Here is a 72,089-nt window from a genome sequence, read left to right as displayed (position 1 = left end):
GTGTGTTTGCTAGTTCGCCAGTTGATACTTTAATAAATGGAATAGCCTATCATTTTCGGCTCTACTGTTTCTTTACCATCTGCCCAAATCCAATGTGAACTTGCATGGCCACAATGGTGGTGGCCACAGGCCTTACAATTAATAACATTATATAAATTTGAAGTGTAGAATTCTATAATATGTCACTTGTATATTGCATTCTATGGTCACCTGCTCAAGGCTTGTCTCCCTTCTTCACCATATATTTGACCCCATTTACTTTTTTCAGTCACCCCCAATTACTCTCCCCTCTATGTAACCAGCCTTTTGTTGTCTGTGTCTAGAGCTCATTTGTTTTGTTTGCTGCTTTTTGTTTTATACCCTACATGAAGAAACTCACATTGTTCTTGACATTTCCATCTGACTTATTTCCCTTAGCATGATGCTTTTAACATCCATCCATGTTGTTCCACATAGCAGTCTTTCATCTTTTTTATGGCTTAGTAGTATACCATTGTATATATGTACCACTTCTTCTTACTCTAATCACTTAGGTTGTTTCTATCTTCTTGCTACTATGTATAATGCTGCAATGAATGTAGGGGTACATATATCTTTACAAATAAGTTTTTTCTTTTTTCAGATTTTTAGGTAGATATCCAGAAGAGGGATTGCTGGGTCATATGATAGCTCTGTTTCTAAATTTTAAGAAACCTTCATACTGTTTTTCATAGTGGCATGCCAGTTTATATTCCCACCAGTTGTGAATGGGGGTTCCTTTTTCTTCACATTCTCTCCCACATGTTATCACTTGTCTTATTGATAATGGTCATTTTAACAGCTGTGAGGTGGCGTCTCATTGTGGTATTTTGATTTGCATTTTCCTTATAGATAATAAACTTGAACATATTTTTATATATCTGTTGGCTATTTGTATGTCTTTTTGGAAAATAGCATCTCTTTAGATTCTCTGTCCATTTTTATATTGGATTGCTTGCTGTTATTGCTGTTTAGTTGTATGAGTTGTTCATATATTTTGAATAGTAGTGTCTTATCAGAGGTATTTTTTTAAAATATCTTCTTCCATTCAGTTAGTTGGTTTTTCTGTTTAGTTGGTGGTTTCTTTTCTGTGAACACATTTTTTAGTTTGACGTAGTTCAATTCACTTATTTTTGTCCTTTTTTCTCTTGCTTTTGGATTCAAGTTCATAAAATTCTCTTTGAGACTGTTACTGGACATGGGACCTGGCCCTTCAGGTCTGCCTAGAGCCAGATGATAATGTGTGTGTTCTTCACTTCTTGCAAGAAAGATTTCACAAGATGAGTCCAGGTGATTTTGAAAGTCAGTTTAATAAAGCTGGGGGCAGTGAAGCAAAGAAGGACTTTTGAATAGAAGAAGCAAAAGGAGAGCCTAGGCAAAGCTTCTTTGGCTTCCTGGGAAGTCATAGAAAAGGAGGCCTTGGAGACAGGCTCAGGGGTTAGCCCAGGACAAGTTGCTGCTGCTCACTGCTCCTCTGGTTGCACATCTGTGAGTTCAGGAGGTAGAGTTTCATGATCCACAACAGTTTTTCCAAATAGAAGAAGGAGTAGAAAAAAACACAGATGTTCTCCCAACAGGGTCCTCAGTCCTAAGGTGTTTTAAGGGTGGAGAGGCTAGGGTAGGTCCCAGAGGAGGATTTTAATAGAATATTCATCAGTGTCCCAGGTGTGTCCTTTCAGGGTCATGTTTCCACTGATTGGCTGGTGTCAGGCAGGAGGTCATTAGACAATTCAGTGGTCCTGATGTCACTTGTTTTGTTTTGCTACTCTATGGGCCTGGACATGAAACACAACTGAGGCCTAGATATTATCTCTAGGGCTTAATGCTTAAGCGAGTGGTTGTATAAGGCTTGTATGGGGGTCATATGAAGCTACTCTCTTGCCCCTTGTTTCTTCTCTAAGGAAGTCTAAAACCACATGACTAGCAATATGCCAAGGGTGGAAAGATCAGGGTAGAGCTGAACTGCACAGCCAGCAATATGAATTATCAAGGGATTTAACCCACATGACCAGATAAGGAAGGAAATGTCACCCTGAAATTAAATTCTTTTTTTTTTCAGTTTTGCTCTTTGCTAGGCACCTGGAACTTTCCACCAAGATGACCTTCTGTGCTGGCTTATAGCTACCTCTGCTCATGTGTGTATAACTTCCCACCACAAGACTTAGGTCCATAAACTTAATACCCATGTTTTGTTCTATGTATTTTATTGTTTTAAGTTTTATGTTAAACTCTTTAGTTCATTTTGAGTTGATTTTTGTATATAATGTCAAATAGTAGTCAAGTTTCATTCTTTTGCTTGAGGCTTTCCAATTTTCCAAACACCATTTATTGAAGAGACTTTTTAAATCTGTTGTATGATTTGGGTTCTTTTGTTGAAAATTAGTTGTCCATATACGTGTAGATTTACTTCTGGGCTCTGAATTCTGCTCCATTGGTCTGTGTGTCTCTTTTTCTGCCAATATCATAATGTTTTGGTTACTTTATATCTTTGCAGTATAATTTGATGTCAGAGATTATGACACCTCTAACATTGTTTTAAAATTTATTCAACCCTGGCCGGTTAGCTCAGTGGTAGAGCATCGGCCTGGTGTGCAGAAGTCCCGGGTTCGATTCCTGGCCAGGGCACACAGGAGAAACGTCCATCTGCTTCTCCACCCCTCCCCCTCTCCTTCCTCTCTGTCTCTCTCTTCCCCTCCCGCAGCCAAGGCTCCATTGGAGCAAAGATGGCCCAGGCGCTGGGGATGGCTCCTTGGCCTCTGCCCCAGGTGCTAGAGTGGCTCTGGTCGCAGCAGAGTGACGCCCCGGAGGAGCAGAGCATCGTCCCCTGGTGGGCAGAGCGTCGCCCCCTGGTGGGCGTGCCGGGTGGATCCCGGTCGGGCGCATGCGGGAGTCTGTCTGACTGTCTCTCCCCATTTCTAGCTTCAGAAAAATAAAAAATTAAAAAAAAAATTTATTCAAGATTGGGTATTTAGGGGATTTTGTGGCTCCATACAAATTTGATGATTTTTCATTCTATTTCATTAAAAAATCCATTGAAATTTTGGTGTCATTACATTAAATTTGTTTATTGCTTTAGATGATAAGAATAGTTTAACTATGTTGATTCTTCCAATTGATAAAGACAGAATATCTTTCCCTTTCTTTGTGCCTTCTTCAATTTCTTTCAATAATGTCTTGTAGTTTTTAGTGTACATACAGGTCCTTCATATCCCACATTCAGTTTTTTCCTAGCTATTTATTTTTTTAGTTGCAATTACAAATGAAATTGCTTTATTTTCTTCTAATATTTCTTTGTTTATATATAGGAACACAATAGAATTTTTTACATCAATTTTGTACCCCAAAATGATGATATTTACTGTTGCTAATAGACTTTTGGTATATTTTGGTGTTACTATATAGAGAATTATATGACCTTCAAATTTTATTTCTTCATTCAATTTGGATGCTTTTTATTTCTTTCTCTTTTCCCATTGCTTTGGCTAGGACTTCCAGTACTATGCTGAATAACAGTGGTGAGAATAATCATGTTTGTCTTCTTCCTGATCTTAGAGAAAAAGCTTTTTATCATGAGTAAAATATTAATTGAGGGTTTGTCTTATATGGCATTATGTTGAGTTACTTTCCTTCTATACCCATTTTTTGAGGCTTTAGCCATAAATAAACATTGTATCTTTTCATATGTATTTTCTACATCTCTACATCTATTGATATGTTAATTTTGTTAATATTGTATATCACATTGATTGATTTGCATGTGTTGAACTATCCTTGTGTCCCTAGAATAAACTCCACTTTATCTTTTGAATATATTACTGTATTTAATTTGCTAAGATTTTGTTTAGGTTTTTTGTATCTGTATTCATAAGTAATGTTGGTCTGTAATTTTATTTATTGTGTACTTATTGCCAGGTTTTGGTATCATAACCTGAGGCCAGCATAGTGCTGGCCTCATAAAATGAGTTAAGAAGTATTGCCTCTTCTAATTTTTTGAAAGAGTTTGAGACTAGATATTAAATTTTTTTTGAATGTTTGATAGAATTCACTAGGAAGCTATCCTGGACTTTTACTATTGAGAAATTATTGAATGACTGTTTCAATTTTTTTACTGTTGATTGATCTATTTATTTTCTGGTTCTTCACAATTCAGTCTAGGAAGATTAAATATTTCTAAGAACTTGTCCATTTTCTCTAAGTTTTAGAGTTTGGTGACATATAATCTTTTCCAGTATGCTTGTATAGTTCTTTATATTTCTGTGGTGTCTGTTGTAACTTCTTTTTCATTTCTGATATTGTTTCTTTAAATTTTTTATCTTTTTTCCTTAGTAATTCTAGCCAGAGGTTTGTCAATTTTATTAATCTTTACAGAGAACCACCTCTTTTTTGCATTTATTTTTTCTATTGTCTTTTTATTCTCTATTTTGTTTAATTCTGCTCCAGTTTTTTGTTTTTTTTTTTTACTACCAACTTTGTGCTTTGTTTACACTTTTTCTAGTTATTTAAGGTGAAATGTTAGATTGTTTATTTAAGATTTTCTTGTTATTTGATGTAAACTTTCCTTTTATTACTGGTTTTTCTGCATCCCAAAAATTTTGTTATGTTGTATTGTCATTATTATTTATCGCTATGTATCTTTTGATCTCTTTTTTTTCTTTTTCTCAGTTGTTGTTCAGTAGCATGTTGTTTAATCTCCACATAAGTGTGGTTTCTATTCTTTTTGCAGTTGATTTTGAATTTCAAAGCATTGTGATCAGAAAATATGTTTGATGTGATTTTAATTTTCCTAAATTTGTTGAGAACATATGATTTATCCTTGAGAATGTTTTATGTGTTCTAGAAAAGAATATATACTTTAGTGTTCTGGGATGAATAGCTCTGTAAATATCAATTACGTCCATTTGGTCTAATGCGTTATTTAAGGCTGATACATTCTTATTAATTTTTTGTTTGTATGATCAATTTATTGCTGCCACTATAGTAGTTAGATCACCTACTACAACTGTATTTTGTTACTTTTCCCCTTTAGTTTTGTCAGTGGATGTTTTATATATCTTTGTGTTTCCTGATTGGGGGCATGTATATTGGAAAGTATTAGAAGTTCTTGATATAGTGTTCCCTTTATTATTATAAAATATTGATCTTTGTCTTTTGAAATCTATTTTGTCATCTATAAATATGGATATAGCTACTTTTCTCAGGATGCCATTACCTTGGTATTATTTTCCATTCCTTTACTTTGTGTCTATGTTTGTCTTTGCAGATGAGATGTGTCCTCTGACAGCATCATATAGTTGGGTTTTGTTTTCTAGTCATTACTGATACTCTATGCCTTTTGATTTATGAGTTTAGTCTATTTGTATTTAAAATGATTATTGATAAGGATTTTCTATAGATAGTTTATCTTTTTCTGGTAAACTAATGTCTACACTGTGTTTTTTTTTCTTTGTACTTCTGTCTGTTATTTTAGTTTGTTGAAATTTTATGAGTTTTTATATTTGGTTATTAAGTTGCTATAAAATAAAAATAATCATTCATATGTACAAACATCCTTTTCCTTCTGACTGCATATTATCTCCATTCACTTGTGTAAGTTCAGTTCTTTTTTTCTCCCTTTTCATACTTTTGTTGCCACAAATTATTCTTTCTTATGCTGTGAATTTATTTCCAAATTACAGTAGCTATTGTCATTTTTTAATGGTTTTATCTCCTTTAATCTTACTGATGAGTTTACGTGTTTAATCCTCTATTCTGAACAAGAGTTGCAATCCCCTGTTTCTGTCAGTCATCTTATTCACAGTTTTGTTTTGTTTTTATTTCATATAGAAGAGCATCTTTATCCATTTCTTATAATACAGGTCTCGTGTATATCTAGAAAATCTTTTATTTCTTCTTCATATCTAAAGAATAACTATGCTAGATATCTCATTCTTGGCTGGTGATTTCTTTCTTCAATAATTTGAATATTTGATTTCATTCTTTTCTATTATAGTTTATAGAGTTTCTGTTAAAAAAAATTCAATGATAATCTAATTAAGTTTCCTTTATAGATTACCATCTTTTTTCCCTGGCAACCTTGAGAATTTTCTCTATGTCATTTATTTTTTAAAGCTTTAATATAATATGCATTGGAAAAAGCCTTTAGGAATTGAAATAATTAGGTGTTCTGTTAGCTTCCTAAATTTGATAGGAGAGACCTGGAACTGCTCTTATGGTGCCCTGTAGCTGACATCACGCAAGAATAATTTTTGAGCTTTGATTTGCAAGCAGTAATTTAAAAAAAACAATTGTCATGTTCTGGCCAGGTGGCTTAGTGGTAAAACATTGGCCCAGCATGTTGATGTCATCAGTTTGATTCCCAGTCAGGGCTTACAAGAGAAGTGACCATTTGCTTCTCCATCCCTCCCCCCCATCTCCCTTTCTCTTTCTATCTTTCTTCCCCTCCCATAGCCATAGCTTGATTGGTTCTAGCAAAGTTGGCCTTGGGTGCTGAGAATGGCTCCATAGCCTCACCTCAGGTACTGAAATATCTTGGTTGCCAAACAACAGAGCAATGGCCCCATATGGGTAGAGCATCGTCCCCTAGTGGGCTTGTCAGGTGGATTCCAATAGGGGCACATGAGGGAGTCTGTCTCTCTGCCTCCCTTTCTCTCACTAAAATAAAAATAAAAAAAAACAATTATGATGCAGAGATTGAGCCAAAAAATTATTAATAACTGTGTGTGAATGCATTAGAAAACAAAGGTATACTATGAGTTGTATTTCTAACATTGAAAGTATAATAAAAACCTGTTTTAAGAGATGATACTTTGCATTTTAATGCAGGCAAAAATTAAAGTATTACTGGAATATGTAAGTGGTAAAAGCTGCTGTTTTGACTTCTACACTGATTAGTGCTGGCAATTCATCAATATTTTCATAATATTCTTTATCTGTCTTTTTTTGTTGACAAACATTTTCAAACCAACTTGGCATGGCATTACATTGTGGTAATGACTAAATTTTTGTTGATGTCATACACAATAACATATGAACTAGTCAAGAAAGAGTAATGAATTTATTTATTTATTTAACTAATGAGATAAATTAGATGAACATTCAATAATCTGTGCCAAATAGAAATTAAACAGACTGATTATTTATTTACATATATTTGCAATATATGTCAAAAATGGAAAATCTTTATTCTTGGTTATCAATTCTTTTTTTAGAATCAAGTCCCATTAACTAATTTAAATATTGTAATATTTTAATCTGGATTTTCAATTTTCATAAAAAATGATTTTGATGCAAATTTTTCCCAAGTATTTTATATAAACTATCCAATTCCATTATTTGAACATGTTAAACTGTTAATCTCTTTTCTTAATGTATAGAATGGGCATCGTAATGCCAGTAACTACTGCATAGATTATAGAGTATATTATATGTAAATAAGTCGGTCAATATCTATCACGTAATGATCACTCATTAACTACTACTGTTTGCTATTGTTATTATTTTACCATCATTATTTTTTTTCATTATTATTTTTATATAAGATAAAATGTTACATAGTGTGTTAATAAAAACAGTTCATTACTTTTTTAGAAATATACAAAATTTTTGAAGGCTATAAATTTAAAAGAAAAGTTGATTATTTTTCCCACTTACTAAACTGAAGTTTAGGCTGTCAAATAGATTATATAATAGCTAACAAAGGACTGCTACTCTGATAGCATGCAGTAGGGCATCTAAACTAGGCCCTGGCTGGTGGGCTCAGCGGTAGATCATCGGCCTGGTGTGCAGGGGACCTGGGATCGATTCCCGGCCAGGGCACATAGGAGAAGCACCCATTTGCTTCTCCACCCCCCCTCCTTCCTCTCTGTCACTCTCTTTCCCTCCCGCAGCCAAGGCTCCATTGGAGCAAAGATGGCCCGGGCGCTGGGGATGGCTCCTTGGCCTCTGCCCCAGGCGCTAGAGTGGCTTGGTCAAGGCAGAGCGACGCCCCGGAGGGGCAGAGCATCGCCCCCTGGTGGGCAGAGCGTCGCCCCTGGTGGGCGTGCTGGGTGGATCCCGGTCCGGCGCATGCAGGAGTCTGTCTGACTGTCTCTCCCCGTTTCCAGCTTCAGAAAAAAAAAAAATAATAAATAAATAAATAAATAAATAAATAAATAAAAATAAACTACACTGGCATGTTTGGAGAAGGCTTCTCAAACAAAATGAAATATGTGTTTAGTTATGAAGAATAAGTAAAATTTACTCAACAGAAATTAGAGCTGGAAGGAACCCAAATAAAGGCAGAAGCACATGCATTGGTGTGAAGGTGTGAGAGGGAGGCCACACTGGGGAATTTTAAGTGCAGTAGTTCAGTATCACTGGAGATTATGCAGCATAAGTAACTTGAAAAATAGGTGAAAAAATACTGAATTAAAAACATGAATGATAGCCTGACCAGGCGGTGGTACAGTGGATAGAGCATCAGACTGGAATGCAGAGGATCCTGGTTCGAAGCCCCCATCTCCCTCTAAATAAATGCCCCCATCCACCTCAGAAACAACTACCTTCTGATTTCACTGTTATATATAACTTGTTCTTGTTTTGTGTTGTGAGTGGAGCGCAGAGCGCATTGCTAGCAGCTGTGGCTGATGCAATGCTGTGAGAATACTCCAGCCCCCAGAAGACTCCTGGGCACACCCAGGAAGGGAGCTCGCCCACTATAAGGAAGTGACTCAGCACCAACCAAGCAGCTCCCTGATCTTTTCAGCCATTGGCTATGAAGGACATGCTGTAACACCCTATAGGCTGAACCTATGTATATAAGCTAGCTTACTTCCCGAATAAAGTGGATCTACGTCACTGAACCTGGTCTCCAGAGTCAGGTCTCTGCACCTTCATTGTCCTCACGCCTGGCAGGATTTGTCCACATTGTGTATAAATAGAATCATAAAGATTGTATTCTTTTGTGCCTGGTTTCTTTCACAACATATAATAGTCTAAAAATTTACTCATGTTGTTGAATACACCATTACTTTATTCCAAATTATTGCCAAAAGATATTCCACTGTATTTATTCATACTATTTTAATGGATATTTGGGTTGTTTTCAGATTGGGACATTTATGCATAAGGTTGCTATGACAATTATCTACAAATGTTGTGTGTGTGCATGTACATATGTTAAATATCTTAAAGTAAAGTTGTTTCAGCATTGTGTGGAGGCATATATTATAATTTCAAAAGAAAATACCAAACAGTTCTCTAAAGTTCTTTTATCATTTGTACTCTCATAAATAATAAGGAAGTTTCAGTTTCTTCAACTTCTTGTCAGCATTGTGAATATGTTTGATATTAGACATATAGCAAGTGAAAAATAATATTATTTGGGGGCTTAAATTTTTATTTCTGTAATGACCAATTCTGTTACATATCTTTTCATATTTATATTGAACACTTATATCTCTTCTTTTTCAGTTATTTTAAAACTAACTTGTGTAAATTTAAATTGGCTTATTTTTTATAATATTGTACTGTATAAGTTCTTTACATATACTGGATGCACATACTTTCAGTTGGGACTTGCCAGTTCATTTTCTTCATGGTGTATTTATGAGCAGAAGTTATTATTTTGGTAAATTCAATTGGCTGTATGTTAAGTGTGTGTTTGTGTGTTCTAAGAAATACTTTACCACAATCATGAAAATAATCTTTTTTTTTTCAAGTTTGCATGTTTGTAGTTTTTATGTTCAGGTCCATGACCCATTTTAAATTTTAATTTGGAGTAAGGACGAGGTTGAGAAATTTTTCTTTATTTTTTCTTTATTTTTGTGACAAAAACAGAGAGAGAGAGAGAGAGAGAGAGAGAGAGAGAGAGAGAGAGAGAGGGTCAGACAGGGACACACAGGAAGGAAGAGACATGAGAAGCATCCATTCTTTATTGTGGCATCTTAGCTGTTCATTGATTGCTTTCTCATATGTGCCTTAACCAGGGGGCTACAGCAGAGCAAGTGACCCCTTGCTCAAGCCAGCAACCTTGGGCTCAAGCCAGAGACATTGGGCTTCAAGCCAGCAACCATAGGATCGTGTGTATGATCCCACGCTCAAGCCGGTGACTCCATGCTCAAGCTGGTGAGCCTGCGCTCAAGCCAGATGAGTCTGCACTCAAGCCAGATGAGTCTGCACTCAAGCTTGTAACCTCAGGGCTTCAAACCTGCAACCTCCGCATCCCAGTCCAATGCTCTAGTCATTGCGTCATTGCCTGGTCAGGCTATTTTTTATTTTTTAAACATAAATAATTAGTTGTTTTAATAACATTTGTTTAACACACACACACAAACATACTCCTTCTTTTACACTTTGAACTGACATAATACTTTTCTATAAATAATTAAGTGGCAATATATCTGTGGTTTAAAAATCCCTATTCTGTTTTATTAATCCATATGTTTATCCTTGGAGCAATATACTGCTGTTTGATGTAGCAGCTTCATAGTAAGGCTTGAAATCTAGAAGAATAAATCTTTCAGCTCTGTTGTATTTTTAAATGTCAAGACAGATTTCTTCAGATCTTTGTATTTCTTTATTAATATTAAAGTGAGCTTATTAATTTCCTTTTTAAAAGTCTACTGGAATTTTTATTGTAATTTCAATAAATCTATGCATCAATTTAGGGGGAATGAATATTTTAAAATATCAAGTCTTGCAATCCATACACATGGCATTACTGTCCTTTTATTCATATCTTCTTTAATTAATCTTAGAAATGATTTTTTGTTTTCATCATAGAGATAATGCATATTTTCATTAAATTAAATTAGCTACTTTATATATTGGGACTATAGTGAGTGCTTTTAATTTTATTTTTAAATTATTGATTATGCACAAAAAATCAATTTTATACTAATCTTGTAAAATTGAATGTCCTCAACTTTATGTATTATTCTTAATAGTTATTTTGCATATTCCAAGTGATATTCAAATATATAACTGCAGCTTTATTTTTTCTCCTCACTCTTAATGCTTTAAATTTATTTTTACTTGTTTAATGTATTTAAGATTTTCGGTACAATGTTGAATAGTAGAGGTGTGCATCTGGCAGATATCATTGTCCTCTTTTTTATTTAAGTTAAAATGCTTAATATTTGCTATTAATTATGAAATCTGTTGATTTTTCATAGATGTTCTTTTGTCAGATTGAGAAAGTTTCCTTCATACTGAGAATTTAAAAAATATTTATTATGATATTTCTGATATTTTTCAATTTTAATATCCATATGTATTTTAGTTATTATTTTTATACTTTAATATGATACACAATAATTTATTTTAAACTGTTAAAGCAACCTTATATTTTTAATTAAACCCACCTAGTCATGAAGTATTACATTTTTACATATGGTTTGATTCAATTTACTAATTTTTTGTTAAGAATTTTGCATCTATATTTATAACAGTTATTTAATGGTGTTTGTCTTAATAATATCTTTTTTTAAATTTTTTATTTATTCATTTTATTTATTTATTTTGTTTCCAGGCCGACGCTTTATCCACTGCACCACCACAGGTCAGGCCAATAATGTCTTTTTTTTAAAATATTTTATTTATTGATTTTTAGAGAGAGGGGATATATATATATAAAGAGAGAGAGAGAGAGAGAGAAAGGGGAGGAGCAGGAAGCATCAACTCCCATATGTGCCTTGACCAGGCAAGCCCAAGGTTTCGAACCGGCAACCTCAGTGTTCCAGGTCGACGCTTTATTCCACTGCGCCACCACAGGTCAGGCCCTAATAATGTCTTTAATCCATTAAGTAAATTAGAAATATTCTCTCCTATATTTGGAAAAAATGTATTTAAGATTGGTATTATCATTTCTAAAAATTTTGATGAAATTCACTTAGCTATCTGGTCCTGAATTTATCTTTGTGGACAAGTATTTGAGTATTAATTCATTATCTATAATTGATAAAATATATGGGTGTTTATTTTTATGCATACTAATTTTGGCATATTGTGTTTTTCAAGAACTTACTCCATTTTATTTGTTTAACTTCTCAGCATTAGATTTTTCTTAATATTCTTTTATTATTTTGTTTTTGACACTCACTTCATGTTTTTTTTTCTTTTACAAATCTTGCTAAAAATTTATGAGAATGATTTACATTATTCAAAAGATTAATTTTTGACATGACTTTATCTATATTTGATATATTTCTTATGTTATTGATCTCAACTCATTATTATTTCTAATTTCTGATTAATTTTACTTTTTAAATTTAATTTATTGTGTTTACATAGATTCTATTATCACCCCGATTGCATCCTCCCCTCCCCCATATTCCCCTCAACATATCCTTTACCCACCTCCCAACAGCTACCTCCCACCTTCCCTTCAGGTTTAATTCTGTTCCTCCGTTCACATTGTTCCTTGGATTCCTCAAATGAGTGAAGTCATATGATATTTTTCTTTCTCTGCCTGACTTATTTCACTCAACATAATAGTTTTCAGGTCCATCCATATTGTTGCAAAGGGTGATATTTCCTTCTTTTTCATGGCCCAATACACTGTATATATGTATCACAGTTTTTAAATCCACATGTCCACTGACGAACAATTGGGCTGTTTCCAGATCTTTGCTATGTGAACAATGCTGCCATAAACATGGGATTGCATTTCTTTTTTTTGAATCACTGATATGGTGTTCTTGGGATATATTCCTAAAAGTAAGATGCCTTTTTCAAAAGGCAGTTCCATTTTTAATTTTTGGAGGAATCTTCATACTGTTTTCCACAGTGGCTGCACCAGCCTGCATTCCCACCAGTAGTGCAGGAGGGTTACCCTTTCTCTACATCCTCACCAGCATCTATCATGTGTTGTTTTGTTAATGAGCACGATTCTGACTGATGTGAGGAGGTATCTCATTGTGGTTTTAATTTTCATTTTTCTAATGATTAATGATATTGAACATTTTTTTATCTGTCTACTGGCCATCTGTATGTCCTCCTTGGAGAAGTGTCTATTCATTTCTTTTACCCATTTTTTGATTGGATTATTTTGTCTTCCTGGTGTTGAGTTTTATAAGTTCTTTATAAAGTTTGGTTATTAACCTCTTATCAGATATATTGTCAAATATGTTCTCCCATTGTGTGGTTTGTCTTTTTATTCTGTTCATATTGTCTTTAGCTGTACAAAAGTTTTCAGTTTGATATAGTCCCATTTGTTTATCCTATCTTTTATTTCATTTGCCTGTGGAGATGAATCAGCAAATATATTGCTGCAAGAGATGTCAGAGAGCTTTTATCCATTTTGAGTTTATTTTTGTGACTGGAGTAGGTTGGTGGTCTAGTTTCACTTTTTTGCATGTAGCTGTCCAATTTTTTCAACACCATTTGTGAAAGAAACTCTTTACTTCATTGTATGCTCTTACGTCCTTTGTCAAATATCAATTGTCCATAAAGGTGTAGGTTTATTTCTGGGTTCTCTGTTCTATTCCATTGATCTATATGCCTGTTCTTATGCCAGTACCAAGCTGTTTTGAGTACAATGGCCTTGTAGTATAACTTAATATCAGGAAGTGTGATACCTCCCACTTTATTCTTTTTTATCAAGATTGCTGAGGCTATTCATGGTTTTTTGTTGTTGTTTTTTTTTTTGGTTCCATATAAATTTTTGGAATATGTGTTCTATATCTTTGAAGTATGTCATTGGTATTTTAATAGGAATTGCATTGAATTTATAAATTGCTTTGGGTAGAATAGACATTTTGATGATGTTAATTCTTCCTAACCATGAGCACAGTATATGCTTCCACTTGTTTGTGTCTTCCTTGATTTCTTTTATCAATGTTTTGTAATTTTCCAATTACAAATCTTTAACCTCCTTTGTTAAATTAACTCCTAGGTACTTTATTTTTTTTGTTGTGGTTGTAATAGTGAAGGGGATTGTTTCCTTAATTTCTCTTTCTGACAGTTTATTGTTGGTGTTTAAAAATGCCTCTGATTTCTGAGTATTGATTTTATATCCTGACACTTTGCTGAATTCATTTATCAGGTCCAGTAGTTTTTTAACTGAGGCTTTAGAGTTTTCTATATACAGTATCATATCATCTGCAAATAATGATAATTTTACTTCTTCTTTTCCAATTTGAATGCCTTTTATTTCTTTTGCTTGTCTAATTGATGTAGCTAGAACTTCCAGGACTATATTGAATAAGAATGGTGAAAGTGAATACCCCTTTCTTGTTCCTGATCTTAGGGAGATTGCTTTTAATTTTGCCCATTAATTATGATGTTGGCTGTGTGTTTGTTATAGATGGCTTTTATCATGTTGAGGTATGTTCCCTGTATTCCACTTTGCTGATAGTTTTGATCATAAATGCATGCTGGATTTTATCAAATGCTTTTCTTGCATTTATTGAAATTATCATGTGGTTTGCCTCTTTCTTTTTGTTTATATGATGAATCACATCAACTGATTTACAAATATTGTACCATCCTTGCCTTCCCAGAATAAATCCCACTTGATCAGGATGTATGATTTTTTTAATGTATTGCTGGATCCAGTTTGCTAATATTCTTTTGAGGATTTTATCATCTAAATTAATCAGAGATATTGACCTATAATTTTCTTTTTTTGTGTTGTCTTTGCCTGGTTTTGGAATCAGAATTATGCTCATCTCATAAAAGGTGCTTGGAAGTCTTCCTTTCTCTTGAAGTTTTTGACATAGCTTCAGAAGAATAAGAGTCAGTTCTTTTTTGAATATTTGGTAGAATTCACCAGTGAAGCCATCTGGCCCAGGGCTTTTGTTTGTTGAGAGTTTTTTGGTAACTGTTTTGATCTTATTTGTTGTAATCAGTCTGTTTATGCTTTCTAATTCTTCCAGATTGATTTTTGGAAGATTATATGTTTCAAGGAATTTGTACATTTCACCTAGGGTGTTTAATTTTTTGGCGTACAGTTCTTCATAGTATTTTCTTACAATATTTTGTATTTCTGTTGTGTCAGTTGTTATTTCCCACTCTCATTTCTAATTTTATTTATTTGAGTCCTCTCTCTCTCTCTCTCTCTCTCTCTTTTTGGTGAGTCTGGTTATAATAAAGGTTCATTGATTTTGTTTATCCTTTCAAAGAACCATCTCTTGGTTTCATTGTTCCTCTGTATTGTTTCTTTAGCCTCAATGTCATTTATTTCTGCTCTGATCTTTATTATTTTCTTCCTTCTACTACCTCTGGGCTTTACTTGCTGTTCTTTTTCTAGTTCTTTTAGATGCAGGGTAAGGTTGTTTATTAGAGCTTTTTTAGCTTTTTAAGGTATGCCCTTAGTGCTATGAACTTCCCTCTCAGTAGTGCTTTTGCTGTGTGCCATAAATTTTGAGTTGTTGTATGCTCATTATCATTCATTTCTAGAAATTTTTAAATTTCCTCTTTGATCACATTGTCATCCCACTCATTATTTAATAATATGCTATTTAGTTTCTATGTGTTTCAGTATTTTTCAGTTTTTCTGTTGTGGTTTATTTCTAGTTTCATGCCATTGTGATCAAAGAAAATGCTTGATATGATTTCAATCTGCTTAAATTTGTTGAGACCGCTATAGTGCCCTAACATGTGGTTTATCCTAGAGAATGTACCATGAGCACTTGAAAAGAATGAATATTCTGCTGCTTTAGGGTGAAAGGTTCTGAAGATATCTATTAAATCGAGTTGATCTAGTGTGTCCTTTAAGTCTGCTGTTTCTTTGTTAATTTTTTTTCTTGAGGATCTATTTAGTAGGGTATTGAAATCCCCTACTATTATAGTATTACTGTTGTTCTTACACTTTAAATCCATCAAAGTCTGCTTTATATATTTAGGGGCTCCTATATTAGGTGTGTAGATATTTATAATGGTTATATCTTCCTTTTGGATTGTTTCTTTTATCATTGTGTAGTGGCCTTCTTTATCTCTTACTATATGCCTTTGTTTTAAAGTCCATTTTGTCTGCTATAAGTATTGCTACCCCAGCTTTCTTTTTAGTTCCATTTGCATGAAATATTTTTTTCCATCCTTTTACCTTTAGTCTATGTGCATCTTTTGTTTTAAGGTGTGTCTCTTGTAGACAGCATATATATAGGTCCTGTTTTCTTATCCATGCAGCTACCCTATTTCTTTTGATTGGACCATTTAATCAATTTACATTTAAGGTTATTATTGATATGTAGATGTTTATTGCCATTTTATTCTTTAGAGCTATCTTCCTCTTTTACTGTATTCTTTTCCACCTTTGTTCTTTTTATAACAGGCCTCCTAACATTTCTTGCAGCATTGGTTTGGTTGTAATAAATACCCTGAGGGTTTTTTTTTTGTTTTTTTTTTTTGTATGGGAAGCTTTTTATTTCTCCTTCAATTTTAAACAATAGCCTTGCTGGATAAACAGTCTTCATTTTAGGCTTTTATTCTACATTACTTTAAATACTTCTTGCCATTCCCTTCTGGCCTCAAGTGTTTTTGTTGAGAAGTCAGATGTCATCCTTATATGGGCTTCTTTGTAGGTGATAGTCTTTTTTTCTCTAGCAGCTTTTAATATTTTCTCTTTATCTCTTAGCTTTGGTATTTTAATTATGATGTATCTTGGTGTCGATTTCTTTGGGTTTCTCTTTAATGGAATTCTCTGTGCTTCTTGAACTTGTGTGAATTTTTTCTGCATCAATTTATGGAAGTTTTCAGCTATGATTTGGTTGAACAAGGTTTCTATCATTTGTTCTTTTTCTTATTCTTCAGGAAACCCTATGATGTGGATGTTATTTCTCTTTATGTTGTCACAGAGCTCTCTTAGAGTTTCCTCAGACTTTTTGAGTCTTTTTTCTTTTTGCTGCTCTGCTTCTGTTCCTTCATTTATCTTGTCCTCTAACTCGCTGATTCAATCCTAAGCTTCATCCATCCTGTTTTTAATTTTTTCCATTGTGGTCTTCATTTCTGATATTGTATTTGTCATTTCTGACTGATTCTTTTTTTTATTATTTTAATATCCATTTTTATATTTGCTATTTCTTTATTTGGGTCCTCATTATGCCATCTATTGCTGTTCTAAGATCTTTGAGCATCATAACAATCATTATTGTAAACTCTGCATCAAAAATTTGTTTATATCTGACTCATTCAAGTTTTTTTCTGGGGATTTCTGTTTATTCATTTGGGTTGCATTTCTTTACCTTCACATTTTGTCTGTGTATAAGAAGGGTGTGGCCACAGGAATCCAATGGGTGTGGCCTCTGTGTTCCCTAGGTGTGGTTTGTCCACAAGCCTGTCACCTCCTCTGCCGCTGCCTTGGGCGTTCAGGTGTGGGCATTGCCACACCTGCTGGCTGTGGCAGTCACTGCGGTTTCCACCTCTCCTCCATGGGCAGGGCTGTGTTCACATGATGCAGCTAAAGCCCTGTCCAGCCTCAGTCTTCACTCCAACCCCTCGGGTGGGGCTGTGTCATCATTCGGGGGCCACAAGCCTTGGCACCGCAAGCAGGGCCGTGCACCTATGCTCAGCCTCGAGTCTTTGCTTGTCCTGGCTTTTGCCCTGCCCCACAGGTGAGGTTGTGTTCGCTCAGCCACGGCTCTCCACTAGTTCTGCGCCTTTACCTGGCTTTCACCTTGCCCCTGCATGCAGGATTGCAGACAGACCACTCTTGCTCACCCAGCCCACATCCACTTTCGTGTGCCTCTTCTGCCCCCACAGGGGGAAAGAGTTTACCAGGGGCCTCAGTTGTGGCTGTCCCGGCTTCTGCTCCTGCCAAATGGACCGTGCTTCCACATCCAGCTGCCACCCATCCTCTGGTGAGCCCTCAGCAGTGTGGGTGGGATTGCTGCAGCTCAGACCCTAGCATTCAATACTGTAGTTCTGATGTCTCCTTCCTTCTAGGAGACTCTGCTCTGAGTGCCATGGAAGAGCTTGTTTGGCTGGTGTCCTGTTTTCCTTTGCTGGTATTGCTGGTTCCAGGGGAAATATGCACTTTAGATTTGGGAAGTGACTCAGCCCAGGGATTAGGTAGCTGTCCTTCAAAGTGTTTCTCCCTCTGCCTCCTAGATTATTCTCTCTTTCTGCTACTCCAGTCCTCTCATCTCTCCCTGTCCCCCAGAGTCTTGGGTGAATGGTTGTTAAAGAGGTTTTCTGTGTGGTCCCTTTAAGAAGAATCCTGAGTCTGAGAAATCTCTCTCCTTCTCACAAACAGTATCCTGGCTTGTTTCACAGCTAAATACTGTCCATACGTCTCTTCTAGGTTCTGGGACTGCAGGCTGTGACTTTGGTTCTGGGGCTCAGGACCCTCCCCTCTCTGCTAAACTCACTTCCCACCACACAAGTCCCTCCGGGCTGCTGTTTGCACCCAGGAGCTGGGCAGGCCTCTCCACATTTCTGCTTTTCCTACCAGTCTCAGTGTGGCTTCTTCAGTGTTCCTTAGGTAAAGAGTCCTCTTAGTTTAATCCAAAATTGGTTTTTCCAGATGATGGTTCTTAAAATTTTTAATTTTATTTTAATATGCTATTTTTTATTTTCTTAAACAGAAATATTAAACCATTGATATTTTAATTTGTTAAAAATATATGCATTTAGGCCCTGGCTGGTTGGTTCAGTGGTAGAGTGTCGGCCTGGCGTGCGGGGGACCTGGGTTCGATTCCCGGCCAGGGCACATAGGAGAAGCACCCATTTGCTTCTCCACCCCCCTCTCCTTCCTCTCTGTCTCTCTCTTCCCCTCCCACAGCCAAGGCTCCATTGGAGCAAAAATGGCCCGGGTGCTGGGGATGGCTCCTTGGCCTCTGTGCCAGGCACTAGAGTGGCTCTGGTCACGGCAGAGCGACGCCCCAGAGGGGCAGAGCATCGCCCCCTGGTGGGCAGAGCGTCGCCCCTGGTGGGCGTGCCGGGTGGATCCCGGTCGGGCGCATGTGGGAGTCTGTCTGACTGTCTCTCCCTGTTTCCAGCTTCAGAAAAATACAAAAAAAAAAAAGAATATATATATATATATATATATATATATATATATATATATATATGCATTTAAAGCTTTTTTTCTCTGAATTGATTTAAATACATCTTAAAGTTTTGTATTATTTTTATTAAAATTCAATTTATGTTATTTTTAATATATATTATTATTATTTGATTTATGTATTATTTAGATGTGTGTTGTATAATTTCTAAATGTTTAGGGTTTTTTAATGTCTTCTATTGATTTTTAATTTAATTCTGCTATTGTCACAAAACACATTTTTTGTGATTCAAAATATTGTCAATTTATTTACAATTTTTTTTTATAAATATATAATCTACCCTGGAGAATAATCAAAGTATACAAGAAAATAGCTTTTAAGGAGTTGTTGGGGTCAGTATTCTACAAGTGTCCACTTGGTCTAGTTAGTGGGTAGTATTTTATCTACTCTTACTAATTTTTTATGTATTTATTCTGTTAGTACTGAGAGGAATTGTTATGTCTCCACAAATGATGTCTTTTTGCCTTTAGTTATTTTTTTACTCCTCTTGTACAAGGAGTAAAGCAATTGAGATTAAATTATAAAAAATTAGCTAACATGTATATTTATAAGAATTTCATAATGAATTTTCTTATATCATCTAGTATTAGAATACAAAATTTCTCAATTCTAAGAATCATACTAATTTCAAAATTAAATAAAACAATTATTTCTATTTAAGAAAATAAAATTACATAACTCAGTAGATGCAAGAAATAGTATGATACAGCATATTATATGTAAAAGTCTAAAAAGGAAATGATTATATTTCCTAATAATATAAATAGAAATCCTTAAATAATGTGGACAATATTAAAATTGTTCATTGTTTGCCACATGTTTGTCAAAAATCTTTCATGTTGTGTGAGTGATTTGGGACAATTTTAATCAATACAGTGTTACTATCTTAGAAAATATCATTTCTTTTAGTGTGCTTAAATGATTTTTGTCTTAAAATAAGTAGAACGAATATACAAACTCACGTTCACATGAACACACATACAAAAACTTTCCCAACTTAATACCCCACTAATCCTAAAAATATTTAGGTCTCACAATTAATTTCTAATGGATTTGTTGTATTATATAGCTCACTTAATCTTTAAATTTACTTTATATTTATACTTTAATAGGCCAAAATATTTGTAAAAAGGTAATGCTTGGTATATTTAAATAATTTCATATAAGTTGATCAATGTATAAATGTACAGTAGTCTGTATGTGCATACTTAATGGCTATCTATGCATAAAGAGATAATTGGCACATTTATGAATGCTATTTCTATTTTCTGCTTGAGAATGTTTTAGAGGGTTTGTTTCTTGTCAACAGATTGTACTCAATGTTCTGTATTATAGAAATATAAGCTTCTGTATTTGGAAACTTTGTAAAAGAGAAGTTTAGATTGTCAAATTTTCTAAATAGCAGAGTTAATATTTTAATGACAAGCATCTGTCCTTGTGCTTTAAAAAGAACACATTTTAAAAACATGAGACTTTGGGGCCCTGGCTGGGTGTTTATTTGGTTAGAGTGTTGTCCCCATATGCCAAGGTTGTGAATTTGATCCCTGGTCAGGGCACATACAAAAGTCAGCCAATGAATGCACAAATAAGTGGAACAATAAGGTCTCTTTCTCTCTTTTCAAATCAATAAATAAAATGAAATAAAATAAAATAGGGGCAGGGAGGTAAAGAAAGGTATAGGAGAGATATGTAAATGGTGATGGATGGAGATTTGATTTAGGAGGCTGAACATACAACACGTGGACAGAGATGTGTTGTTGAATTGGAAAATTGAAACATATAATTATGTTAATGAGTGTTATGCCAATAAATTTATTTTTAAAAAATGAGACTTTTCCTTTGTCTCTGAAACAGAAACCTGAACACAATGTAACCTTATTTTATTGTCAAGGTGATAACTATAATTCTAGAAGTTTGGCCATGGCTTTAAGTATTATGCAAAAACTGATATTCATGATGTTGTACACCATCCAAGAGATTGTGATTACATCAGTTGTCCTAAAAAACAACCCTGATGACAGTTTATCATTGGGCCACTTGCTGCTAACTGCATAATTGATTACTCAATGAACTTCTAGAGCAACTGCAGTGCATTTTTTGTCAGTGTATCAGAGCTTCAATGATCTTTACATCAGTCTCTGCTCTCAGTAAGCTTGCTTTCTAACTAAAGCAGATAATGATGCCATCTTTGTTGTGATAATTAACATTTCATTAAATCATAGACCTCCAGAATTGGACAGGTCCTGAGAAACCCCCTCCTTGTACAATTAAGGTATGCAAGCTTAGTGAGGCAGAGATTTCACAGGAAGACCACTCTTGGCAGATCCTAGAACTGAACATGTCCTCTAGACTCCCAGGAACAAACTCTTTCTATCTTTCCATGACATTCTTCCTTGGACATATCATCTATGCTCTTCCATCTGTTAGTTCTTCAATATTGTTTAGACTTCATTCAAATAGTGCAGGATTTGATATAGATACCACCACTCTTTTAGAGAACTACACTTTTCCTTCTGACGGAAATAATAACAAAGAAAACCTCATCTTCTATTTTTTTAAGTCACTGTTTATATGTTATTAGATGGTTAACAAAGTCTAGGCATTCTCCATGATTAGTCTAGTTTAGACATTGAACCTAGGTATGTTAGCCCTTAAAAAGCTGAAGTAAGGCCCTGGCCGGTTGGCTCAGCGGTAGAGCATTGGCCTGGCGTGCGGGGGACCCGGGTTTGATTCCCGGCCAGGGCACATAGGAGAAACGCCCATTTGCTTCTCCACCCCACCACCCCCCTCCTTCCTTTCTGTCTCTCTCTTCCCCTCCCGCAGCCAAGGCTCCATTGGAGCAAAGATGGCCTGGGCGCTGGGGATGGCTCCTCGGCCTCTGCCCCAGGCACTAGAGTGGCTCTGGTCGCAAAAGAGTGACACCCCCTGGTGGGCAGAGCATCTCCCCTTGGTGGGCAGAGCATCGCCCCTGGTGGGCATGCTGGGTGGATCCCGGTCAGGCGCATGCGGGAGTCTGTCTGACTGTCTCTCCTTGTTTCCAGCTTCAGAAAAATACAACAAAAAAAAAAAAGCTGAAGTAATATAGGTCTGTTCTTGAAGGAAAGGGTAGACTGTTTCAGTTTAACTTTAATTTTTAGCACTATTCCCAGTTCATTTATTATGCAAGCTGCCTGGAGAATATATTTAGTTTTACATAATTTGGAGTGATTTTTTTTAATGAAATTGTTTGCTTCTACAAAAGCTTTACTTTTATTTTTAAAAAGTTAACTATCTCTAAGTATTTGTATTGGCTTTTGAATTTATTAACATGTCAATAAGACCAGCAACTAGAAGAGACAATGCTTTTATATAAATTATTAAAAAAAAAAGAAGAAAGAGGAGGAGGAGAATGAGAAGAAGAAAGAATAATAATAATAATAATAATAATAATAATAATAATAATGGGAAGGGGAAGGGAAAGGGAAAGGGAAAAGGGAAGAGAAAGGAGGAGAAGAAAAGGAAGAAAAAAAGGATGGACCTGTTTTTAAATTTTTAAAAAGAAGCTCCTTCCTCTAGGCTGACAAACCTCAGGCCCAGACTAGCAGGGGGCATAATTTGACACTTGGACTCAGGCTGAATTGAAGATTCTACTTTTTCCTTTGGTCAGATTGTCTCTTTGCAATATCATACTAAAAGTATATTCTCAACCATGTGAATTAATCAGAGAATCACCTGGTAATGCCCAGGGCATGCCTCTAAATGATACTTGTTACACAAAGAAAATGTACGAAATGGTCAACCAGGGAATATGATTATTACATTTGAAGACTCTCTTGAGAGACCAGCTTTTGTATAGTATGGACCTACTTTGGTCAACAGAGAGTAAGGATGCATATGGTTTGTACATGCATATGCTTTTTCAGATTTGTTGGACATTGACTGCCTCTGATTTCACATTGAGTACATTTAATGTGTCACTGTTTTGTCACCTTTTCTAAGATGATGCTTTCACTGCCACTATTTTGGAAGAGTGTTAGGGAAACAACGTTTGATGTCAAATAAATCTGATGACAGCCACATAGAAGATAAAATTATAGATGCAATTCCATTGTATTTTTCAGAGTATTTTCAAAGGCCTTAGTACTTAATGACTAGCCAAGTATTGTTAAATACTGTACTTTAGTAGGAGCAGTGGGTTATATTTATCAATTCAGTTTGGCTACTATCTGCTTAAAATGCATAAGTAATTGAAGATTACATTGTTCATTAATATTCTTGGAGTTATGGCGCATATGAAAACAAACTTAAAAAGGGATGGTAGGTAATATACATTCTTGAAGTCTCAGCAAGAGCAAACATATGAAAATACGTGAGACTAATCTTATTTCTTGTTATGTTACTGTGAAATATTTGCATATTTGGTATTCTTAGTAGTATAACCTGTAGATTCTTTTTCATTGCCCTTTTGTATATTAGCAAGGGCTAGCAGTGTCTATTACCTTTGCATGGTCAGTGAAACGTTATGGTCTTTTGAATAGTTCCTGCATCAGAAGGCTGTAGGACTTTTTCTGTAATTGTTAAGTAGTGTGCTCCTAAAAATTGCACTGAGATTTTAAAACCTGCAAACACATTTAAGATCTCCCACTTACCAGTCGAGTAAATTTTGAATATTTACAATTGTTATGAGGCTCATATTTTCATCAATAAGTTGAGGCAAGAAAACTTGCTCTGGCTTCCTTCTTATGGTTGGATTTTAGGAGCAAATGAGAGAATATATGAAAGTATTTTGAAGTTGTGAAGTCGTATGCAGAAATAAAATGTAATTACTTGAAGTCTATTATGTACTTTGAAAAATGGTTTGACTTCTGCTTAATGACATCATGTATCATACATCAAATGTGGTCAGCCAAACTTCTGAATATCATCTTTTAGCCAATTAACTTTCATCATCAATTGTTAGCCCAGTAAATTATGCACCCACATTTTTAAGTATATTTATTACAAGTTTGTCATTCTATCATCCAAGACTTGATGTTGTATATATAAAACACAATAATTATGTATATTATTTTGCATATAAATTCTTGCTCATTTATATAAAAGTATTTTATATTTTCATATTTTTTAGTTTATTCATATGTGTTTTTAAAGGATAGTTTGATTACTTCATACATGTATATACCTTTGATTTTCTTCTTCAGTATAAATGTATCAAATAATTCTTCATGAAAATATTATATAATTTTGATTTTAGAATTTCTTTAGGTATTCTTGTCTTTTAGATAAAACTTATAATTCTTAATTAAAAATAATACTAGCTTTTGCTTACTCTGTATCTATCTATATATATATTACTATATTTATATCTACATATCTACATATACAGATACACAATGCAGGTTTTGTAAATGTATGAATGTATGTAAACCTGTGCTACCTTTACACATATGCCATTTGTTTCACTTGCCATGTGTGACCTTTTTTGTTTGTTTGTTTGTTTATTACTTTTAACTGAGAGGAGGAAAGATAGACAGACTCCCACATGCACCCCAACTGGGATCAACCTGGCAACCCCCATTTGGGGCCAATGCTCTGCTCATCTAGAGCCATGCTCACAACTGAGCTATTTTTAGCACCTGAGATGGAGGCTCCAAAGAGCCATCCTCAGTGCCTGGGCCAGTGCACTTAAACCAATTGAGCCATGGCTGCAGGAGAAGAAAAGAGGGAGAGAGAGTGGAGAGGGAGAGGTGGAGAAGCAGATGGTCACCTAATTTAGAATATATTTTTGTTTGCTTTTCTATCCTGCCAAGTTTTCCCCCTTAATATTGTTGAAGAATTTCAACTTTCATGTAAAGTTAAACTCTATAATAATGTAGATTTCTTGGTTGTTAAAATTAAGGATTGGAAAATAAGTGCTTGATCGACATGGAGGTGGTAGAGCCTAATATTACTACTTTTCCTTGGAAAGTATATCTCAATGTTATAAGTCGTTTAACATAATGTTATTCAGGATTGTGATGACATATTTTTTCTCTGCTAAGCAGGTGCACTCATTATTACCTTTACCAAGTCATTTCAGTGTACAGAATTTGAACTATTAAGATATCTGCATGTATTGCTTTGTACCGAGCATCCACTTATTACCAGTAAAGATTGAGGTCTACAAACTGGAGGCAGTAAAATCTGGACTTGCCACAACTCTTTATTGAAGTTATTGAAAACCAGCTTCAGTGTCACCCAAGAGCCTATGAAATATGAACAGTAAGAAAAGATCACTAATAATAAAGTCTTGGCTAGCAGCCAGTCTCCCTACAATGAAGCCCTGCTCGCTTTAATGTAGCTCACTGGGCTAGATAGATACGTGTGGAGGATAGATGACAGCAGGATGCTGAAACAGCTTTTAGGTGATAAGCTGAAGTGGGACAAGTGTATGTGGGTAGGAAAGGAGGAGTGTGGATATTAGGATGTTTGCTAAAGCACTGCTAACACTACACTGCAGCAGCACAGTCCTGTCTGATCACAGACCAGTACAAAATAATAGCGCCAAAGCACCATCTTGGCTCTTACCTTTCAGGAACAAAAAGTGCTTTTCCCTCCCCCTCAAGTAATTTAAGGCATAAAATAAAACAAAGTTCTTTCCTAGACTATTGAACTTTTAGTTTATTTATTTCTTTAATAATAAAAGCAATCTGTGCATATTTGATATGTGGCAACTAGTTACATTTAAACTACATTTTTTATAAACATTTGGTCTCCAAACTAAATATACTCTATTATTTTAAAGTCCATTTCTGAAAACTCATGCTTTTCCTTTATCTTTAGTAAAAAGCATAAAAATTAACTTATAATTTTCTTCAATAAGTATTCAATAGCAGTATTAAGGGCTTTGCCTGTAAGTGTTGAAATTGAGCTATATCTTACTTCTATGAATTTATACTAGAGAGAGCACCACCATATAGATATATGCACATGGACATATATTGTAACAGTGTCTAATAGCATAACATTAGAAACCAAATGATGAATAAGGAACTAGTACAATAAGTGATAGTACATCCATATTAAGAAATATTATGTAGCTGTATAGAGGAAGTTAGACCTGTATATACTCAGCTAGAAGGATAACCATAATATGTGCATTAGGTATAAAAGCAGAGCTGTAGAATTAAATACATAACATAAATTTTTTCTAAATTACTAATTTTTGAGAGAAAGGAAAAGAAGAAGTAAGAGAGAAATATTGATTTGTTGTTCTACTTACTTATGCATTCACTGTTTGATTCTTGTATGTGCCCTGGCTAGGCTCAAACCTGCAACTTTGGTGTATCAGGATGATGATCTACTTGTTTAGAGCTGTAGCATAATTTTTTAAATGAAGAAAATCCTTGTGTAGACTCTGTGTGTGCATTGTAATAAAAAAAAAACAAATTATGTTTTAAATTAAATTAAAAAATAAAAGGAGCAACCCATGACCCTCTATTTTAACACCAAGTTAAGGAAAGAGCTGCTAAGAATGGCCCACAGCCATAAGCTCTTCCAGCTGTTGTTCAGGAACAACAGTGATACCATCATCCACTAAAATGGAGAAGGTAAAGAAAAGAAGAGACTAGGAAAACAAAAAGATCTGATGAGAAACAAAAAGGGGACTAGCGGAAGGAGTTCTAGGACAGGGGAAAAAGAAAAAGATGAGAGAGAGGGAAGAAGCAAAGAAAACAAGTAGATCCTTTTTTGAAGCTGCATTTCTGCTTACCTAACTAAATAAAATATACTGTAGAAAAATACATTCAAACCTACACTGTATAGGGTTGCTTCCATTTGAGAATGTTCATATTACATTTTTCTGTCTTCTTTGACTGTCCATCTACTATAACTTCCACATAAGGACTTCATCAAAACCGTTTCTATTTATTTTCTATAAGTTTTGCTGAAATGTCAGTGATCTGAAGTTAGGATTTCATGGTCAGGTTTCCCACTGAACCAAGAGGGATCCACTCCACTGTCAGACATCCCACCAATAAGATTGCAAACCTGAAGTTCTCACCATTCAAGTCACAAGTCATTTCTTTAGGTTAAGGTGTCTCTAGAAGGCAACTGTTAAGTTCATGTTACCAGGACTCCAGTGGGTGGTGACTCTTCAATCCTTCAACTAAGATGGCCACCCTTAACAAACTTTTATTTTGACATACACTCCCTTGTAGCAGTCAACAAAAGGATATCTAAATGTTTTCATTTTTCTCTATAAAATCAGCAGGTTCTACATTTCCAGAGTTCAAAATAAGTTCTTTTAGCTTCCTTTTCAATTCATGTAAATCAGCATGAGAAAAAGAATAGCATGGGCTGAGGCAAGGTAATAAAATACGAAAGAACAATTAAGAAGTAAAAAAAAAAATCTAGTACTTTTCTAACAATTAAGTCCTCTCCTGGCGGGCTTTGTGTATTTTTGGAGATTAAATTAGTTTTAAGTTGGTTTTAAGTTGATGTTGTTATCTGAAAGAAAAAGCATTACCTTGGTAGAAAAAAAGTATACTGCAGAATGTTTATTGTTTAAAGGAAATCTGTCTCAGAACACCCATTTATGTGGACACAGTTATCATTAAATACAACAGGTCAAGAATTGCTGGGTGAATGACTCCTTGACTCCAAATTTGAAGCTATTTAATTGTCTTGTATATATTAATATACAATTTGAATATATGACTGGATTTGACTCACTTTTTGTACCTGGATGCTGTCCTTAAAAATCAAGATTTTTTTTCATATCTATATATATCTATATCTATATCTATATCTATATTTATATCTATCTACCTATCTATCTATCTATCTATCTATCTATCTATCTATCATCTATTATCGGTCTATCTATATCTCCCAAGCTCTGAAACCAATAAGTACTATCCATTAATTATATTTTTGTTGCATATTTACCATGAACATGACACAGTGCAAGGGACAAAAGTACAACAATTGAATAAGAAGTTCATAATTCCTAAGCTCTTTGAATTTTCATATTTACTGTTTAAAGCCTAGTTTACTAGGTATTGTTCAGGGGTACAATACTTGACACCTGCTTATAAAAGGCCAAAAATTTCACTAAAGAAGTAGGAACCACATGAAAAAATAATAAAAGTTAATAATTATATTATCTAATGAGGTATTCAGAGCAGGCAAACTTTCTATTAAAAGAGTCAGAGAATGGCTTTGGCCTGTTGGCTCAGTGGTAGAGCGTCGGCCTGGTGTGCGGGGGACCCGGGTTCAATTCCCGGCCAGGGCGCATAGGAGAAGCGCTCATTTGCTTCTCCACACCCCCCTCCTTCCTCTCTGTCTCTCTCTTCCCCTCCCGCAGCCAAGGCTCCATTGAAGCAAGGATGGCCCGGGCGCTGGGGATGGCTCCTCTGCCTCTGCCCCAGGCGCTAGAGTGGCTCTGGTCGCAAAAGAGCGACGCCCGGGAGGGGCAGAGCATCGCCCCTGGTGGGCAGAGCGTCGCCCCTGGTGGGTGTGCCGGGTGGATCCCGGTCGGGCGCATGCGGGAGTCTGTCTGACTGTCTCTCTCGTTTCCAGCTTCAGAAAAATACAAAAAAAAAAAAAAAAAAGAGTCAGAGAATATATATTTTATGCTTTATAAACCAAATGGTTTCTGCTGTATCTATTCAACTTTACCTTATAGCACAAAAGTAGCCAGAGACAAAAAAAGAAAGTAATGGGTATAATCTTGCTACAATAAAACTTTATTCATAAAAATAATTAGTGACCTGGATTTGGCCCATGGCTTGTACTGAGTCAACTACAGGAACAAGGAAAAACAGGGAAATCACAACAGATCAAAGAGAAGGTACACTAGATCTTAAACACAGGAAGAAGAAGTGATTCACACCCACTTTACATAATTTCAACATAATCATTATACTAAACCTCCATGTTGTTATTGACAGTACATAATTTATCTGCACACAAACTCTGCTACCCACTCCAAGTTTTACTCTGTCTTCTCTAGCCAAATTCTTTCTATGTGAGATTTTATTCCTTTTTCTTTTCTTTTCTTTTCTTTTCTTTTCTTTTCTTTTCTTTTCTTTTCTTCTTTTCCTTTCCTTTCCTTTCCTTTCCTTTCCTTTCCTTTCCTTTCCTTTCCTTTCCTTTCCTTTCCTTTCCTTTCCTTTCTTTTCCTTTCCTATTCCTTCTCTTCTCTTCTCTTCTCTTCTCTTTTCTTTTCTCCTCTTTTCTCTTCTTTTCTTTTCTTTTCTTTTCTTTTCTTTTCTTTTCTTATTTTAAGCTTGGTCTCCAGAAAAGACTTAGTTTCTGAAACTCCAAATGTTTAATGGACAATCACAAACTAACAAATTTGAGGCTCAGGTCTTGGTTTTGTATTGGTTGGCAAGCACAGATTTCTGTACTTGATAGTAGTAAAAATGAGAAGAAAAAATGAAACATGGGGTGTGTGTATGTAAGAGTGGTAGAAAATGGGCTGTAGCCTAACCAGGCAGAGGCGCAGTGGATAGGGTGTCAGACTGGAATGCGGAGGACTCAGGTTTGAAACCCCGAGGTTGCCAGCTTGAGCGCGGGCTCAGCTGGTTTGAGCAAGGCTCTCGAGCTTGAGCCCAAGGTCTCTGCCTTGAGCAAGGGGTCACTTGGTCTGCTGTAACCCCCTGGTCAAGGCACATATGAGAAAGCAATCAATGAACCACTAAGGTACCGCAACAAAGAATTGATGCTCATCTCTCTCTCCCTTCGTGCCTGTCTGTTCCTATCTGTCCCTCTCTCTGTCTCTCTTTGTCTCTGTCACAAAAAAAAGAAAAGGGCTGTAATGAGAAGAATAAAAAACTAGGACAGATTCTCAAGAAGAATAATGGTAAAGAAGCACAGAAACCTCCCTTAAAAGGTTCAGGCGATTACAAGCATGCCATTTCCATGGACAGAGAAAACTTTATTAAAAAATTGATGATGTTATAGTCAGATAATTTCATCTCTATAGAAATTGCATGGAAAAATTATATATTAGTGGTGAGTTTATGAATATTTCACTAACCTGAGTATACTTTTCTTTCCCATAATACTCTCCATTGTCTTCATAATTAAGTGTTAATAATTTAAATTGGTCTTTGAGGTTTCTGAGGATTTCCAATTACAGTATAAAAATTGCAGAACTTTACCATTACTGTTCTCCTTTTGGTAAGTTGTTAATTAAATAACAAGCTAAAAAGGATTTATTTTTTAGAACCAAATACATTTTAAATGTACTAATACATTTAGATACTTGCAATGTGTTTAGTTGTGTTTTGCTTGGGACTATTCAGGCAAAATATTTCTATAAGAAACACTTTATGGTTCACTGTATGTCCATATCTTTCAAATACTAACCCTTCTGCTTGGTCCTTTCTCTAGCTTTTCACATGCCACTTGGACCCCTAAATTAACACCCTCCAATCTGACTTTTATCTTTCCTTCAAAATAATCTTCCTTGACCTTCACAGAAAGGTTAAGTACAAACCACATCTGCTTGCTTAATTCTATTATATTTGTCACATTGATTTCTAATTATTTATGTTTTTCTCTCCTTTAGATTCTGAGCCCTGGAACAAAGAGAATTTTTTTGGTTTGTTTGTTTTTGTTTTAGTTTTAGTCAACATTACTTGTGCCTTATACATAATGGGTAGTTAATAAATATTTGTAATGAATGGTAAGGTCCTGCTATAACTGTGTAAGTATTACCCAGAAGCTATAAGACATCTTTTCCTTAGAGTCATAGCTGATATCTTATGAATCTTATCTTCACAACATCTAATAAATTCATGTTTATGTTCAAAACACAATTGGGAATAATTCACGGAAGATGCACACATTGTCTTCTATAGTGTGTTTCTGACCTTAGACAAAGACAACTTGAGTTCATTACTATTATTATTAGCCATGATAATTTGGGCAAGTCACTTAGCCTCTTTGAGCTTCAGTTTTCACATCTATCAATTGACAATAGTATTCTCTGTGATTGCTCTGAGAATGGAAAAGATAATTCCTATAATGGCTTCTGAATCACATCATGAAATATAAACCATCATGATTATTTTATTTCTTTTCATATTCAACTTTAAGAATTGCCAAGTAAAAGATTGTTAAAAGCCTCAAGGAGCAGGACTTGTCTTGGCATTTGTATAGAAAATTTTATCCATTAATTACGTATTTGCTCCCTCGTTCTTAATTATTCCTATTGAATATAATAAAAACTGCTATACATTTCCATACTTTTATTTATGTCTGCTTTTGGTTTTGAAGCTCTAATGACAAATGAAGAATTAAGGCATGAAGTAATTTAATTTTCTAACTAAATAGAACTAGAGGACTAATCACAGTTCTTTAGTTTTTAATGAGAATGATTGGCCTGTAGACAGAGATGTGTTAAATGATCAATTTACAAAGAACATATTTACTGCTGATTAGATATGCACACCAGGGTTCCTTTTCTAGGCATTCACTTGGCCAGCAGAATAATGATTGTCTTTCTCTTGCTTGACAAAAATATACTGTAGCAATGCCTATAGCAGATTCATGCTGTTTAACTCTTTACATCCACTATCCGTGAAAGAGAGTTTGGTCTTCAGAATGGTAACTCGCCCTTGCAATGTGTGCAGGAGCTTACAGTGCAAGAACGAATCTTTAAAGAGACTTACTGCCACATTTGCCATCTTATTTTATGAAATGGAACAATGGAAGTGTTTTAAAAATCACATTTGTTTTTCAGCTCAGAAAAAACCCCACAAAACAGCACATTTTGAAAAGCAGAAGGCTTAAATGGTGGAAATAATTGCTTAGGTCATTCATACAGATCTCATGGAAAACTGTGTTATACCAGACTTTAGCATGCAAAATTGTTAATTACCTTTCTTAATTTCAATTGCAACATTTGGAAAGGAGATAGCAAAGTAGATATTTTCAAATAATAATATTAAATCTCAAAAGTAGGACAGAAAATTTTATTACAAACGATACCTGTAACAAGGTTACAGTTTAACCCTGGTCAAAATTTTGTAACTCCTTTTTCTGTAGATGAGTGTTCTAAGTATTCATACCTTGTGAAATCCAAAGGAATGGAGCTGTAACTGGGGAGGAAGTGGGATAGTGTATGACACAAGTCTCAGACATAGGGATGCTTAATTCTGGACGTGCTATGGAGTGGTGGTAAGCTCCTTGAAAGGGTTATTAACACTGGGGCCCACCCTTCAACAGTGCAGTTTCCATGTGAGAGACTTTCTAAAAATGTATCATCCTGGGAATGAAGGCCAATTTCAGCCATTTCATTCCTAGACTCTAGACTTTTCTTTTAAACTGGAATTAATTTGGATGCCTGGATGGAGCTGCTATCACAACAGTTTCTTTCTTCCATTCTGAATGTTCTATAATTGGGAATGCAGTGAATAAAATAAATAAGATAGAATGATAAAATGATGTGGCCATTGAGTCAGGGGAGGGGTGCCTTTAGAGAAGGTGCTTAGGAAAGGCCTATTTGAAAATGTGACAGTGGGATCATAAAATATGAGTAGTACCTAGCCTTGCAGACAGCCTGTGCAAAGGTCCAGAGGCTGCAAATAGTCTTCTCTGGGATTGGAGTCTAGTGGGAGAAAGGACAGGTTTGATGAGGGGAAGAATGATGAGAGAGAAGCCTACTCTCCAAAGGCTTTGACGCTATTATACCTGGTTCATTCAAGCATAGTGGATAAAGATCAATTTTTTTATATAAATTTTTATTAATGTTAGTGGGGTGACATCAATAAATCAGCGTACATATATTCAAAGAAAACATGTCCAGATTATCTTGTCATTCACTTATGTTGCATACCCATCACCCAAAGTCAGATTGTCTTCTGTCACCTTTTATCTGGTTTTCTTTGTACCCCTCTACCTCCCCCTCCCCCTCTCCTCCTGCCCTCCCGCACCCCCCTCCCCCCACCCTGGTAACTACCACACTCTTGTCCATGTCTCTTAGTCTCATTTATATGTCCCACCAATGTATGGAATCATGTAGTTCTTGGTTTTTTTCTGAGGATAAAGATCAATTTTTATTTAAGTCTATCACTATATTAAACTATGTTCTCAAAATTCTATTCCTCCTGAGAAGTGTCTTTGTAGTCATATTTTTAAAACATCCGTCCAGTCTACATTAAAACTTTTAGTCTCATACTTGAACTGTATGTTTTAAGTTCAACCCCTTTCCTCCTGATGGTAAGGCGTAAGTCCTTCATGAAGTTAAGAGTAGAGATGTGGGACAAAGAAAAGTACAAATGGCTTTTACTTTCTTGTTGCATTTGGATTTTATGTTTCTCCTTGCCAACTCTTACTGCCTCTGAGACCAACACTCTGGTTATCATCCTCCATGTGGCAAGCACTGCCCTGCTGGCTCTGACCTGCTGGCCACACACAGTGTGGGCCACAGTTTTTGGAGGCCTTGCAGATACTCCCTACTTCCCAGGTCTCTGTTCTGAGAGTTCTGACCTTCTCAGTGCCTTTTGCCACCCACACTGGCAATCTAGATGGCAATCTAGATGGCAAAGGATGAGAGTGAAGGCTCTTAGACTGCCTGCCAGCCATCACTCTGATCAATTGTTTTCCCTGCTGAGAAACACAAGTTCACTGCCGACACAGACATCCACCTGGGAAGCAGAATGCTGACCTGCCTTTAGAGGGCACCATCAGTTATCACCTTGCAGCCTCCCTAGTATCTCTTTGGGGAACTGGATGCCTCTCCAATAAGCAGAGCACTGTCCAGAAGGCCAATGATATTGGTGACTATCTTGTTCTCCTTAGCCTTCTAAGCATATATGTTGGGGAGAGTATGACATTTGATGACTTGGATAAAACTCAAAGCCAACAGATAAAGTTGAATTTCATATTCAATTATATTTGGAAAGTAATAAGTTGACTCTGTCGTATAGCATTTAAAACTATTATGGGCTTTGAAATAATAGACCCACGTTCAAATCCTGGCTGCTTGGGTTTTCTAGATGTTTACTCTTACAAACTAAATTATTCCAGTGCTTTAGTTTCCAATTTATAAATATGAAGAATATAATAATACCTACCTCACAGAGTTACTGTGAAAAGTAGATAGGCTAATCTCTGTAAAGCATATAGCATATAGTAAAGACTAATAAGTCTTAACTAATGTTAAGTGCTCTTATTAATAATGATTTTGTGTGATCACTCTGACTGCTAAATAAAAAATAGACTAGATGAGGGAGAGAGAAGCATGGATGAGAGCAAAGAGATTTTCAAGACAGATTGTGGAGCCTTAACACAATCTGTCTTAAATCTTACAAAGATTTAAAATAGAGGGGTACTAACCATTCGAGGTAGTGAAGTAGTTGTTTTCGTTATGTGTTTTGAGGTAGAATTGTCAGGATGTACTGAGGAATTTTTCATAGGGCTTGAGGGATAAAAGAACCAAGGATGTCTCTGACATTTTCAGCCTGAGAATCTAGGAAAGCTCTCAGGAATTAAAGGATGTGGAGGTTATATAACATCAAAAATTAAATAAATAAATAAATGAATGTCAGAAAGGAAGAAGCTAAATTGCCTTTACATACAAACAATATAGTTTTCTACATAGGACTATTTAGAGACTCTATCATGTGCTATTAGAATTTAAGCACATGACATAGATTTAAAAATCTACATGGAAAAAATAGTAATGCTTTTGTAGGCAAAATAATGGATCCCCAAGTATGTCCAAATCTTAATAATTTGAATGATAAATATGTTCCTTATATGGCAAAAGAGAATTTGAACATGAAATTAAAGTTAAGGACGCTGAGATAGGGAGATCATTTCAATGGGGCCAATCTAATTACATGAGTCTTTATAATCTGAGAACTTTTTCTGGCTGTTGCATTAACAGGTGGCAGCTACAAGAGATGGCAGGATAAGAAGAATTTGATTCTCACTCTTGGTTTCAATATAGAGAAATACATGCAAGGACTAAAGAGAAGCTTAGAGTTTAGGGCAGCCCCTAGCAAACATTCAGCAAAGACACCTCAGACCCCCACTCTTAGAGCTGCACGGAACTGAATTCTGCCCATACTTGAATGAGAAGGAGAGTGGATACGTTTTTAGAGTCCACACAGAGGAATTGAGCATGCTCACACCTTGTTTTAGCCCATGGAGACTCATGCTAGATTTCCAATCTACAGACCTGCAAAATAACTCATTTATATTGTTTTAAGCCATTGAGCTTTTTGGTAATTTGTTGAAGTAGCAAGAGAAAATTAATACACATACCATAAAGTTCATCCACTTCAAGTGTACATTTTTGACATTTAGTAAATTTACAGTGCGTCTGACCACAGTTCAGTTTTATTACAATTTTATCACCCCCAAATTAACCCAGGCATCTATTTGCCATCAATTCCAGTTCTAACTCCCTGCTTTCTATCTATATAGTTCTGGTTTTTCAAGTAAGTTAAATCATACAATATGCAGTTTTTTTGCATCTGACTTTCTTCACTTACTAAGTTTATGAGGCTCATTTGTGTTGTTGCATGTATTAGTGTGTTGTTTCTTTTTTTAATGACTGAATAGTGTTCTACTATATGGTTAAACAAAATTGTTTAAATCTCCACTTTACGGAGATTTAGGTTGTTCAGAATTTTTACTATCATGAATAAAGCTTCTGTGAACACAAGTCTTTGTATGGACCAAGAATGTTTAATTTCAGTCAAATAAATAGGAATAGAATTGCCAGGTTATAGAGTAAGCGTGTGTTTAAAATCTTTTTAAATTAATCCTAGAGAGGGAGGAATGGGGAAAAAAAGAGAGAGAAAAACATTGATTTGTTGTCCCACTTACTATTCATTCATTGTTTGGTTCTTATATGTGCCCTGACTGGGGATTGAACCCACGACCTTGCTTTATCAGGATCATGCTCCAACTGACTGAGCTATCCATCCAGGGCCTATGTTTCACCTTTTAAGAAACAATTCAAAGTGTCTGTACCATTTTACATTCTTATTGGCAAAATATGAAGATTCTGGTTTCTCCATCCTGCACTACTGATTATCTGACTCTTTAATAATAGCTAGTATGGAAGGTATGAAGTGGTTTCTCATATGGCTTTAATTTGTATGCCCCGGATGACTGTTGATGTTGATCATTTCTTATGTGCTTATTAGCCACATATTTTCTTTGGTGAAATGTCTATTTAGTTCATTTTCCCATATTTTATTGGGCTTATTTTTCTTATTAAAATGTAAGAGTTCTTTACATGCTCTGGATAAAATGGTAGTGGGAAAATTGGATAGTTTCATGAAAACATTTTAAACATTTATCCCATAATATACACAAATAATTAACTTAAAATGGATCACATATCAAAATATAAAGGTTAAAGCTATAATACATTTAGAAGAAATATAGAAGAAAATCTTTGTGAACTTAATTTAGACTAAGAAATCAAAATGTCTAATTAAATATCTATCTATTTGTCTATCTACCAATCTTTTTTTTTTTAAAGATTTTATTTTATTAATAAGATTTTAGAGAAAGGAGAGAGAGAGAAAGGGGGAGTGGGAGGCATCAACTTGTAGTTGTTGCTTCTCGTATATGCCTTGATCAGGCAAGCCCAAGGTTTTGAACCAGCAACCTCAGTGTTCCAGGTTGAGGCTCTATCCACTGTGCCACCGCAGGTCAGGCTTCATCTATCTTCTTTAGAAATATTTTCTCTTAGTCTCCGACTTGACTTTTTATTTTATTTTATTTATTTATTTTTTGTACTTTTCTGAAGCAAGAAACGGGGAGAGAAAGTCAGACTCCCGCATGCGCCCTACAGGGATCCTCCCGGCATGCCCACCAGGGGGCGATGCTCTGCCCACCAGGGGGCAATGCTCTGCCCCTCCGGGGCGTCGCTCTGCTGCAACCAGAGCCACTCTAGCGCCTGGGGCAGAGGCCAAGGAGCCATCCCCAGCGCCCTGGCCATCTTTGCTCCAATGGAGCCTTGGCTGTGGGAGGGGAAGAGAGAGACAGAGAGGAAGGAGAGGGGGAGGGGTGGAGAAGCAGATGGGTACTTCTCCTGTGTGCCCTGGACGGGAATCGAACCCGGGACTTCTGCACACTAGGCCGACGCTCTACCACTGAGCCAACTGGCCAGGGCCAAGACTTTTTATTTTCTTACGGGTGTCTTTTATATCCAAAATTTCTTTAATGAAGTTCAATTTATATTTTCTTTTCTGTACCTTTATTTTGGTATTATATTTAAGAACACTTGGCCTAAAATAAGTTCATAAAGATTTTTCTTATATATATTTTTCCAGAAATTTTATTATTTAGCCCTTCATATTTTGGCATATGATTCATTTCAGTTAATTTTTTGTGCATGATGTGAGGTATCTGAATTGATAATTTTTTACTAAAATATCCAATTTTTCCAACACAATTTATTGGAAAGACTATCTTTTCTCCAATTGAATCGCCTTAGCACTTCATCAGAAATCAAAATATTAGAATTTATTTATAAACTCTGAATTCTATTTCATTGATTTATATTTCTGTCTTTATACCACATCACAATTATCATAGATTTATACTAAATTTTGTTATGGTTCATTTTCAAAATTGCTTTGTCTGTTGCTTGTCTTTTTCATTCTCAATTAAATGTTAAGATAAGCTTCTCAACTTTTATCAAAAAGAATGCTTAATTTTGAAGCTTAATTAAGAAGTTTGTTAAATTTATACATAAAACTGTGAATTGCCATCTTATCAATAGTGATCTTTCCTGAATAAATATGGAACGCTTTTTCATTTATTTTAAATCTTCTAAAATTTCTTTCAGCAGTGTCGTAGTTTTCAAAGAAAAGATTTTGTGCTCTTTTTGATGGATTTATTCTCAAGTATTTATTTTTAAATTTTTAAATTAAATGTATAGGGATAATGGTTAATAAAATTATATAGGTTTTTTTTTTTTTTTTTTTTTTTGTATTTTTCTGAAGCTGGAAACGGGGAGAGACAGACAGACTCCCGCATGCGCCCAACCAGGATCCACCCGGCACGCCCACCAGGGGCGAGGCTCTGCCCATCAGGGGGCGATGCTCTGCCCCTCCGGGGGGTCGCTCTGCCGCGACCAGAGCCACTCTAGCGCCTGGGGCAGAGGCCAAGGAGCCATCCCCAGCGCCCGGGCCATCTTTGCTCCAATGGAGCCTTGGCTGTGGGAGGGGAAGAGAGAGACAGAGAGGAAGGAGGGGGCGGGGGTGGAGAAGCAAATGGGCGCTTCTCCTATGTGCCATGGCCGGGAATCGAACCCGGGTCCCCCACACGCCAGGCCAACGCTCTACCGCTGAGCCAACCGGCCAGGGCCAAATTATATAGGTTTTAAGGGTACAATTCTATAATACACTATCTGTATATTGCATTGTGTGTGTACCATTCAAATCTCCTTCCATTACCATATGTTTGATCTCTTTTACCCTTAGCTATCTCTCCCCCATTCTCTTTCCTCTGGTAACCACTATACTGTTTTCTTTATCTATAGGAGTTTTTATTTGATTGTTTGTCTTGTTTATTCACTTGTTATGTTCAGTGTTATATCCCATATATGAGTGAAATCATATGGTTCTTGATTTTTTCCATCTGACCTATTTCACTAAGCATGATAGTCTCAAGATTCATTTATGTTGTCTCAAATAGCGGCATTTCCTCTTTTCTTATGACTAATAGTTCATAGTATATATTACCATATCTTCTTTATCTAATCATCAATCAAAAGACATTTTGGTTGTTTCTATGTCTTGCCCACCATAAGTAATGCTGCAGTGAATATAGGGCTACACATATGTTTAAAAATAAATGTTTTCAAAATTTTGGAGTAGATGCCAAGAAGAGAGATTCCTGGGTCATATGGTAATTGTATTCTAAAATATTTGAGGAAACTCCATACTCCATAATGTTTTCTATAGTGGCTGTACTAGCGTTAATTTCTACCCGCAGTGTATAAGTGTTTCTTTTTCTCCACATTCTCTCTAACACTTTATTTCTTGTTTTATTGATCATAACTATTCTTTTTTTTTTTTTTTTCATTTTTTTCTGAAGCTGGAAACAGGGAGAGACAGTCAGACAGACTCCCGCATGCACCCGACCGGGATCCACCCTGCACGCCCACTAGGGGCTATGCTCTGTCCACCAGGGGGTGATGCTCTGCCCATCCTGGGCGTCGCCATGTTGCGACCAGAGCCACTCTAGCGCCTGAGGCAGAGGCCACAGAGCCATCCCCAGCGCCCAGGCCATCTTTGCTCCAATGGAGCCTTGGCTGCGGGAGGGGAAGAGAGAGACAGAGAGGAAAGCGCGGCGGAGGGGTGGAGAAGCAAATGGGCGCTTCTCCCGTGTGCCCTGGCCGGGAATCGAACCCGGGTCCTCCGCACGCTAGGCCGACGCTAGGCCGACGCTCTACCGCTGAGCCAACCGGCCAGGGCCTTGATCATAACTATTCTAACAAGTATAAGATGGTATCTCATTGTAGTTTTCATTTTTATTTCTCTAATATCTAGTGAAGTTGAGCATCTTTTTATTTATCTGTTGTTGTTTTATACATTTTGGCCATTTTTTGTGTTCGTGGGGAAAACGTCTGTTCAGATCTTCTGCCCATTATTTAATTGAAATTTTTTACTGTTGAATTGTATGAGTTCCTTTTATATTTTAAATATTAGCCCATTGCAGAAGTTTTTTTTTTTTTTGCAAATGTCTTCTCCCATTTGGTAGGTTGCCTTCTTTGTTAATTGATGTTTACTTTTGCTGTGAAGATATTTTTTAGTTCAATGTAGTCCTATTCACTTAATTCTTCTTTTACTTCCCTTGTTTTGGGATTAAGTTTATAAAATCCTCTCTGAGACTGAGATCCATAGTTTAATATCTATGTATTTTTATTGTTTTACATCTTATACTTAAGTTTTTAAAATTTTTTGAGTTAATTTCTTATGTATGGTGATGAATAACAGTCTAGTCTCATTCTTTTGCATGTGGCTAATATTTTTTATGATATTTTGTTTGGATAATTTATCCATAGTTGTCAAAGGGGTATTTAGTTTTTCTACTATAATTGTGGTTTTGTCAGTTTTTTCCTTTAATTCTGATATTAGAAGCTTTACACATTTTTTTTTTTTTTTTGTATTTTTCTGAAGCTGGAAACGGAGAGAGACAGTCAGACAGACTCCAGCATGCGCCTGACCGGGATCCACCTGGCACGCCCACCAGGGGGCGACACTCTGTCCACCAGGGGGGATGCTCTGCCCCTCCGGGGCGTCGCTCCGCCGCGACCAGAGCCACTCCAGCGCCCGGGGCAGAGGCCAAGGAGCCATCCCCAGTGCCCGGGCCATCTTTTGCTCCAATGGAGCCTAAGCTGCGGGAGGGGAAGAGAGAGACAGAGAGGAAGGAGAGGGGGAGGGGTGGAGAAGCAGATAGGCACTTCTCCTGTGTGCCCTTGCCGGGAATCAAACCCAGGACTTCTGCACGCCAGGCCGACGCTCTACCACTGAGCCAACCGGCCAGGGCCGCTTTACACATTTTGTTGATCCCTTACTGGATGCATATCTACTGCTCACAAAAATTAGGGGATATTTTATAGCTTCATATTTATTTTGATATGATATAATTTATTATTTTTTTATTTTGTATTTTTCTGAAGAAGCAGAGAGACAGACTCCTACATGTGCCCAACTGGGATCCACTCAGCATGCTCACTAGGGTGCAATGCTCTGCCCATCTGGGGCATTGCTCTGTTGCAACCAGAGCCATTCTAGCACCTGAGATGGAAGTCATGGAGCCACTCTCAGCACCCAGACTAACTTTGCTCCAATGGAGTCTTGACTGCAGGAGGGGGAGAGAGAGAGAGAAAGGAGAAGGGGAGGGATGGAGAAGCAGATGGGCACTTCTCTTGTGTGCCCTGACCGGGAATCAAACCTGAGGCATCCGCATGCCAGACTGACACTTATCCACTAATTTTTGTGAGCATTATATATATTGAAAGATGTTATGTCATCTTGATGAATTATTCCCTTTATTATTATAAAGTGTCCATCTTTGTCTCTTGTCAATCTTTTTTTATTTTGAAATCTATTTTGTGAGACATAAGCACAGCCATACTTGCTTCTCTGGATGCCATTTGCTTGGAGAATCATTTTCCATCCTTTGACTTTGAGTCTATATTTGTTGTTGCAGTTGAGATATGTCTCCTAAATGGTTGAATTTTGTGTTTTGATCCAATCTGTTACTCTGTGCCTTTTTTTTATTGATGAGTTCAGTCCATTTATATTTAGGGTGATTATTGATGCATGAGGACTTGCTATAGCCACTGTATCTTTTTTTCCTGGTAGCTTTGTGTCTTCATTGGCTCTTTTCCCTTATGTTTTTAACTGTTGTTTTAGTTGGCTGTATTTTATAAATTTTTTTGTTGTTTTCTTTTGTTTTATGTTGTATGTCTCAGTTCTGGATTTTGTGTATGGTTAACATTAGATTTATGCAAAAGAAAGTTTCATATATACAGTAGTCCTTTTACTTCTAAATTTATTTTGTCTTCATTTCCCTTTAAAAATTCAAACACTTACCTCCTTCCTTTTATATTTGTGTTGTCACAAATTATCCCTATTTATGCTGTGAGTTCATTTCTGAATTGCAGTTGTTTTCTTCTCTCTTTTTAATCTTTCCACCTTATACTTAAGTGTATAGTATGCTATTCTGGAAAAGACTTAAATATCGTTTTTCTGTTAATTAGTCATTTTACTCACAAATTTCTGTCCTTTTTGTTTGTTTGTTTCAGATAGAATGACTCCCTTCAGTATTTCATATGATGGAGGTCTAGTGGTCATAAATTTTCTTAGTTCTGTATATCTGGAAAAATCTTTATTTCTTCTTCCTACTTAAAAGATAACATTTCTAGATATATTATTCTTAGCTGGTAAGTTCTCTATTTTATGTTTGAATATTTGATTCCACTCTTTTCTAGCTTGTAAGTTTTCTGCTGAAAAAATTAATAATCTAATAGGATTTACTTCATAGGTTACTGTCTTTTTTCCCTGGCTGCCTTGGGTATTCTTTCTTTTACATTACTTTTTGACAGTTTTAATATAATGTACCTTAAAGAAGACCTTTTATAATTGAGGTAATTAGCTGTTTTGTTTGCTTTATGGATTCAAGGATCTACCTCTTTTTATTCTTAACTATTTGTTTTAATAGGCTCTCCGTTCCCTTATTACTCTCTTCTCCTTCTGGCCTGCCCGTTATTTTTATATTGCTCTTTCTGAAGAAATCAAATAGATAATTCTCATAGAGCTCTAATTCTTTTTTAACTGTCAAGTCTCTTTCTTTCATCTATATTATTTCTACATTTTTACCTTCGTTATCGCTAATACTTTTCTCCATCTAGCCAGCTCTATTTCCTAACATCTCTAGTTTATTCATCTCTTTTATTGAGTTGTTTATCTCCAGAATTTTTAATTGGTTATTTATTAAAGTTTTAATATCTTTGTTAAAGTACTCCTTTTGCTTATTGATTTTATTTTTGAGTTAATTAAATTGCCTGTTTGTTTTCTTGTATCTCATTGAATTTTTTCAGAACTACAATCTTGAATTCTCTATAATTTAAATCATATATTTCTATGTCTTTTAAGTTTATTTTCTAGAGATGTTTTATCTTCTTTCTGAGCTGTCTCATTGTCTTGTTTTTTTTTTGTGATATTTGGTGGATTTCTTTTCTGCTTAGGCATCTATGAAATAAAACCTAAATTTATTTTTTTAATGTGACACTTCTCTCATTAGTAAGTTCACAAGTAGTCTTTCTTTTGTTTTCCTGTATTTGACACTAAAGCACAGGGTTTTTTGGTGTTATTGTGTTTTTGTTTTTGTTGTTGTTGTTTGTTTGTTTCTCTTGCCCTGCTCTGGCTTTTTGGATCTCTGCAGGGTGCTGGAAAATGCCCTGTATCCCCTGAGGAGGTGGCCATCTCCTCTGAGACCAGGTCACCTGGTTCTCAAGGCATTATTTCTATGGGCAAATATGGTGTGCCATGAGGTTCCAAGCCTATAAAATTCTAGCGCTGTCCCCTGCAACCAGACACTGCTAAAAGTATAGTTGTCATAGGTGGGGGCAGAGTGAGCTTAGAAAGGTGGCTTTGTGGCTTTGTTCTCATCTTAGTGATGTCAAATGATAGACCTTACCTGACTCATCTCTGTATCTCCACCCACCACTAGGATCAGGCACAGCATGTACTGGTCACTCAGGAAAAAATATTAGTCTCTCCAGTTCTGTGGGCAGTGGATAATGTACTCTGTATAGCTATAGCTTCTTCTGGGGTCCTCTGTTATAGCTTCTTCTGGGGTCCTCTGTTAGATCTGGGAAGGTGCCCATGTCTTTGGGTTTAGCCTCAGCTCATACAACTACTCCAACAGGATCACTCAATCCTCACTGTATCTCCTTGCGCATTCAGGCTGCAAGGAGTGCAAGCTACAATTTGATTCCTTCCTTCTCCTTAGATGCACAGCGAGCTCCAGGCTGCCTCAGTTCATTGCACTCCTATCTGCTCTTCTCCATTACCTCTTCCCCCTGCTTGCACTGACTCACTCTCCTTCAGATGTTTCAATGTGCAAATCTTTCAGATATGTTTTGTGTTTTGAGCAGGCATTCCTTCCTTAATTTATAGCTATTCAAATTGTATAACTTCAAGGGGAGAAATCAGGGGAATCTCTTAAAATGCCATTCCTTTGACATCACTCTTGCTGTTTTTCAAGCATTTTATTCTTTTTGATGCTATTATAAATGAAATTGGTCTCTTTAAAATTTTTTAGAAGTCATATATACTTATAAATTGGATATTTGATAATATATGGGGCAATGGGAAGCGAACAGAATTTTGTGTTAAGCATCTGAGAGTATATTTGAAAGGATATGCTGAAATTAGATTTTTACATAGTTTACACTTAAATTTTGATTTATAAAGAAAAATGACCTAACCAGTGGTTAAAAGAAGCGAAATCTAGAAGGAAGAAGACTGGGAAATGGAGATGCTTGCAAAACATTGTTAAAAATGGCCAAGGATGAGTTGAGGAGGGCCTGGACAAAAGCAGTAGTAGGGACCATTTCCAGGTAAGCTTGGAGGTGTGTATTTACCTTCATTTTAGTAAGCCAAAATAATTGTGCTATTCAGAGTTCGTCACCTATCAGGCCCATTTGAGGAGATGCGAGAGTGCCCACACAAGTGAAAGATTTGTAAAAGAAAAAACAAAAATAAAAAAGAAGAAAGAAAGAAAGAAAGAAAGAAAGAAAGAAAGAAAGAAAGAAAGAAAGAAAGAAAGAAAAAAGAAGAAAGAAGGAAAATGGCATGAAGAAACAAAGTTTTTCATTTTAAGTTATATATATATATTTTTAATTTATTTATTAAATTTAATGCAGTGACGTTGATAAATCAGGGTACATATGTTGAAAGAAAACATCTCTAGATTATTTTGACATTCGATTGTGCTGTATACCCCTCTCCCAAAGTTAAATTGTCTTCTGTCACCTTCTATCTGGTTTTCTTTGTGCTCCTCCCCTCCTCCAACCCCTCTCTCCTTCTTCACCCCCTCCCCCCTGGCCCCACCCCCCACCCCTGTTGCCATCATATTCTTGTTCATGTCTCTGAGTCTCATTTTTATGTCCCTTCTATGTATGGATTCATATAGTTCTTAGTTTTTTTTCTGATTTACTTATTTCACTCCGTATAATGTTATCAAGGTCCATCTATGTTATTGTAAATGATCCTATGTCATCATTTCTTATGGCTGAGTAGTATTCCATAGTATATATGTACCAAAGCTTTTTAATCCACTCATCCTCTGATGGACACTTGGGCTGTTTCCAGATCTTCACTATCGTGAACAATGCTACCACAAACATGGGGGTGCATTTCTCCTTTTGGAGCCATTCTATGGTGTCCTTGGGGTATTTTCCTAAAAGTGGGATAGCTGGGTCAAAAGGCAGTTTGATTTTCAGTTTTTTGAGGAATCTCCATACTATTTTCCACAGTGGCTGCACCAGTCTCAAAACAGCCTGGTACTGGCATAAGAATAGGCATATAGATCAATGGAACAGAACAGAGAACCCAGAAATAAACCCACAGTTCTATGGACAACTGATATTTGACAAAGGAGGTAAGAAAATACAATGGAGTAAAGACAGCCTCTTTAACAAATGGTGTTGGGAAAATTGGACAGCTACCTGCAAAAAAATGAAACTAGATCACCAGCTTACACCACTCACAAAAATAAACTCAAAATGGATTAAGTTATATTTTTAACAAATAATTATTTATTTGACAAATAATTATTGTTTTTATCTTTAACATTTTAGTAAGTGTTTCTTGTAATTTATTTAATATATAGAAATTTTCAAAGGCTTAGTTTATAGTTTTATAGTAAAACCAAAAAAAAGATAATAAAAATACATTTATTCATTTACTTTTGCTAAACTTTTCCCAAATTTTATAAAAATTTTGTGGTGAGGATTAAATGGGTAATATTTAGCACAGTGCAGAATAATTGGCAAAAGAATTGTTACTGAATAAATGTTAATTATTTTGTTTTCTTCTCATCATTCATATCTACTATTTATTGAAAGGAAAAGAATGCTTGACATTCAGAAAAGATGTTATCTCTAAATTATTTTTCTATATTATGAAGGCAAAGTTAAAATAAAAAATACCAATAGAAAATTTCTAGTACACATTCTATAAGAAGGACAAGAAAATGAGCTTGTAATTAGAGAAAACTGCATTCTTTTCAAAGAATTGTATTATTAAATATTCAAGATTATGTGCATTAGTGAGGACATAAGCTCAAAGACATACACCTTTGTTGCAAGGCTTCTGACAGTAACTAACCATTAGAGGAACATTAAGTGAAATACTTAAAGGGGAAAACAATTCAAGAAATAGACCAATTTGAGCAACTCAAAGGTACTGCTTTTGATTGCACATTTAGGGAACAAAAGACAAAAGAATCAGAAAGAAAAAATCATTTAAAGACAAAGTGGCCACTCTCCATTGATTGAGAGGTCACACTTTAAGTCACTTGGACAGCTGAAAAGGAAAAAAGAATACAGTTTCCCAGGAGGTAGTTTTTAAAATTTGTAAAAAAAAAGAAATAGCTTAATATAAAGAGAAGACACCAAAGCTGACCCAGAAATGACTAAGAGAATTAGTTGCAGAAGATGTGACCAACATAGGACTAGGTCCAGACAAAAAACTTTTATAAATTGAATGCAGAATAGATAAAAGAAACACTCACTAACTTGGCATTTTTTGCCCCTTTGGCAACTATATCTCCCTCCAGCAATATTCTACTCTTCCACTCAGTTTAAATGTAATCTTATATTTGCCAGCGTGATCCGTATTTATGACACTTCCATCTTTTCTTAGCAGAGGCATTTATTATATATATTGTTTATGACAAATTCTCTCAAAATTTAGACTGTAAAAATAGTAACATCCAAATACGCTTTAAGCCATTCTTTATTTCTCATTTTATAAATCCTGAACATGTAAATATTATCCACCAAATTTGATGTTTATTTTATAAAATATATTAAAGATGAATCGACAAAATGAAGTTTTATTTGCTTTGTATCTCACAGGGCTGTGATCAAACAAAGTTGGCATTCATGTCATGGGTTGGGAGGGTTTTTTTTCTCGGTTTCATTTTGAAATGTTCAGTGGTCCTGCCTCTTGGACTATTTTAAATACAGAGAGAAACCCAGAGAAATTAGGAAACTATTTGAGCAATTTGAGAGAATACCTAATTTTCATCTGAATTATCTCAATGTCAGTAAGCATGACTTAAAGATTATGTTCTCAGGTTTGGAGCTAAACATATAGAACATAAATTTAGTTTACGCCACTTAACCTCATTAATCTTTCAGTCTCTTTTATAAATTGGAGGAATATTAAATTCATATAGTAATAATTCCTATGAGGACTAAATGATATGATGCATAGAAGGTTCTTAGCATAGTACAAGAACCAGTAATCATTCAGCAAATGTTAGGTAATATAGTAGCCATAGTTACACTAGATATGGTATTAGTTGTAATAGTAACAGTGGGAGAACTAGTTGCAGCAGTGGTAGTAGCAAATTTGGTCTGTACTTAAAAAAAAATAGTTTATCTTACTTTTATTCTTAATAAGGTGACCAACTTTTTTACAACGAAAAGGAGGACAAAAATAAATTGAAGAGAACAATATTCTAAATAAAAGAAACATTTTATTCATTGTAACAATAATATGCTATAATGTGATAAATGCATAATAAAAACATTTGTAATATTTTATATTGTAATTATGCTTACATGCTTATTAATTTTTAATAATAATTGTAAGAAAAAAGTACTCATTTAGATACAAATACATCACATCACACGCAATGGATTGACTTTACATCGATTGAATACAGACATTTATAGATTAGCCTTCCAATATCAAAAAGGAGGACACTTTTTGAGGGAGGATGGAACTTACAAAAGAAAGACTGTCCTCCCTAAAGGAGGATGAATGGTCACTTTATTCTTAAACCTCTGACTGCGTCAAAAATAAATAAAAATCTTTATATGAGAAAAATATCATAATAAAAATGGCTTCAATTTACAATGTTTTTAATCTATATGATACACTACATATACTCTGTTATCTCAAGAAACAATGAACACTAGCTACTAGTGGATAACATACTGTAACTGGTTTTATTTTAAAAGGAGATTGTTCAATTTTCATTGGAAGCCATGGGATTATCAGGGATGGAAGTGACCTCAGCAAGCCGCTTAATTCCATGTCTCAGCTCTCTCCTTTGCTAGGGCAGAAATGCTTCTCTTGATCGGAGAAGTGTCTGCAGTCTACTCTGGTTCATGCCTTGCAGATTCCCTGACCCAAGGAAAAGGGGTTAGTCTCCTTTATCTCTATTTGGTTAAAAAAAAAACACAGAGGAAGGCTCTGGCTGGTTTGCTCGGTGGTAGAGCATCCCTTGGCATGTGAATGTACTGGATTTGATTCCGGACACACAGGAGAAGTGACCATCTACTTCTCCATCCCTCCTCCTCCCTCTCTTGCTCATATCTCTCCTCTCTTTTTCTCTCTCTCTTCCTCTCATGTAGCCATGGCTTGATTAGAGCGAGTTGGCCCCTGTTGCTGATGATGGCTTCAGGGCCTCCACCTCAGGCGCTAAAAAAAGCTCCCTTCAGCAATAGAACAACAGCCCCAGATGGGCAGAGCATCGCCCATGGGTAAGAGGAGTTGCTGGATGGATCCTGTTCTGGGTACTAGCAGGAATCTGTTTCGGCCTCCCCTCTTCTCACTTAATAAAAAAGAAGAAGAAAAGCAGAGAAAATCTGCCTAGCTCGCTTTAATTATATTTTCATTCCTTTGGCAATAATCACTCCTGTAGTGTGGAAGTAGGCTGGGAAAAGCCTACCTGAAGGTGGATTAGCACGATTTATATGGCATGACCACCCTGTGTCCAGAGTTATGAGATAAAGTGAAGAATACAAGATTGCTAGGTACCCAGAATGATAGCAACATGGCTGTAGACAATACTTCTTATTTATAGGTGACAAATTAGGGTTCTGGCACAGTGAGTAATTTGAAACCCTCAGAATTATAATGAAAATTCAAATTTTTGTCTCTTTCATTGCAAAGCATATAGTCGGTTTACTATACCGTACTACTGTTCAACAGATAGTATTTATATAGTGAATTTTAGTAGTTGGCATTGAATAGGTCAGAAAATCCATACTGGGTCCTGAAATTTAATCACCAAGTAATCCTAGTTCTCTTAATAATTGGCAGATGTTTACTTGGTGCTATAAAAAATTCACCAAAGTTTTGTGAAATCCACACTGAACTGATGTGTTGCCCATATTACAAACAACCCAATTTCCAACTGTCATTTAATTTATCAATTTTCAACTGTAACAGTATGCTTAGCAGACCCTCATAAGTAATGCCTTTCCCAAACTGGGAGAATGTTTGCATCATTTTCTTTCCTTTTTTTTTTTTTTTTAGATCTGATTTAGCCCCTGAGGAGATATATGTACAACAAAAATAAGTCATAGCTGTTTGTATGAAAAATAATATAATAATTAACAAATAAATAATAATACTAGAATAAACTGTTTCACCTACTCAAAACTATAAACCTGCTTTTGCCTCAACTGTATATAATATAACTCGGCCATGATTATCTGTGCTGTCAGCATCTTTGGCCATGGTTGAACCACAAGTATGGGTTATTTTTCTTAAATTGTTTAGGAGATCCAAATTCATACAAAAAGAACCTCTTTTCAATTTACTGGATTATATAATATCTAAAGTTTATAATACTGAATGAAGCATCTGGGAATACATTTATGCCTTCTTTACCTTGGTTTTTTGACTCACAAAAACACTGATTTAATTAGTATTTTTCCCCAAATTTAACCTGGTTATTTAATTTTTATATAAACCCCAAGACTTGTTCTTTTCCTGTGTGCCTCTGAGATATCATAACCAAAACACAGTCGTACACAGTGAATTCTGCTTTGTGGCATAATCAATAATATAAATGAAATGTGCCTTGATATAATTTGCTTTTTGAGATGTTAGTTGTTTCAATTGATAAAGCTATTTATAAGGTAAGATTAAGCCTTTCTGTAATTACCTGACTTTTCCTCTTGAGTCTACCATAATATTTTTTTTGTTGCTACTGTGTAAATTGGTGAACAATGATTCCTTTTGTTCTATGAATCTGATTTATATTGTATAAACTAATGTGATCAACACCATTTGACTTCATTGCAAGTCTGCCTAGAAATGTATTTATTTTCCTAGTAGATATAAAGTTCAAATTTTTCATTATGCAGAAAAGTCCTATTTTTTAAAGGAATTCAAAAGTTAATGTTATAATCCTAAATAGATGAAGCAATGGTGAAGAAAACTGCAGAACAAATATGAAATTTAATATTGGCTTTCCAACAGCCTGCCTTTCAAATTGTTAGGAATTCATTAAACAATGGTTGAGCAGCACTGACAATTAAATTACTCTCATATGAGTTATCTAGCCATATTATGAATATTGCATACTAACTACACAGCACATTTTTCTAAAGGGATATAGACAACAAATTGGATTTCAGATAATTAACATGAGGTGTGAAATCAGTCTCCAGATACATCCTACTTTGTTTCCAAGAAAAATAATTGGGAATGTAACTGTATAAAGAGGGTTAACATTAAAAATGTTAAAGAAAAAATAGTTAGAGCTGTGACTGCAGTAGGAGTTTATCGCACTGTAAAACAGTTGCAGGTGGAAGTAGTAATAGTGACTAAACTTATAGAGTTGCAAATACCTTGAATAAATTAAGCCTTATAGTCTATGTGGTAGCTACTCTTCTTTTTCCTACAGACAGTTAAGCAACTGCTAAAAGTCAGGCTGTTAAATATGCCACAGCTGGTATTAAAACCTATAGTTTGAATTTATAACCATTGCTTTTAAGACACATAGTGAAAGACCATCCACATTTTTACCACTGGACAACTTTTTCATTTGCATTTTTAATGTTGGTATTTCTACTCAAAGGTGATGAAAACATTCTATAAAGAATACCTATCAAAAATAAACAGATAATTAGAATGAGTGCCTTCACGTAGAGCTGTTTTATTCACCTGCACAGGGAGAGACGTTATGGAGAACAAAGTTAATGCCTGTTTTCCTGTATGTGTTCTAGTTAACTTTTTTGAAATAAACTTTTAAAATTTAAAATAGTTTATATTTACGTAAAAATTGTGAGAGTACAGAGAATTTCTACATGCCCCACATTCAGTTTCTTTTATTATCTCTTTGTATGATACATTTATCATAATTAATCAATCAATGAACTAGTATTGATGTGTTATAATTAAGTAAAATACTTTTCTTATTCAAATTGGGTTACCTAATGTTTGTTTTCTCTTCTAGATTCCCACCTATAATACCACATTATATTTAGTTTCCATGTATTTAAAATTCCTCTTGGTTTTGAAAGTTTCTCAGATTTTCACTGTTTTGATGTCATTGATAGTTTTGAGAGCACTGGTGAGATATTTAGTAAAAATACCTCTATTGGAATTTATCTTATGTTTTACTTATGGTTGGACCAGAGTTACAAGTTTTGAGGAAGAACACCACAGAGGTAAATTGTCCCTCTCATCAAATCATTTCAAGAATACAGATGATAAATGTGATTTATCGCTTGTTGAGGTTGTTCTTGCTCATCTGACTGAGGTAGTGTTTGCCAAATTACTCCCCGTGTCCCCACCCCTACATTCATACTATATATAAGGGGCCCCCAAACTTTTTACACAGGGGTCCAGTTCACTGTCCCTCAGACCATTGGAGGGCCAGACTATAAAAAAAACTATGAACAAATCCCTATGCACACTGCACAGATCTTATTTTAAAGTAAAAAAAAAACAGAACGGGAACAAATACAATATTTAAAATAAAGAACAAGTAAATTTATATCAACCAACTGACCAGTATTTCAATGGGAACTATGCTCCTCTCACTGACCACCAATGAAAGAGGTGCCCCTTCCAGAAGTGCGGTGGGGGCCGGATAAATGGCCTCAGGGGGCTGCATGTGGCCCGCGGGCCGTAGTTTGGGGACCCCTGCTATATATGCTCTTTGTAACGATGTCAATATGCTCCTTTCGTTGGTTCATGCTCATTTGACCTGCTTCTATCACAGTGGGATTTTGTGAGTACTTCCACATACTTCAGGCTCATTCTCTACATCTGATTGTTCATCAGTTAACTTTTAGAGTGGTGGCAGGTCTTTTTTAAAAAACAAAAACAAAAACAATACAGATTTCCTTATATTAGATGACATACAATAAATTACACATTTTAAAGTTTACAAATTTAGTGAGTTTTGAAATATGTATACAAGTCCTGGCTAGGTTTCTTAGTAGAGCATCATCCTGCTATACCAAGGCTGTGGGTTGGATCCTCAGTCAGAGCACATTCAAAAATCAACCAATGAATGCATAAATAAGTGGAACAACAAATTGATCTCTCTCTCTTCCTTCACTTCCCTTTCTCTCAAATTAATAAATAATTTTTTTAAAAAGAGAGAAATATACACCCATGAAAACATTACCATAATCTAGATAATAAACATATCCATCATGCCCCCAAATTTCTCAAGCTCCTTTGTAATCCTCTACTCTAATCCTTTCCTGTCTTCTCCTGCACTTTCTCCAAACACATTTTTTTTTTTTTGTATTTTTCCGAAGTGAGAAGCAGGGAGGTAGTCAGATAGACTTCCACAAGTGCCCGACCAGGATTCACCCAGCATGTCCACCAGGAGGTGATGTGCTGCCCATCTGGGGCGTTGCTCTGCTGTGGCCGGAGCCATTCTAGCACCTGAGGCATAGGCCATAGGGCTGTCCTCAGCTCCTGGGCCAACTTTGCTCCATTGAAACCATAGCTGCGGGAGGGGAAGAGAGAGATAGAGAGAAAGTAGAGGGGGAAGGGTGGAGCAGCAGATGGGTGCTTCTCTTGTGTGCCCTTCCTGGGAATCAAACCCGGGACTTCCACAAGCTGGGCGATGCTCTACCGCTGAACCTACTAGCCAAGGCTCCAAACAAAATTTTTTTTATATTCTTTTTTAGTGACTTCTTTTACTTGGCTTAATTAATTTGAATTTTATTCATGTGTTGTATATAAAAGTAGTACATGTCTTTAATTGCACTAATAAACTCCTCAGCAAAAAATAAATAAAATTTTTCTCCATTCACCTGTGATAGACATTAACATTATTCACACAATTAGGTTTTTACAAATAAAGCTGTTGTAAAAAATTGTATATATATACTTTCATTTCTCTTAGGTAAACATCTAAGATGAGAATGGCTACTTCATGTGTTAAATGAATGTTTCACTTTTAAGAAACTGACCAATTGATTTTCAGAGTGTGTGTGATAGTGTGTGTAAATTCCTGCTGACATTCTCACCAATACTTAGTATATTGTCATTTTCATTTTAAATATTCTAAAACATGTGTAGTGTTATTTCACTGTGGCATAATTTGAATGTTTCTAATGAAAAGAGTTGTTAAGTATCTTGTCATGTGATTATTTTATCTGCATATCTTTGATATAGTGTTTAACCTTTTCAAATTGTGTTCTGTGCTTTTTTATTACTGTGCTTTATATATTCTGGTTTCAAACCACTTATCAGATACAGAGTTGTAATTATTATTTCTTAGTATGTGACTTGGTTCTTATTTACTTAACTGACGTATAAAAGTCACAAGTTATTTTTGGAGAAGTGTAATTTATCAGTGTTTTTATTTTATGGTTTGTGGTTTTATGCTTTAGCTAAAATATTCCAAATCGAGTAACAAAGATGTCCTGATATGTTTTTTCTTAGAAGTTTAAAGTTTTACATTTAATATTTAGGTTTATTGTGCATTTTGCATCAACTTTCAGTGAAAAATAAGGTTCAAGGTTGTTTATTTACTTTTTTGTATATAAACATTGAGAGGTTCATCCCTATTTGTTAAAAATACAGTGTGTCCATAAAGTCATGGTGCACTTTTGACTGGTCACAGGAAAGCAACAAAGAAGATAGAAATATGAAATCTACATCAAAGAAAAGAAAAGCTCTCCCAGTTTCATACCTATTCAGTGCAGTTTGATGTGGGCTCACGCACAGATTTTTTAGGGCTCCTTAGGTAGCTATCCCGTATAGCCTCTACAGACTGGTCCCTGACTGATGGCCTACCTGAATGGGGTTTCTCCACCAAACTGCCGATTTCCTTAACTGCTTATCCCACCGAGTAATGTTATTCCTATGAGGTGGCATTTCGTTATAAACGCGCCGGTATTCATGTTGCACTTTGGTCACGGATTCGAATTTAGCGAGCTACAGAACACACTGAACTTTCCTCTGTACCATCCACATCTTGACTGGCATGGCTGTGAGCTGCTCTGCTGTATACATGGTGTTAACGTCATCATCTGCACATGCGCACATGCTGCCACATCATCCTACAGAAACTGGGCGGATTTTCCTTTTATTTGGTGCAGATTTCACATTTCTATCATCTTTTGTTGCTTTCCTGTGACCAGTCAAAAGTTCACCATGACTTTATGGACACACTGTACTGTCATTTCTCTACTTTTGTCAAAACAGCTGACTCAGTACTGTAGGTCTATTTCTAGGCTTTTAACTTTATTTCACTGGGAAATAGCAAACCTTATAAATCATATTGTAATAAACATAATATTTTTATATCTTATGAGTAGAAAGACAGTATACATATAACATTATAATCAAAACATACAGCATATTACCATTTATTCTTGATAGTTTAATATGCTAATAATAAAATCTAATGTTTGTGCAAGCCTTTTAAGTTTTATAGAAGTCTATTAATATCTAGTCATTTATTTGACTATATGACTATTTATTAGGTTTTGTTTAAATGTTAAGCAATATACATGAAGGACATACAAGAAATTGCAATCTTATTATTTTAATACATTTTGTAGAGATTGTGTTCTAAAACCTTTCATTTCAGTATTTTTAACTCAATTCCATTATCACTTAGAGAATAACTATTGTATTACAGTGACTGAATTAAGATTCTGTGATTATATATACTGAATTAAGATGCTGAGTCTACCTTTCAGAAATACACCATTGGCCCTGGCCAGTTAGTTCAGTGATAGAGCTTCAGCCCAGTGTGTGGTAGTCCTTGGTTTGATTTCCGGTCAGGGCACACAGGAGAAGTGCTCATCTGTTTCTCCACCCTTCCCCTTCTTCTTTCTCTCTCTGTCTCTCTTCCCCTCCCACAGCCAAGGCTCCACTGGAGCAAAGTTGACCCAGGCGCTGAGGATGTCTCCATGGCCTCCACCTCAGGCTCTAGAATAGCTCTGATTTGGGTGGAGCAATGCCCTAGAGGGGCCAAGCATCGCCCCCTGGTGGGCATGCCAGATGAATCCCCATTGAGCGCATGCGGGAGTCTGTCTGTCTGCCTCCACCCTGCTCCTCACTTCGGAAAAATACAAAAAAAAGATAATACACCATAGATAGAACTCATCAGCTGTGGCAAAGCAGCTCAGTTGTCAGAGCATCTGATTCGCCAAGGTTGTGGATTCAGTCTCTGGACAGGGCATCAAGGAATACATAACTAAGTGGAGTAACAAATCAGTGTTTCTCTCTCTCTCTTTCTCTGTCTAAAAACAATCAATCAATAAGAAGATACAAGATATATATATCTTATATATAAACACACACACACACACACACACACACACACATACACACGATAAATACACTATTATAGTAGCCTTTTATGTCCATGTTTTCATTGAAAAGTATGCCAACGTTCTAAAATAGAAAATTTGATCATGACAGTCACATGATTAAAATATTTCAACATTTTTTTTGCTAGATGGTAAATTATAACCCCTTAACTATAATTTTGTGCATTTCATTAGTGGCCATGAGTATATTTTCAGACTTGTCTGCCTCTCTATAACTCCTCTTTAATCATCTACATCTAAGCATTTGTGCTTTTTCTATATTTCTCTATTATATTTACTCAAATTGAAAGTATTAGGGGCCATTAAAATTATGAAAATTATATCTAGGATGAACAGTTTTCCAGTGAAAAATCAAGTGTTCCTCTAGAGAACTATAACTGTAAATGCATATAGTTTGTATTTTTTTGAGCCAAAGTATAACTGCATACTTATAGGGTATATATTACTTTCTGTACAGATTATATTACATAGTAAATTTCACTTACTTTATAACAATTAGTGAGCTTCTTGGTTTGGTAAAATCAAAGAAAAATGATTTGTATATGAACAACAGGACATAACTAATATTTACCTTGTTCAGAAAATGACTATTTCATCATATGAATTTAGATTTTATAGGATGGACAAAGCCATACATTTTTTTAACTAAATAAAATATAAATGACTCTATTATTAAAACAAGACATAATAAAATAACAAGAACATATAAATATATAACAAAACTTTTAGAAATAAAAAAATAATGTAGTACTTTAAATTAAAAGCCAATAAATGAGATAAGCATTATACAATTAACATTGTTTTAGAAACAATCAAATACAGATTTAGTCTGAAGAAACTGCAAGTAATGCTAAAAAAAGAACAATATTGAAAATACTAAAGAGAAGTTTAAAGGTATAAAAGAAAAAACTGAGATTAGTTGTTTAATGATATTTATACAATAAAAAATGAGAGAAAATAAGTGTCAATTTCCAAACTCTTTATTTTGTTCTGTTCTTTTATTCATCTTGATAGAAATGCCACACCTTGTAGACTATCTTAAATAAACATGGGGGAGAGGCAATATCAAAAGAGAATTGACAAAAGAAAAAAAAAGATATTTCTAGAATTGCAAAAGGCAGAAATCCTCCAAATCAGGACACAAAGTAAAAACTATGATAGCCAAATAACAGGCAATTAGGCAAAACAATGTATACAAAGATAAATTCCTGAAAGCAATCAAAATGTAAAGAAAGCTAACCTACAGCAATCAATAACCACAATGACATTTAACTATTCATATCACCAACAGGATTCAGTTGATGATGTAATGCAAACACAAGCAATCAGCTAAAACTTTTAAAACATTTAATAGTGTAGGTTAAACATCGAAATATTTAGAGAAGGATTAACTCTTTATCTTTGGCAGTCTCAACATAGGAGATAAAATGTCCCTTAGCAAGAAGAATATTTGTGGGGCAAAAGTAGATTTACAGTTGTTCATATAAAAAAATAATACAATAATTAATAAATAATAATACAAGAATAAACTTTTTCGTGTACTCACAGCTGTAAACCTACTTTTGTTCCACTCTGTTTTAAGCCTTGAAGAATGAGGTGAGTTGAAGAAGTAGTGATCAAGTGACTTGAGTAAATAAGCATTGGCTAGAAATACAGTAGTAATTATGATGGCAAATGTTTGGAGCATAAGACAAGTTAGAAATACATTACTGAGTTAAATAAGATTGGAGAGATTGCATTTTAGCATACTTTTATGATTAAAACTTGACTGTATAAAATTAAATGGTAATGATAAAAATGTAACTTCGAAAGGACCAGCATCGAAATATGTAGCTTTCAAGCCAGGTGAAGAATACAATATTTTACGACTATTATCCACAAAGATCCTATGTCATATCTCAACTCCTTAAAAGTAGAGAAGCTAGCAGACTGCCTGCACAGAAACAAATCACAGCCTGAGGAGGATTTGACCCTGTGTTACTATTTAAGATGAAGAAAGGGGCCATGAGCCAAGGAATATAAGTGGCTTTTTTTTTTTTTTTTTACAGAGACAGAGAGAGTCAGAGAGAGACATAGATAAGAACAGACAGACAGGAACAAAGAGAGATGAGAAGCATCAGTCATCAGTTTTTTGTTGTGACACTTTAGTTGTTCATTGATTGCTTTCTCATATGTGCCTTGACTGTGGGGCTACAGCAGACCGAGTAACCCCTTGCTCAAGCCAGCGACCTTAGGTCCAAGCCGGTGAGCTTTGCTCAAACCAGATGAGCCTGCTCTCAAAGTGGCGACCTTGGGGTCTCGAACCTGGGGCCTCCGCATCCCAGTCCAACATTCTATCCACTGCGCCACTGCCTGGTCAGGCGAAATATGAGTGGCTTTTATAATAAAAACTCAAAATGGCAATCAAATGGCCTTCATAAAGAAATGTTGCCTTTTCCAGACCTTGATTTTAGGCCACTGAAACCCATCTAGTACTTCTGACCTCCAGAACTAACCACTAAAGATGTGGTGATTTGTTATATCATCATATAAAACTAATACAGTAATGATAAATATAAAATAATTACTTGGTAGTTGAGTAAATTTTCACCATCATGACCAACAAAACAGAAACTTACACAATTAGAAAATAAAATTTTACTTAGCATTATAACTTCTAGGTTTATCTATTTCACAAATGGTGGGATTTTATCATTTTTTATGACTAAGATTTTATTGTATATATGTACCACCTTTTCTTAATCCATTTGTCTATAATAAATAATACTGCAATGAACATGGGGACGCATATATCTTTTTGGATAAATGTTTTTTTTTTTAAAGAAACATTCTTTTTCTTTTAATTTTAATTAGAAAATTAACTTTAACAGGGTGATATTGATCAATAAGAGTACATAGGTTTCAGGTAAATATTTCTATAGCATTTGAACTGTTGATTATGTTGTATACCAGTGGTAGTCAGCCTGGTCCCTACCACCTGCTAGTGGGTGTTCCAGCTTTCATGGTGGGCAGTAGCGGAGCAATCAAAGTATAAATAAAAAGATAGATTTAACTATAGTAAGTGGTTTTATAAAGATTTATTCTGCCAAACTTAAGGAAAATCTGACATAAAGTACTTGGTAAGTAATTATTATTATATGCTTTAACTTGCTGTAACTCTGCTTTATAAATTTTATAAAGTACAGTTACTTCCCTACTTTATAAATCATCATTCCTGTGGAACCTATGGGTGGTTAGAAAATTTTACTACTAACAGAGATAAAAAAGTGGGTGGTAGGTATAAAAAGGTTGACTACCCCTGTTGTATACCCATCACCCAATGTCAAATCATTTTTTGTCACTTTATATTTGTCTCTCTTTAGGACCTTCCCCCATCTCCTCTCCCTTCCCCATTCACTCAAGTCCCCTTCCCCCTGCCCCACATTCTCTTCCCTCTAGTAACCACTTCACCTTTATCTATGTCCATAAGGCTCAGTTTTATATCTCACCTATGTGTGAAATCATACAGTTCTTAGCTTTTTCTGATTTACTTGTTTCACTCAGTATAATGTTCTCAAGTTCCATCCATGTTGTCATAAATGTCACTATGTCATCATTTCTTATGGCTGAATAGCATTTCATTGCATAGGTGTACCACATTTTCGTTATCCAATCTTCTATCAAGGGACACTTTGGTTGTTTCCATGTCTTGGCCACTGTGAACAAATATGGGGGTGCATGTGTCTTTAAATATTAATGTTTTTTAGTTTTGGGGGTAGATATCCAGTAGAGAGATTGCATGGTCATATAATAATTCTCTTCTTAATTTTTTGAGGAATCACCATAGTTTTTTCCATAATAGTTGTACTAATTTGCATTCCCACCAGCAGTGAATGAGGGTTCCTTTTTTTCCACAGCCTCTCAACACTTGTTATTATTTGTCTTGTTGATAATAGCCAATATAACAGGTGTTAGGTGGTACCTCATTGTAGTTTTGATCTGCATTTCTTGAATAACTAGTGAAGATGAACATATTTCATATACCTGTTGGCCATTTGTATGTCTTTTTGGGAGAAGTGTCTGTTCAGGTCCTCTCATTTTTTAATTGGATTGTTTGCTTATTTGTTCCTGAGCTTTGTGAGTTCTTTATATATTTTGGATATTAACCTCTTATCAGAGCTATTGTTTGCAAATATCATCTCCCATTTCGTTGGCTATTTGTTTTGTTGTCAGTTTCTTTTGCTGTGCAGAAACTTTTTAGTTTGATATATTCCCATTCATTTATTTTTGCCTTTACTTCCCTTGCCTTTGGGGTCAAATTCAGAAATTGTTCTCTATTGCCAAGGTCCATGAGCTTAGTACCTAATGTTCTTTTCTATGTAATTTATAGTTTCAGGTTTTATATTTAGGTCTTTGATCAATTTGAATTAATATTTGTGCAGGGGGACAAACTGTAGTTAAATTTTATCCTTTTGCATATGCTTTTCTAATTTTCCCAGCACTATTTATTGAAGAGGCTTTCTTTTCTCCATTGTGTGTTTTTGACTCCTTTCTTGAAGATTATTTTTCTATAATATGTGATTTTATTCCTGGGCTCTCAGTATTTTTCATTGGTCTGTATGTCTGTTTTTCTTCCAATACCATTCTGTTTGATTATCGTGGCTCTGTAGTATAATTTGAAGTCAGGTAGTGCGATACCTCTGGTTTTATGCTTTTTACTCAGGATTGCTTTGTCTATTTGGGGTTTTTTATGGTTTCATATAAACCTGGTAAATTTTTGTTCTATTTTTTTTAATGACATTGGAATGTTGATGGGGATTGTGTTAAATTTGTATATTGCTTTGGGTAATATGGCCATTTTAACTATCCTGATTCTTCCAATTCATGAACATGGAATATGTTTCTATTTTATTGTCTTTTTCAATTTCTTTCAATAATGTTTTGTAGTTTTCAGTAAATAGTTACTTTACACCCTTTGTTAAGTTTATTTCTAGGCACTTTATTTATTTTATTTTTTTTTTGTTGTTGCAGTTATAAAAGAAATTGTTTTTTTTTTGTTTGTTTGTTTGTTTGTTTGTTTTAGTTCATTTTCTGAAGTTGCATTGTTGGCATATAGAAAACCTGTAAACTTTTGTATATTGATTTTGTATCCTGTGACTTTACTGTATTTATTGGTTTATTGTTTCTAAAGATTTTTGGTGGAGTTTTTTGGGTTTTCTATATACAGGATCATGTCATCTGCAAAAAGTAATACCTTTACTTCTTCTTTCCTGATATGAATGTCTTTTGTTTCTTTCACTTGCTGAATCGCTCTGGCTAAAACTTCCTGAACTATGTTTAATAAGAATGTAGAGTTGGGCAGCCTTGTCTTGTTTCTGATTTTAGAGGAAAAGCCTTCATTTTTTTCACCATTTAGTATGATATTAGCTGATCGTTTGTCATATATGGCCTTTATTATGTTGAGATACATTTGTTCTATTTCCAATCTTATTGAGTTTTTTAAACATAAAGGGTAGTTGTATCTTATCAAATGCTTTTTCTTCATCTATTGATAGAATCATATGATTTTTGTTCTTTGTTTTGTTGATGTGGTATTGTATGTTGATCTATTTCCATATGTTGAACCATCCTTGTGCTCCTGGAATGAATTCCACTTGATTGTGATGTATTTTTTTAATGTGCTGTTGTATTCAATTTGCTGTTATTTTGTTTAGGATTTTTGCATCTGTATTCATTAGAGATATTGTTCTGTAGTTTTTTGTGTGTTGTCCTTGCCAGGTTTTGGTATGAATGTTATATTGGCCTCATAAAAGATGTTGGGAAGTGTTGCTTCTTCTTCTATTTTTTGGAAGATTTTGAGAAGAATAGGTACCAAATCTTCTTTGAATGTTTGGTAGAATTCACTAATGTAACCTTCTGGTTCTGGACTTTTGCTTTGGGGGAGGTTTTTGATATTTGTTTCTATTTCTTCCCTGCTTATAGGTATATTTAGGTTTTCTACTTCTTCATGGCTTAGACTAGGAAGATTACATAGTTCTAGGAATTTATCCATTTCCTCTAGGTTGTTGAATTTGGTGGCATATATTTTTTTGTAATACTTTACTATGATCTTTTGCATATCTATGATGTCTATGGTAATTTCTATGCTTTCATTTCAAATTTTGTTTATATGAGTCCTTCTTCTTTTTTTCTTAGTGAAACTTGCCAGTGGTTTGTGGATTTTATTGATCTTTTCAAAGAACCAGCTCTTTGTAATATTATTTTTCCTATAGATTTTTTGTTCTTTATTTCATTTAGATCTACCCTAATTTTTACTATTTACTTTCTTCTGTTGACTTTGGGCTGATGTTGTTTTTCTTTTTCTAGTTCCTTAGGGTACAATGTTAGGCTATTTACTTGGGATATCTCTTGTTTCTTGATATAAGCCTATAATGATATAAACTTTTCTCTTATGCTTTTGCTGCATTCTAGAAATTTTGATACATCATGTTGTCATTTTTATTTGTCTGTATATATTTTTTGGTCTCTGTTTTTATTTTTTCTTTGACTCAGTCATTTTTTAGAAGTATATTGTTTAATTTCCACATTTTTGTGGGTTTCTTTACTTCCTTTTAACAATTGAATTCTAATTTCAAAGCCTTATGATCAGAAAATATGCTTGGTATAATTTCAAACTCTCTAAATTTGTTGATTTTAGTTTTGTGGCCCAACATACGATCTATCCTTGAAAATGTTTCATGCACACTGGAGAAGAATGTATAATCTGACATTTTGAGATCAAATGTCCTATAAGTGTCTATTATGTTCATTTGTTCCAGAGTGTCATTTAAGGCCAATATTTATTTATTAATTTTCTGTTTGGATGATCTATCTAAAGCTGCTAATGGTGTGTTGAAATCTCCAAGTATGATTGTGTTTTCTTCTGCTTTTATTTTTAGATTAGTTAGTAGATGTCTTATTTATTTTGGTGGTCCCTCCCTGGTTTGGTGCATATATATTAAGAAGTGTTATGTCTTCTTGATACAATGTCCCCTTTATCATTATGTCCATCTTTGTCTCTGGTTACCTTTGTTGTCTTGAAGTCAGCATTGTTAGATATGGGTATGGCTACACTTGTTTTTCTTTGAATGTTATTTGTTCAAAGAATCATTTTCCAACCTTTCACTTTGAATCTACACTTGTCCTTGCAGCTTAGATGTATCTCTTGAAGGCAGCATATGGTTAGGTTTTGCATTTTGATCCAATCTTCTACTCTGTGCCTCTTTATTGGTGAGTTCAGTACAATTACATTTTGGGTAATTATTGACACTTGAGGGTTTACTTGAGCCTTTTTATATTTTGCATTCTGGTAGCTCTGTGTCTTGTTTGGTTCTTCTCTTTTTTGTTTCTGTCAGTTGTTTTTGTTTGGTGGTATTCTATATTTCTTTCCCCTGTTTCTTCTTTTTTAAGCTCTGTGTTTCAGTAGTGGCTTTTTCATGGGTGGTTACCATTTGGTTAAGAAAAAAAATGTTCGTGTGTACAAGAGTCTTTTGTCATATAAGTGCTTCTGCATTCCATCCTCCTTTGCTACTGAAGATCTTTATCCTCTTCCCTTTTATATTATTGTTGTTACAAGTTATCCTTGTTTTTATTGTGACCTTGTTGGAACTTTTACTAATAATTTTGGTTTGTTTTGTTCTTTGTGCCTGGTTAAATAACCCCCTTGAGTATTTTCTACAGTGGGGTTTTTCTGGTGATAAATTCCCTCAGCTTCTATATGTCTGTAAAAGTTTTTATTTCTTCTTTATATTTGAAGGATAACTTTGATAGATATAGTATATTTAATTGGTAATTCCTCTCTTTTAGTCCTTTGAATGTTTGAGTCCACTGTCTTCTGGCTTGTAGAGTTACTGCTGAAAAGTCTGATGATAACCTAATAGGCTTTCCTTTATATGTTATGATCTTCTTTTTTCTAGCTGCCTTGAGGATTCTTTCCTTGTCATTGATTTTTGACAATTTTATTATGATCTGCTTTGGAGTAGGTGTGTTTGGGTTGTGGTAACTCAGTGTTCTGTTTGCTTCTTGGATTTGAAACTCTAACTCTATCCATAGGCTTAGGAAGTTCTCATCAATTATTTGTTTGAATAGGCTCTCCATTTCATTCTCCCTCTCCTCTTCTTCTGATATACCCATTATTCTTATATTGCTCTTTCTGATGGAGTCAGACAATTCTTGTAGAGCTCTTAGTTGGGTTTTTTTTTTTTTTTCATCTTTGATATCACTGATTCTTTCTTTTATCTGGCTATTTAGCTAAGCTTGCTATTTCAGTCTTCAATTCACATATTAAGTTCTTCATCTCTGGTTTTAAATTTTCAATCTCTTTGATACAGTGTTCTTTTTGTTCATTAATTTGTTTTTTGAGGTCATTAAGTTGCTTATTAGAGTCTTCTCACATATTGTTGAGTATTTTTAGAACTTCAGTTTTGAATTCTCTATTGAATTATCTATCATTTAACTCCAAGGCTTCCATGAGATTGAGAATTTTTTATGGAGATTTTTTATTTTCTTTCTGAAATATGTCTCTGTTTTGTGTAGCCATGGTATTTTATTTTTTCTTCTTTGATGGCATTTGAGAATGGTATTGTTAAGAACACTAACAGTCATCTATTGATGGGCTTTTTGGTTGTTTCCATGTCCTGGCCACTGTGAACAATGCTGCAATGAACATGGGGCTGCATGTGTCTTTACGTATCAATCTTTCTGAGTTTTGGGGTATATACCCAGTAGAGGGATTGCTGGGTCATAAGGTAATTCTATTTTCAGTTTTTTGAGGAACCACCATACATTCTTCCATAATGGTTGTACTACTTTACATTCCCACCAACAGTGGATGAGGGTTCCTTTTCCTCCACAGCCTCTCCAATATTTGCTATTACCTGTCTTGTTAATAATAGCTAATCGAACAGGTGTGAGGTGGTATCTCATTGCAGTTTTGATTTGCATTTCTCTAATAACTAACGAAGATGAGCATCTTTTCATATATCTATTGGCCATTTGTATTTCTTCCTGGGAGAAGTGTCTGTTCATGTCCTCTTCCCATTTTTTTTATTGGATTGTTTGTTTGTTTGTTGTTGAGTTTTATGAGTTCTTTGTATATTTTGGATATTAGGCCCTTATCTGAGCTGTTGTTTGAAAATATCATTTCCCATTTAGTTGGCTGTCTGTTTATTTTGTTATCAGTTTCTCTTGCTGAGCAAAAACTTCTAAGCCCATCAATAGATGACTGGATAAAGAAGATGTGGCACATATACACTATGGAATACTACTCAGCCATAAGAAATGATGACATCGGATCATTTACAGCAAAATGGTGGGATCTTGATAACATTATACGAAGTGAAATAAGTAAATCAGAAAAAACCAGGAACTGCATTATTCCATACGTAGGTGGGACTTAAAAGTGAAACTAAAAGACATTGATAAGAGTGTGGTGGTTACGGAGGGAAGGGGGAGAGGGAGAGGGAAAGGGGGAGGGGGAGGGGCACAAAGAAAACTAGATAGAAGGTGACAGAGGACAATCTGACTTTGGGTGATGGGTATGCAACATAAGTAAACAACAAGATAACCTGGAGTTGTTATCTTTGAATATATGTATCCTGATATATTGATGTTGCCCCATTAAAAATAAAATTATTAAAAAAAAAGAATGCTAACAAAAAGAACAACTAAAACAATTGAAAAATTTTTAAAAAGTCCAATAAAAATAGAAAAATCAAAAAATCAAAAACAAAACACCCACAAAAAATAGGAATAAAAATTAAAAGAAATGAAATTTAAACATGAGACAGAAAGAAAGGAATAAATGGGGAAAAAAAGGGGGGAGAAATAAGAAAAAATACATTTCAATTTTAAGGGGTTCTTTCAGTAGATGTCATGTATTACAACTTTCAGCTCTATGAAGTTTCTGGATTGTGTCCTGCGATGTTGTTGTGGCAATGATGTCAGCAGCACCGCAGTTGTGTTGGTGGGTGAGTCATGTGAGGGATTTACAGCTCTCGACAGTCCTGGGGACCAGACTTCGAGCACTTCTGTTCTTTGGTGGAGAGAGCGGCTCTATAAAGCTAGCTGTAGGGTTTGTCTCTGACACTCTCCATATGGTGAGGTGAGGGAGGTGGGATCTGGGAGGCTGGTGCTGCACTTTAGCTTTCTCTGTCTCTGTGGAGTGTGGACTGCAGGCAGACCACAGGAACACTAGCCATGACCCCATGTTCTGGCCACTTTGGTTTATCTCCTTCTCTGCCCCACCACTTCTCCTAACAGAAGGAGACCCAGTCACTCTGAGTTTCCCTCTCTGTATCCCTCAGACAAAATCCAGAGAGCCCAAGCTTCCCTCCTCCCCATAGTCCAGCAGAGAAAAAGAAAAACAAAAAAACAATCACTCCATGTTTTTCTCCTCTTCTCACCAAAGTTCACCATAATTACGTTTTATCTTCTTCCCCCCTTTTCACCCCACCCAACCTTTTTAATCCATTCGGTGTGTGCATCTTTCAGGCACACCTGTGAGCCCAGCAAGGGTTCTTGTGATGCATTATAGTTTTTCAATCTGTTGAAGTTCCAAGGGAAGAGATCAGCAGTATCTCTCATGCTGCCATTACTCTGATGTAATGGATGAGTGTTTTGAATTTCTTTAGAGAAATACCCAGAAACAAAATTCTGGGTCATTCATTCATTCATTCATTCACTTATTCATGTGGCAAGCAGGCAGGCACTGAGCCAATCAGTCTTGTCGAACTAAAATCTTTGCCTTCAAAGAGCTTTTATTTTCCTGGAAAAGGAGACAAACACTAAACAAGGGAGCATAGATTAGCTTTGCAAATGGCAGTAAATGCTGTGGAAGCAAGGAAAGAGATAGAAAGGATTAGGGTGAGGTGATTGAGGATGGTCCTGCTGATAAAGTGACATTGCTATAAAGACTGGTAGAAAATGAAAATGAAAAATAACAGGGGTGAGAAAATGGAAATTTTATTTAATTTCACTTTTAAGCTAAAAATACTGGAATATATTATACTTTAAAGTGCCTAGTGTGTGCCCTGGCTGGTTGGCTCAGCGGTAGAGTGTCGGCCTGGCTTGTGGAAGTCCCAGTTCAATCCCTGGTCAGGGCACACAGGAGAAGTGCCCATCTGCTTCTCTACCCAGAGCAAAGTTGGCCCAGGGTATGAGGATGGCTCCATGGCCTCTGCCTCAGGCACTAGAATGGCTTTGGCCGCAGCAGAGCAATGTCCCAGATGGGCAGAGCAGCACCCCCGGTGGGCATGCTGGGTGGATCCTGGTCGGGCCCATGCAGGAGTCTGTCTGATTGCTTCCCCTCTTCTAACTTTGGAAAAATATGAAAAAAAAAGTGCCTAGTGTGTGAAGGTAGCAGTAATTAATGGTTGCAGATACTCAATTCTTAGAAGCCTCTGCATTTTCACTCTGGTCCTTAAGGAAATCTGTTCTCCTGGAACACTCTTTCCCTTCATTCCATGTCTTCTTCCCTGCCTAAGTTATCGATGCTTCAGTTCTCATTTTGAATATTATTTTCTTAGAACATCTTTCTTGACTATGACATTTGCTTGACCTATATACATTTGCTTGGCCTATATACATTTGCTTGACCTATGCACTTGGCTAAGACTTTGAACTTCTCTTTTATCTCCCTTATCACAGTTTGTTGAAAGATCTTTTCTTCCTTACCTACTGCTCTGTAATGGCTGTGATGTAAAAGACTATGCACTGGACTTCCTGCATGCCCAGACCTAGCCTATGGACCAATACATGACTGTAGGGTCAGTGGATTGAAAGAAAACCTTTCTCTTTTTTACAGTATTGGAAAAAAGTTTGTTTGGACTAATGTATATCACTTAGATACCCTAAATGCTCCTTTGAATTAATTTGTTTAATATTCATTCAACAGTGACTTATTGATCACCTGTAATGTATCAGGCACTGTGACTAGTTTTGGGTTTTTAATGGAGAATAAGAAAAACATGGCTCCTTTGCTGATGCTGATAAAGCTTAGATTTTAATAAGAAAGGGAACATATGCTTAACAACTACTGATATGCTTAAATTTGGAGAGGAAAGCATTTAAGTTTGGTAACATTTTTTAATGAAAACCATGTGAGTACATAACTCCTTTACCAGCACTATAGCTAGAGTAACATAGGTGAACGAGACTCTGTTCCTACTCTAAAGGACTCATCATCTATCAGAAGATATTGATGACAAAATTCAAGTGAATGTATTATAGTGTGATTGTGTGATGAGTCTGTGGGAACACAGAGAACCAAGCAATCTTATATATCTAAAACTTTGGAATAATTCACAAGGAAAGTTACATGCTATCTGGGTCTTGAGAATGGAACTGATTTGCTAAGTGAGACCTCTTTATGACGTTCCCAGTGAAAAGTAAAATAAATCAAGACAACATCAGTGACTTTTCAGAATTATTAACCATCTTTAATATCCATTAAATATTTATGAAACATCATAATGTTATCTAGAATGCATCAATGCTTAGTATGTAGTGACAGTTGCTATGAAACTGTGACTCCTTTATAATTGGTATTGCAGGTGAAGCTACTTCTCATTTTTAGCCTTTTATAAAGTAGCAATAAAAGTTACAGTGGTTAATATAGAGCTCACAGAAATAATTGCCTCTTCTGTAAATTAGTAAAGTACATGTATTTTTAAAAATTTCCTTAAAAACAATTTCTCTATTTTATTCTTTCATTAAATTGCCGTGAATTAGTTTAACCCTAAGTCAATTTACAAACTCACCCTTCCTCCTCTATGGGTTCAGCATCAATCACACTTGTTTTTTAATTCCATTTTATTTAGAAAATTTGACTCTGTAGAGACCTGCTTCCATTATGGTACTGCTTCCTCTGTTAAAACAGGTTATTGATCATATTTACATCCCTGGTACAGAATGCAAATTGCATGCAAAAATGTATTTATTTATGCAATATGCATTCTTCTTTAGACTTAATGACTTTTTATTAGAATATCAAAAGGAACCAAGACTTGATAAAGACTCAGAAGCACTTAAAACTTCTTTTTTACATTTGCCAGTTCTTGGTAACCATGAAAAGACTCTGGTTGAATGTTTAATGGAAGCAATGAAAGTTATTTTTAAATATTTTTCTCATATCAAGAAAAAGTTACTTCTCATGGGACCTGCTGCACAACTCATTCATAGTGCCTACTTTTTTCAGTGCTCTATGGATTACCCTAGATTGTCAACTGCTAATATCTAAAATTCTAGTACATCTGGTATTTCACACAATTTACATCACATAGTTGAGCCTTTATAGATGTGGAAAATTTGAATGAGTAAAATATGTGAGTTCCTTTTTCTGTTCAGAATCGCTAAGTTAGTTGAGTAAATATAGAATGCTATATAAGTCCTCATCATGCAGCTCTGACATAGTTTGGTGACTACATCCATTCTGTAACATAAGCTCTTTGGGTCACAGTCCAAGGCACATAGTAAATGTCTGATAAATATAAATGCATAATAAACATTTATTATATAAAACAAAGAGTCTGCACTTGCTTTTGTTTACTTAAAAACAAACAAAATGATGAACATATTTCACCTTCAAGTATTCTATTATTTATAATGCTATTTTCATTATTCTTAACTCATTTGTTGTCTTTTAATATTGTAAAGTTGCCAGTGGTAAGTCTGAGCTGAAATGCTTGCCACATGAGGATAGAACTTCACTTTAATGAAATCAGCAGAAGGGAGTCTCAGTGCTTTCTCATCGTAATTTAAGGCCTACTTGAAGCATGATAAATAATCCTTGTCTCTGATCATTATACTATTTGAGTAATGATATGTCATTCATGCATTTCCATTGTACTTTTGGAGCTGCCATTGTGAGTAACAATTGTAAAATAAATTTATTGTTTGCTTAAATTTATATTTAAGAAAAATTCAATGTGTTAGAAAAAGAGGAGTGGCAAACTTAAACACAGCTGTGAGTACTAGAGTAAAAATAACATTTTTGACCCACTCTCAACTTTATCCCTCATTTTATGATGAAGAAACAAAGATCCAGGTATTCTCCCCAAATTACTATTTGATCTAGAATCAGAACACAGACTGATCATTTATACAGCCATTCCACACTCATTTATTGAATGATTGCAATATTATAGGCACTGTACTAAGTATATATTGAGGAAAAAGACAAATTGTGTACTGGAAGTCTTGGAGACCCATAAGAATGACTGACATTTTAGCAATAGTTGCAATGCTGCCTAAATGGAATCATAGAAGATACAAACTTAAATCATTCTCTTGAGATCAAGAAAGAATTTTTACAGGGAAGATAGATTAAAAGACAAGTCTATAGGGAGACGGGAGAAAAAGACTGAAAAAAAAATGTGCTCTGACCATGATGGAAATTGTAATTCAACAAATGAATGTGTATACTGGAAAACAGAAAATTTAAGCAGGGAAGTAACACAGTAATGTGTTAATACAGTTTTTGTTCAGAAAAATATTTTCAGTTGCAATTTGAAGGCTAGATATATAGAAAAATAGGAAAAATTCACCCCAATGTTGTTGACTTGGGAAATTGAGTAAACAGTGAGGCTGTGCAAGGCAGAATTTCAGTTTTGTGCTAACTTGTTTATTATCGGCTGTCACTAACTGGGGCCTAAATGCCCTTACAAGAACGCCAGGGCAAAGGAAAACAATGATGCTTTTGGATAGGCAGCTGGTTTTGTTCAGCTATAAACAATTTAAGCATTATTTTTATGCTAACACACATACACAAAGTAATTCATTATGATGGCTGAGAAATTTGGTTAGCCTGAGCATTTGTTGCTGTTTTTAACCCTATTTCCAATGTTGGAGAAAGTCATGTATCTGTTGTTTGTATTGAGAAAAAGCCTTTGGGTGGATCAGATAAAATATAAAATATCTAGTTAATCACTGATTTTTCTGTTACTCTAAGTATTCTGAAATATGAAATTTAATATTTAACTGGCACCCTGTATTTTTGTTACATCTGACAACTTATTTGTTGTTGCCGTTCATTTCTTAGATGCAGACTATGAATTTTTTGTGGTGTTTTGAAATATTTTTTGTTGTTTGAATCTCAGCTACTATTATTTTTTTCCTTTGTTTTAATGAACAACTTCTAAAAATCATTTAAAAATGATTTGTCTATTATATAGAAGTAAATGATATGTCATTGTTTTTGCAAAACTGGGGGTTTACATTAACTTCCAAGATTATGGGGACTTTGTGCCCCTCATTTTGCATAAATTGAGAAAACTCATTTTCATTTAATTAAATTTGAACCCATGTTCTCACAGGATTTCATAAAGAAATTAACATGACGTGCCCATTCAACCTTGATGGACTGGCTCTTTAAAACTAATTTCTACTTCTCTGACAAACCACTTATTTGCTAAAAATCATATCTGGTAATTCTAGTAGTATTAATAAACTATTAAAGGTAAACTCCAGTGGTAAGTAAAATGAGTAAATAATTATTCTCAGGGTATTTCTTAATCACTTCATCTCAAGCGTATAGAAAGCACTTCCTACAATTGTCAGCTGAAACCAAATATGGACAGAAAACTATATTTGATAATTCATAGCTGAGGCTGTGCTATAATTTTTCAAATAAGACTTACTGCAGTTATAAGAGTAGGGAAATGGAAATTCAATATTAATGATAATTTTCAATTTAATATATATAAAGAGTCCAACAGATTATATATAGAAGCAAGGTAAGCCTATATCTCTGTTATGGTGTTGAGAAGTGAACTCCATATAGCAGAGGTCGGGAACCTATGGCTCACAAGCCAGATGTGGCTCTTCTGATGGCTGCATCTGGCTTGCAGACAAATCTTTAATAAAAAAAATAATAACATTACAATATAAAACAGTCTCATGTATCACAATCCATTCATTTCCTACTGCTCATGTTCATGGTTGTGGGTTGCTGGAGCCAATCACAGCTGTCCTCTGGGACAACACCAAATTTTTATTAGATAATGCATAACGTACACAGGTTGTTGTGTGGCCCTCATGAAATTACATTTTAAAATTTGTGGTGTTCATGGCTCTCTCAGCCAAAAAGATTCCCGACCCCTGCCATATAGCATCAATATATATACTGCATTTTCTTTATTCTAAGATTTTGACCATTTTATTGTATACCAAGAGTTCTTATTTTCTTAGAAAATAAGAAGTATGCCCAAATTCAACACACACAGAAATTGTAAGATATCTTAATTTAAAAATGTAACAACCTATCCCATTTGATAGTAAGCAAATAAATGTTTTTTATTAAACTTATTAATAATAAGCAAGACAATATACTTAAGATATGTGTTGGGAGAGAAGAGATCCATTGGTCTCTAATTAACTCTTTCACCGACACCTTTTGAGTTTCCTTTCCCCTTTCTGCTCCTGCCTCCATCCCAGAGATTTGTTCCTAATCTAAAAAGCCTGATGTGAGAACATGTATTGCACTGTGATTCTTGGTGGGTGCATGCTGCCTTTGCATTATTTTCTCTTGTATTTCTCCTGTTATACATAGTAAGATAGGTATATTGAGGCAAGGACCCTTGAATCCTATTAGCGCTTTATCATTGATGCAATGTAGTTAAAAGGGTAAATGAACTCCAGGCCTCTTTTAAAGCATGTTTTTACTCTATCTTTTTCTTTACAGAAATGCTTGAATGCTCTGGTACAAATAGTAAAAATTATCACCAGAGAAGGGGAAGAGAAACCTTCATTTATATGACACTTCAGTC

This window comes from Saccopteryx leptura, chromosome 4, assembly GCF_036850995.1.
Source record: "Saccopteryx leptura isolate mSacLep1 chromosome 4, mSacLep1_pri_phased_curated, whole genome shotgun sequence".
Taxonomy (NCBI): domain Eukaryota; kingdom Metazoa; phylum Chordata; class Mammalia; order Chiroptera; family Emballonuridae; genus Saccopteryx; species Saccopteryx leptura.
This window is presented reverse-complemented; position numbering follows the sequence as displayed.